This window comes from Calidris pugnax, unplaced genomic scaffold (assembly GCF_001431845.1).
Source record: "Calidris pugnax isolate Ruff unplaced genomic scaffold, ASM143184v1 scaffold14, whole genome shotgun sequence".
Taxonomy (NCBI): Eukaryota; Metazoa; Chordata; class Aves; order Charadriiformes; family Scolopacidae; genus Calidris; species Calidris pugnax.
The window spans coordinates 4,094,067-4,159,936 of NW_015090793.1; the positions used below are offsets into that span (position 1 = coordinate 4,094,067).

The 65,870-nt window shown below is 38.7% G+C and overlaps 2 protein-coding genes and 1 long non-coding RNA gene across 5 annotated transcripts; 2 read left to right on the forward strand and 1 right to left on the reverse strand.

The window, feature by feature from the left end:
* Positions 1 to 9,454: 9,454 nt before the first annotated feature.
* On the reverse strand, positions 9,455 to 45,707 carry ACOX3 (acyl-CoA oxidase 3, pristanoyl). Of its 3 annotated transcripts, XM_014935992.1 has the most exons (20): positions 45,657 to 45,679; positions 44,934 to 44,984; positions 42,058 to 42,236; positions 40,252 to 40,485; positions 39,739 to 39,810; positions 38,184 to 38,273; positions 36,374 to 36,517; positions 35,428 to 35,516; positions 26,127 to 26,223; positions 25,518 to 25,700; positions 23,997 to 24,119; positions 21,545 to 21,665; positions 20,954 to 21,073; positions 20,154 to 20,267; positions 18,370 to 18,485; positions 15,554 to 15,728; positions 14,974 to 15,041; positions 14,261 to 14,347; positions 10,557 to 10,754; positions 9,455 to 10,501 (listed from the first exon to the last, which is right to left on the reverse strand). In XM_014935992.1, exons 3-19 carry the CDS (start codon positions 42,223 to 42,225, stop codon positions 10,635 to 10,637), a joined length of 2,121 nt encoding a protein of 706 aa, XP_014791478.1. In that variant the 5' UTR covers positions 42,226 to 42,236; positions 44,934 to 44,984; positions 45,657 to 45,679; the 3' UTR covers positions 9,455 to 10,501; positions 10,557 to 10,634. The 3 variants fall into 3 exon arrangements, with proteins under 3 accessions (XP_014791478.1, XP_014791477.1, XP_014791479.1); XM_014935991.1 differs by lacking the exon at positions 44,934 to 44,984 and having other exon boundaries at positions 45,657 to 45,707; XM_014935993.1 differs by lacking the exons at positions 44,934 to 44,984; positions 45,657 to 45,679 and having other exon boundaries at positions 40,252 to 40,480; positions 42,058 to 42,230.
* Positions 45,317 to 60,399, forward strand: TRMT44 (tRNA methyltransferase 44 homolog (S. cerevisiae)). The gene is made up of 11 exons (XM_014935994.1): positions 45,317 to 46,188; positions 47,358 to 47,475; positions 48,274 to 48,493; positions 49,161 to 49,229; positions 49,686 to 49,793; positions 51,098 to 51,169; positions 54,306 to 54,412; positions 55,020 to 55,203; positions 55,889 to 56,276; positions 57,206 to 57,322; positions 59,941 to 60,399. The coding sequence occupies exons 1-11, from the start codon at positions 45,759 to 45,761 to the stop codon at positions 60,171 to 60,173; spliced, it is 2,046 nt and encodes a 681-aa protein (XP_014791480.1). The 5' UTR covers positions 45,317 to 45,758; the 3' UTR covers positions 60,174 to 60,399.
* Positions 60,400 to 61,509: 1,110 nt separating this feature from the next.
* LOC106884543 lies at positions 61,510 to 63,575 on the forward strand. The gene is made up of 2 exons (XR_001411257.1): positions 61,510 to 62,231; positions 62,654 to 63,575. It is a non-coding gene; the product is annotated as an uncharacterized LOC106884543 (long non-coding RNA).
* The last annotated feature ends 2,295 nt before the right edge of the window (positions 63,576 to 65,870 follow it).

Genomic DNA, 65,870 nt, shown 5'->3' on the forward strand with positions numbered 1-65,870 from the left:
TATAACTGCAACTTCATTAGACAAATGAGATTATCCAATATATTTTTTTCATAAACTTAAAATGTAAAAAAGGCTTGCAGTTCTGCTGCAGTTCTTGAAGGTAATAAGAGAATTCCCTCTCCCACATACTGTAGTATAATTCTTGAGATAATGATCTTATTAACCTTTATTGTAATTCTAATTAATATACCATATCACAAATAGTTCCTTATTATCTCTTTGTCATTCATAATGCTTTCATAAGGAGCTGATGGCTGCGGTAATGTTATGACTCCATGTTAAAAAACATATACATGCACACCTAACTTCACACATTTATTTCTGGCTGAATTCTGACAAAAAGAAATAGCAGCCAGAGGGAAAACTGTTTGATTAAGCCTGCTTAAAAATTGCTTATTTTTGCATCTGAACACACACGCAAGGATTGAGCTTTGTAAATAAGTGTGTCTGTGTCTGTGTCTGTGTATGTGTATGAAATCTGTATCTTTAAAATGAAAATGTTGCAACATGTTGCAATGAGCCACTGGATTCTAGAAGAGAATAATATTATTCCAGGTGTTGCCTAGATACATATGGAAGCAAAAAACAACTGAACAAAAATTGCCACAGATGTAATAACTTAAAGTAGCGGTTTAAGGAGAGACTTCCACTGTGGATGAAAGCGTACTGTCAGTCCGTCTGGTCCTTATGTCCAAACTATCTCTAAATCTTAAAACTCCTTTGATGTTTCTGCAAAACCTGTTGACTTTCCGCTCTCTCATACAGTAAAACTTACTCATAAAAGTATGTTCTGATTATTTCCTTTCCTCTGTCCTTGGCAAATGCACCTCTGTCCTTATCATTTCCATGCCAAATACAAGAGATTATTTGCACTTTCTCTTAGCACAGGACCTTGGCACTGTCCTTTCTTTTCTGTGTTGTCTCACGTCTGCTATATTAGAGTGAGTACGAATTCTTGGTCTTTACTCTAAAGGCTCATCATAGCCTAATCCTAATTTTGAAATCTTTCATTCATTGATAGGGCATTTACTCCAACCTCCATGATGCCATCCTTGATGCCAAGTGCCACCTGTTTTCTCATCAGCTTCCTTTCCAAATTAGGAAGTTCTCAGAAAATTTCCAGAGAAGTCTCCCAGTAGCTTCTTTTACATCTCACCCTAAAACTCCCCCGACACCATGTTTATAAAACATTTGGCTAAAAATGGCAACTGGAACATGGAGATTGCTGCACATAGCACTTTCCAGTACTGACATATTAATCTGTTCATAGTGCATTATTTCTTGTTTTTTATTTAAATTGCAAGGTTTTGGAGATACATTTGGAAGAGCTGTGTACAACACTTAGGGTGGTGGGACCCTGGTCTGTGATTTCATCTCTCTCACGTTAACAGTAATCCCTCCTCCTCTCTCTACCAAGAATCCACAAAAACATGCAACAAAAAATTAAACAATTTCTAGAACAACAGCCATGCTTACCTGTTCCAGTATGTTAATTACAACTTAAAATTGAATCTGTATTCAAGAAAATGTCCCATTTAAGGCCTAGCACAGATATAGTTAACCTTGTCTTGAAGAACAGCTTTTGACCAGATGACATCTTGAGTCACCTTGATTCTTATGAGGCAGAAACATCTATGAGTGAGTCCATATGGGACCTTCTAATTGTTTTTCTTGAGCTAGTATTGCATCCCCGAGTGGAAATTTGAATACATATGAGAGAATCATTCTGGTAATTCAGAGGTAACATGATGGTTCTGAGAAGTGGTAAGACATACCACGATACTAACGATGATGCTACCATGCTCCTCCCAAATAAAACAGACAGTAATTGATCATGCTGTAAATTGCACATCTAAGGAATGTATCTTTCTGGAGAAGCTTTTGCTCTCTAACCTCAAGTGAAGCAAAATACAGCACGACTCTTTCAACTCTGAGCTATCTTAGGTCAAAAAGAAAAAACAAGAAAACTTTTTTTTTTTTTCTTTAAACATCTAAAATCCTGTCTTGTGAGATTAGCTGGTGAATCAAGTTTTGGATAATATTATTATGGGAGAAGTCAAGCAAACAGAAAGATGACTCAAATAGTTTAGTGCCAGAACTATTTCTTAACACAGAGGAAAATCATCCTTTGGTTGCATATGGAACCCTCCCACAATGAACAGGGAGCCTGGCAACAGAAATAAAACTGCAAATGCTCCAACTTTTGCTGTAGGACTGGCCTCACAGCTGAAGTATAATGAGAAGACACCAGAAAAGTGGACACTGTCTGAGGAGGAAAAACTATAACATGGCTAAATAACACTGTGCCTGTTTCTATGCTTGTCAAAACAGACAACCTGGTAGATGGAAAGGTAACATTTTCTTGAATTCTCACTACCCACCAAAAAAAAAAAAAAATCCAAATGAAATCCGAAACAAAAAGTGACCCAAAAATATAGAGGGGAATTGCTTGAACACATGCTCTTGCTATAATCACGACGGACTATGCAGGCTACGAGTGGATTTCTCCTGCTCAAGTAGAGTACAGAGGAATGGTACTGCACCACCTCCAAAGCATCATCTGGTGACAGCTGTGGGGCCACCCTGGAACAGAGCCCACCAGTGACACCAAAGAGTGTGTCTGAGTGGGTTCGTGCTGATGGGTTGTGCCTTGGGTGAGAAACAACCAGTGTAACCGACTGCTGTGAAAAAAATACTTGTTTTTTATCTGCTGTAGCACATGGCTCAACTGTGTGAACATTCCTGTGCTGAGTGAAAGACTGGGCTGACACTTGCTCAGTGTCAGAGGCACTTGTGGGTTTCCTCCTTTTTAAGATCTTGTCAAAGATCAGATGGTGGTACCCTTCCTCAGGCAGGAAAGGTAGTTATTCAACAGAAATACTTTGTGAAAATTGTGCTCCCACTGCCCTGCGCTTCTGGCTGAGGGACTTATCCGCAGCTTTGGATTGGAACAGGATATGCATTTTCTGTGGAGCTGGAAGACATTCTTTTAATAAGAATTTGTAAAGAGATCAAAACAAGCACAGAAACCCAATTCCACCCTATATGTATCAAAAATAAATTTACAAGTGGGAATACTCCCCAGGAGATGTGTTTTTCCTGGCTCCTCCATCACAGCAGTGAAATACAGCCAGTGCTCAATTCTGAACTTTGAAAACACTCATCATTGATAAACTAGACAGAAAAAGCCAAGTGTTTGTGTGGGCTTCAAAAAAAATCATTATTTAATGACACTCAGAGAAGTACTTTTTTGGAGGGCAGTTCAAATGGCACCAGCTGTTCTGAAAAGGAGATTTAAAGGACCTTGGTACAGCATGTAACAAAACCAGACCACTGTTTGGTCATCCCAAATAAAGTGTGTATTTGCACAGACTTTCTTTCAAGGTAAATCTTTTTCCTTAAACCTCTCGCTAGTGATCAGAAACAAATTTGATTGTTTTGACATTCAACATTTTGTTCCATTTCTGGGTGAGCTGATAATACTGTAATCGCATCATATTTTAAGCTCTTCTTTGACATGCTAAACATTGAGTTTGTCCAGTTTCCTGTTGTAACACACTCTTCTTCAGTGCTGAAGTCAATACGGTTGCTCTTTTTTTTTTTTTTCTGGTTTGTGCCCTGAGGAGGCAGTAGTCTGGCCCTGTGAGCAGAGAGACAGAATTGCTCATAGAAATTTTCAGTTCCCACCACAGAGCTTCCATTTTCCAGGCAAGCTGGCACTTCTATGGGTCTAACTTTGGATGTGGCTTTTTTGAAACTAGGGCTAGACAAGAAAAAAATTCTCTGATCATGTTGAGGTTGTAAGGATCACACGTGTTCTTACTCCTATGACACTCCTGTAACTGTTTTTATCCCCATATTTCTGAAGGAGCTGCTGCATACTTGGGTCAGCCAAACCAGGCTGGTTTTAACCTATGAAGCATTTCAGACTATGTTGTACATCAAGTCTGTTTTCACCTTTATTTACCAGTCCATCAGTTCCACACAGATTAGATTTTACAATTACTTCCAGCTCGCTGTGGAAAATAATACGCAGTGGAAGGTCAACAATTTCTCCCCTCATGGCTTTCTGAGATCTTGTCAGTCAGGAAGTTCCTAATCCAATTAAAGTGTGTTTTCCTGATAGGATGCTGATCTTTTACTCATAGTGTCATGTAACACTAACTATGGTGTCTCAGCAGTGTATGTGTACATTGCATGTCACATACATTCAACAAATGGAGTCTGAGAATACTTGGGAACTCCTCCAAGAGTGAAATCAGGTTTGTCTGGCACAATCTATTTTCTATACAATTTCTGATCAATAATCATTATATTACTCTTAGCTATTTATGTTATTAGTTGGATCCTCCTTTAGCTTTTCCATTAATTTGTTTGTGATAGAATCATGATGACCACTTTCTTGTCCTTTTAAAATATTGGTATAATATCCAGCAAACTCTAATCTGGTGTAATTTCTTTGATACTCTTAAGTGTAACAGGGATGAGTATGAGTAGGCCATTCAAGTCGTCCTAGTAGAGCTTTCACAATCTTTTGTTGCCAGTTATATGGGTCTGCTGATTTTAAACTGTTTACCATAGTAAGTGTTGCTTAACATCCTCCTGGGTTACTAAGCGACTGGAAAGTATTTCTTCACATCCTGGTGATAAAAGCACGTAAATTCAGAGCAGATCTACTTGTTGAGTACTTTCATATTTTTTTTTTTGCTTCATCATAAACGATTTTGTCATCACAGCTCGTATTTTTGCTACAGGGAATGACGTCTGCCTATAGATTCCTGGTTTCCTAGATTCTTAAGTTCTGCAAGACTAATGTATTATGTTGTTAAAAGAGGTTTTGTTCCTAGACAATGGCTTTCCATTACTAATGTACTGGCTGCCCCAAAAGACCTTTTGGAGGTGGATGGGCCAGTGCTCTGTGGCATATTGCTGTTAGAATTGCTTTTCTCTGGATGCTTGAGAAAGTGTCCTGGCCCAGGGATCCCCTGTTGAAAGCATGAGGCACGTCTCTCACAGTCATGGGTCTGACCAAACTAGAGCTCCACGTTGGGCCTTCCACAGGCTGTTTTCCAACTCCTGGTTTTCTCTCCATGGCAGGTACCCTGCAAGCAATTGCCCTCCTAAACAAAATTGTCATTATTTTCTCTATCAAAGGACTTAAAATTTAAAAATTTTCTTTGCATAAAGGAGGAATAACATTGGATATTTTATGATTTGGCAAAGAGGAGTTTTTAGGAAAGCTATGAGTACAGAGAAGATGACAAGCAAGAGAGATGAGCTGGGAGAGCACTCTGCAGGAGGATGAAAGAACATGGGCAGGTGAAAGGGGCTCTTGCTCACTGACTCTGGGGCTTTGGAGTCTTCTTCAAATCTCACTTGACTGTAGTTCCCAAATGACAAAGCAAAAAAAATGTGTAAGTTTGTTTCAGGAAGTCCCCTGGGAATTGTTCTAGCCACACACTTGCCGGTCTATTCTTTGACAAACAGAGTGAAGTAAATCCTGAGGGAAACTGCGTTTATTCAAGAGCGATTCATGCTGTGGGAATGCTGAACAAATGCAACCAGACCGCAAAAATATTTGGGAAAGAAAAAGGCAAGGTAGTCAGCAGAACTGTTGCTCTCAGCAGAAACTGCATTCATCTCTCTTTCTGCCTCTGAAGGGAAATGATGTGAAATGCTCTGCTTGTCTTTGATAAACCTGTGACTTGCCTTGCTTGGAGAAGAGCGAAGCTTTATGCTTCTGTTCCCACTGACAGCGCTGCGGGCAGCCCGCTGTGATCACAGCTGACCTTCCCTTGGCTGGGCCCGTCTGTCTCAGATTATGCTATCACATGGAGGTCTCACGCAGAGAGCTCCCCTTTGCTTACGGTGCTCCTCAGGCCAGTGAACCGAGCTAAAACGGTCTGGAGCCTCACCCCGATCTCAGGCTAATGAGAACTGGGAATAACAGAACGTTGCTGAGGCCCGTGGAGGTACAGCGCCAGGAGAGGAAAGGCAGAGCTCCGTGAGGTCCATATGGCTGCATCTGAGAGGGAGACCGGTCATGCTGATAGCATGTGCTAGTACTAAATCACCACTCAGGTCTGAAAACACATTAAGTCAGTAAAGAAAATACATGAATAAAGACAAACAGGAGAGAAACTTGCTACCCTGCAGAACGCCTGATAAATCACTTATTACAGTGGGAAAGAGGCTTTCAGACAGCAGTGGCAGCACGTGAGTCTACTTATCTCTGCAGAAAACAAGCACCTCTGGGAAACCCGTATCCACCCAACTGCAGCTGTAGAGATGGCAGGGCTTCCATCTGACTCCCTAACCCTTTCTCCTGACACCATCACTCAAAAGGTGATGTGAAATACTCATGTATTTATCTTGCCACCCCAGCAGGGGAGGTGTGTGCATTCAGTGTCCTAGTGCACAGGAACAACTTGAGTTTATTATTTTTTTTTCTGATAGAAAAGAGCTTTTTTGCTTTAACTGAGTCACATCAGGAGAAACACCACATCACAGAGGGAATCAGTTTGAAATACCCTTGGCTGGTATGAGGTTTGACAAAGTGAGAAAGAAAAATGCCACTATCCAGGAGACAAGCCATCGTGGGCACAGGGAAAGGTTGGGGCTCTTTCAGGCCTACTTGGATTCAACTTTCTGGTGACAGATTTAGTTGCCTCCATGTGGTAGCCTGAAAGGACATATTCCCATAGCCAAATTGTTTGGGACTGAAGCTATTTGTCAGCCTTTGACCCAGCTCCCCAACCAAGTTTAAATGACACATCCAACTTGGCGTTTGAACTGGGAGGGAAATGACTTTTCTGTTCTGCCTGAGGCCTCTTTTATTTAATGTCCTGTAACGAGGACCAAACTGCATATAATAATGACATCTTGTGGTAGCTGTTGAATTATTGCCCTATGATTTAGTAGAGAATTGGATGCCAAGTTTCATGACATCTTTCTCCCTCCATGCTGCAGCTTTACAAGTTCACACTTAAAATTGTTGATGCTCTGAGAAGCTTGATGTAGAAAACCTCTAGAACCTTTGGGTTATTGTTGACTTCAGAGGAAAAGGATAGTTTACTCATTTGATTACACAGGTCTGGCTTAGCATACAGGTCAGAAATTCATAGCCATAACTGATTAAAGAGTGGTTATCCAGATACACATACAGAAAATACCAGAGCTTTGACGATGACTGAGTGCAGAGTGGCTCTGGCCCACAGAATGGCCCGGCCTTTTCTGCGCGATGGCTTTGTGCCGGGTGTGAGACTAAAAGGAGATGGCCTTTGCTGGCAGCATGTAAAGCCCAACAGCTGCTGTCACCTGGCACTAGGCTTGCAAACAGTCTTGGTGAGCAGCCACCATCGCCCCACAACTGGGGCTGAGGGGATGTGGGGTGTCACAAAGAGTAAATCTCTGAGGCCTCCTGCTTCGCTTTTACTCATTTCAGCCTTGGTGCTCGGGTGTGGGCATCCAGGCACCCCACGAAGCTCTAAGGCCTAGTGCAAGCTGTGTGACAGCTCCTATTCCTGTCCATAACTGTGACATTTCACTGAGTATCCCATTTTTCCTGCCCACCATCACATTCCTGCCGATGCACTCTCTGCAGTGCTTCCTCTAGTCGCAGTTAGAAGATTTTCAGAACAAGCGGCACTTCCCTGCCAGTTTGTAGAGGCCTTATCAGCACGGAGGGACTCAGCTTTTATCGGGGACTTTTTTTTATCGGATGCTGACTAAATAGTCATAATAAACAAGATTAGCAGGAACAGCTTAGGGATTTATTTCTACAGAGGTGTCTGTTGTTCCAGTCATGTGTTTGGTGGGTATCTCTGGGGCTCACTGGGTCTTTGGTTCTGTTTTGTGGTGACACAGCTGATTTCTCAGGGCTTTTTTTTTGGATGTAGGTGGGTTAAGCTACACGCCAATCACTTCTGTCTTTTCTCCTGGGCTACAAAGGCCTCATAAATAGACTTACACTTTATATGCAAGATTTATATACAGCTCTGTCTCCCAGCTGTGAGGAAGGAGGTAGGAAAAGACCATATCACTCATGAAGAGCTCACAGGCGATGGTGAAATTGCCTGCATGTAAGCAAAACAATGCTGCTGATCAGGTGATGGTACAGAATGTGACAGACCAGTGCTACTGGTCTCTGCATTTTGTGTAGCCGGCCATCTCTTACCCCATTTGCCCCTTTCTCTGTCAGAGATCCTGGTGCTCACACTGGATATTGGGCACAATGTGCTCTCCCTACTTCCTTCAGCTCTGCACAAGTGCGAGCAGCAGGCACCTGCTGGATTCCCTATTGATACAGAAAACAGATGAAGATAATTATAAGACTCCATAATTCCATAATATCTACTGACAAGTATTTAGCTGTATTGACCCTTTTTTTTTTCTCCCATGGGATGATGCCCCCTATTGGACTGAGGCAAAACAGTTCAAAAAAAAATACTTAATACTGTTGTTTGGGCTTTTTTTTCAGCAAAGGTGGCTAAACTTTTGATAGTTTCTTACAGCTCAATAGTTAGACAAAGAGCTTCTATTGGGACATCCCAAATTATGGCACCTCATTAGAAAAGAATAGAGGTAGAAAAACCACAGGTAACACTGACTACCTCTGACAAATAAAATTAAGTTCAGAAAAAAAAATACAAGCAAGGTTTAACAAGATAGTTTATACCCATTTTTCCAACAGGACTAAAACCTTCAGTTTTGGAATTTTGGGGGTTTTGTTTGTTTGCTTATTGTGTTGGGGTTTGTTTGTTTTTTTACTGTAGTGTGTTGAGAGTAATCATCTTTAATTGACCTTGAACTTGTGGTAGCAAAATTATTAAAAGCGAGAGGTCTGGCTAAGAAGTTATCTTTACTAAAAGAACATCCCTTTTGGCCAAAATCTAACAGTCTGTGATTGTTTCCAACTCCCCACTTCTGAGCCAAGATAACATGGGGTGCGCCACTACTACAGCCTCCACCAAGAGCCAGTTCTTCATACTGTCACGTTATTTACTCTTTGATTACTTAGAATTGTGACTGCTAGACAGCTCCCTCAGGAGCCCATGCCTTCAGGGATGGAAATCTGGCTTTGTTAACATTGAAATGATTGCTTTTCCTCACCTCTTTTTTTCTGAAATGGTATACAGGTTGGGTCTCTGCAATCAGCTGGCTGCGAACAGGGGAGCAGAGGGGGAGATGCTCACCGAATGTTCTCTCACCACGATCATAGTTAATAAAGCTTCTGTCTGGCCTGTCCTAAATTGTACTCGAGTTATTCTGCACTTGGGAGTTCTCAATGGACTTGATGGAATCAAAGACGACTCTGCAGATGTACTTGGTCACGTTGTGGCAGTCTGCAAAGATGTACAAACTTTCATATATTGACACTGCAACAACAGATGAAATTGTAAAACCCCACAAGGACAAGTGTCTGATTCTGCTCAAGTAGAATTCAACACTCGAGTATTGAAATCACATTTATTCAGTAGCCCAAACCATAATTCACCTTTGATTAGCCAGAAACAATACTATATTTTTTTAACTTATAAAATAATCTCTTTGGCATAATAGGATTGCTCACAACAGTAAGGGCAACAGGAATTGGTTTTAACAGTAGTTCAGTGTATAGATACAACAAAGTTAAAAATGAATTTTCACAGCATATCTAAAACATAAAATATTCTGAATTTTCAAGCTTTGTTAGTATCTCTTCCATTTGTGAATAAAAATATTTGACAGTTAATGCAGCTGAAAGAGAAATATCTTCATATGTTCAATAATGCCTACCACTGTTATATGTTCTTATAAGACCATATTTATAACAATTTGAGTATATTCTGACCTAAAAAACAGATGCAGTTTCTGTGTGTCAATGTATACCAGGTTTGATGATACAACCAAGAACATATATAAGACTTACAAGTTTGCATTGCCATACATTTTTTTAAAAAAGATCTTTAAACGAGTTGTTTTCAATTAATTTTATCTAAGGAGTTAGATATTCAAAGAAAGATTGTCTAAAATCCCACTCCTCTCCTGCATCCAAAGACCAATCAAGTAGTTTAACACAGAGGCATATGAAGTAAATCAGAGTATCTTCACAGACTTCAAAGGGGCTGTCGAAAATGTTTCCCATCCCTTAATACAGGTTTATCACTGTTGGTGTTCTTAATGTCTTTTTGCTTTTTGCTTCAAATTCTCTTTTATTTTGTTCAGTTTATTCATAATCCCTAGTGGGAAATGTTTTTTAATTATTAAACATCTGTAATATGACAGTTAAGTCAAAAGGCTGATCGGAACATTTCTTTTATAGAAACTTTGCAAAGCAGTGATCATAATAAATCTTCATTTTTTTTGTATTTAATTGAGAAATATTAATAGTGTGCAGATGTGTTGCTCTTGCTCCTGTCATTATTATAACAGTCCCTGAGACCAAGTTGGACTTGATTTCAAAGTTATTTTAAAACTTGGCACTTCCCTATGAAAATCTCTTTCATTTTCATTGTCTGACGTCTGTTTGATGTCAAACATCAAACTCCTGATGTTTGAAATCCAGGATCCATCTCATATGGTCTCATTTCCTCCTGATGTTTGAAATCCAGGATCCATCTCAGGCCCATCCAGCCTCCTACAATTTGTTTGGTTTACAATCTTGAACTCAGCCTGCCTATAACAGGTTTATTAATACAAAATTCTGCCCACCATGAAGGTCTGTTCAGAGCTTTGCTGCCTTGAAGGATCTCTGCCCACATATTCTTATACAACTGAAAAAGAATAATAAAAAAGAATGAATTTATACAGAAAATAAAAAAAAGAAAACTTCTGCAAGATAAATTATCTATCTTATTGGTTGAAATGATTGCATTTCTAGAAGACAAATATGAATAATTATGTACAGGCAAGAATAAACACAAAGATAAAGCACAAAATTCCGTAGTAGTGTAAACATCAGATAGCTGTGTAAATCATCTGGACCATCCTTGGCATAAGAGCAGGAAACCAGTAATCTTTATAATTTCTGGTTTTCAACTTGACATGAGTTGTATTGTCAAAGGTAGAAACTTGGAAATCAGGTTATTAACATAATCTAATCTTTCTTCTGTCCAAACCTGAAGACTGTCTGAAAGCACTCATGTATGTCTGGTTTTACCTTTATTTCAACACATTTCTGGAAAGTGACATAACTTCTCTCCCAGATTTGAACTGTTCGACCTGAGCACAAGAAATTCCTCTCTTTTAAGCAGATTGCTAATTCATCATCTTCATCAATTTGCAATTTTATGTGGAACGGTTAAAAAAAAAAAAGTGCGGGAAGTAAATTCTGCAAAAGTATAATTTTAGCAATTCTTGGCAGTTCTAATTAACTGAAGCTTAAAACTTTTAGTAACATTATAGAAAGATGGGGAAAGGATGGCCGTATTTTCAGCAGTAAGCTGGAGTATAGTACAATACAATATTAATGTAGTATAAAAGTAGTCAGTGATGTAAAGCAAAAAGCATTTCTTCTACATGAAAAGATAGCTTGGCCCTATGTATTTGAGATGACTAAAATAAATATTGAAATACATTTAATAGTAAATATATTTTACCTTGATTACCATGGGCTAGTTTTAACTATTCCATTCCAAGTTTGATTTAATATTGTCTACTAATTTTTAATTCATCTTGACATAAATGTGGCAATAACTTCACATACTTAAACTGAGATTATCAAAGCTTCTATGAGGACATGATGTCCACACCATCTAAGTTTCTTTGAAAGAGAAACTGAATTCTTCAGTGCTTAGATCTGCCCATAACAAATTTGGAAGCGTTTCTTCTGCTCTGATTATGATCTGTGGCTCATGGTGCAAGGCACTCCACTGCAGTACAACATAGCTTATCCTGAATTAAATTAATTTTCCTGTTATGCTTGGATAATCTATCCTTTACCATGCTGTAATTTTTAGTAAAATGTTTGCATTGGTTTTACAAGTTGCAAAGATAGCAACAAATAGAGAATTAAACATAGACAGCCAGGAGTCAAGGAGCTTTATTAAGTCTTTTCTTTGAATGAGGGATTGGCAGACTTTTTTTTAAAAAAATAGAAAACCACAAACGTAGAGGCAGTTCAGAAAACCTTCCTCAATTCTGCAGAACATGGATTGGATACCACTGCCTGAAATTATAGTCTCAATGTGACTCAATGAAATGACAAAAACCTTACCAAACATTTAGCACATATGGAAGTCAGTAGTATTTAAGAGTTCCATTGGCATGTCTCACATATTATATTCCTAATATTAATCTCTAATATTAATTCCTAATATTAAAAAGCCTCTGTGGCTTCTGTATTTGTGTGAGCTAAGAGCTAGCCAAGGAGGAGGCAGCCAGATCCATTACATGACAGCTTTATGAGCTGCTGATAAGAAATCTCCAGCTGACTGCTAGAAAGCGGGTAGCATTCTAGGAACAGATCATGGAGTACTTGAACCATATTTTATATTCCTACCTATAGCATTTGCTCACAGCTTCTTTCAGATACAGAACAATGGGTGAAAATGCACTTTTGGACAATACAGATATTTTTATCATTCTTACAGATGATGCTCCTCTTGGCGTTAACTTTGGAGCTTCCCTGCCATAAGCTCTTTCATTAATTTAACCCTCCAAAATCTACAGAAACAAAGTTTCCAGTGATTATTACAGTCCTCTTGTTGAGATGGCTGGATATGTAGAACTAGCCCTTCTTCCTTTATTTGTAGAGACTGTGTTACCAAAGTTAATCATTCTGTTAGGTCAGCCTCTCCTTAGAAACATCTGGGCTGCCTTCTGTATTGCTTGATTACCATAGGAACGATGGACAGCTTTAGAGATGAAGACACAGAGAGAGAATTTTGAAAAGGATTGAGTACACTTGACTCAGCAATCCTGTCAAACCTCCTGGCAGCCTCCCCAGACTCTGGTGATTCTCTACAGGGTCTATCCACGCTAAACCAAACTATTGTCCTGTGACACCAGTCTCTAAATAATAGTTGTCCCCAGAGCTTGGCTCTGCTGAGTAGGTTGGCCAGTAAGCAAGAATTTTGGTTTGCTGAGACTTTGGAATGAAATACAATTCTTCAAGTATGTCAAGGGGAAAAAAAAAGCAGAGGGAGCATAACCTAGTATTGCCAGATCCATGGTGCACCCACATCCTGAATCCTGCTTGTAGGTCTGGCTATGATACCTCAGAAAGGACATGGCAGAACTAGGAAAGATACACAGAAGGAAAACAAGGCCAGTCACAGAAATGAAAACATCCCCACAGATAGTAAATGTATATGGAATGGGACTAGAAAGTAATATTTCACAATACTTCAATTATGGAGATTTCAGTGTCATGTCAGTGTCATACAGCCAAAAGGCAGCTGAATTTGAAAATGGATGAGAAGAATGAATGGAAGGTAGATACATCTGTGGCTATTAAACAGAATGATACAAATGCAACTTATGGCTTGAGATATCATCTTAAACCACCAATTGCTAACAGCTGAGACACCAGGGAATGAACACTTCAGTATTTCATCTGTTTCACACAGTGTTTTCCTTGGCCACTGTCAGTTACAGAGTGTTCTGTGAACCAGATCCAGTACGGCCATTCTTACGTTATTGATTCAAGAGTAAGATTACTGAGATCCCTTGGGCAATGCTGTACCTTGCAATGGTTAGTACAAGATACTCTGTCACATCCTAGGATTCCAACTGGATAAACAAAATTCTCACAGAATTATGCAATTTCTGATACAATTTTTAACTGGAACAAGTTTTACATTTTCCTTTCTCTTATTAAAATAAATATTTTTATGAAGAATAAACAGAAAGAAATAATTTCTACACCATTTACATGGACATCACACAAACAGGGTGTAACGTGAATACCAATAGAGACTGCAAAAGTCCTGGGCAGAGAAGAAACACACCTTACTACCTCCCCTAGGTATTAAGTTATCTACTAAAGATATGTTATTCCTTAGAGAATCTCAGGAGATGGTACAATTTTTATTTTGTTGTTCAGCAGCACCACAAGAGCAAACTAGAGCAATACTATGAGTTTCCCATCAAAGCCTGTCTCCAGCAATGGCAAAATGTCATTTTCTGCTGACATCAATTTAACTATGGTACTTTACACTGAAAAAGTGTCTCCCTTTTATTCTGTAGCTGTGAAGTCCCTTGGATATGCTATGGCTATTTACAGGCAATAGCCTTCTTAATGATTAAACTTACAAATTTTAAAATGGGTTTTTCTTACCTCTCCACTAGCTTTACCAATGGGAGAGTTGAGAATGAAGTCAGGAGGAGCAAAGACATCAATCAGGGCAACTGCATCATCTTTCAACTGTTTAAAAACAAAAGACATACATTTGGCAACTTCTGCAGTTGTCGATGGCTATCTGTGAAATACAGAGCAGCACAAAGATTATTTTCATGAAGTACCAGCTATTGGTATCTTAGGAGACATCCACAATAAGGAGTCTAGATTTATTTTGCAATTTTTCCTTGCAGTGTAATTGCCAAAAAGAGTCTGCATTTCAAATCTTTTCTTCCTTCGCTTAGGAGTTTAAAAACATTTTAACCAAGATGATACCACTTACACACATAAATCCATGTATTTTAGAACTTTAAAAATGTAACTTTCAGATTCTTCGTTGAAATTTTACTTACCTATAAAGAATATGATCCAGTTTGAAACGCTTTTGTGCTGAGAAAACAAATGAGCTAACACAATAATGAAATAAATAGAACTGGATTGCAATATTTCACTGGCTTTCCAATGAAGATCGCTTGGCCACAAATGATAGAGTGTTATTTTGTAAGATAGATTGTTTTTCATTTTCTGGTAAATAAACTAGGACTAGATTCAAGGTCGATGAGTTGAAGCATAGAATAACTGATACATATTTTTTTTCAGTATTTATATACTATATTATAATTTAATCACAACAAACAATATTGAAGGCTTACCCTATGGCAGAGCTCCAGAACAGCATTCTGAATAAATCTACCAGGTTGCTCACCTGAAGCATAGCCACCTGCAAACACATTCACACAAGAAGCTTATACCGGTTAAGATCACACTGATACAATCCTTTTACAAAGCAGTTTATCGGTTTAGTATTAAAGAGACTAAATAGACTCTCATGTGTAATTGGATTGACTGTCTTTCCTTAATGAGTTGACTGCAAAACTGTCAAACTCAGACATTTGATGTCTTTTGCATTAACAAGCTACACTCCAACACTTGCTGCCTATCCCCTGTCCTCTCCCCCCAGCACTGGACCACATCAAAGCTTGTGAGCCCTCCATCGCTTCGGAGCTAAGCGAGAGTCTTTTGGGTTAATTCGTAGCTCCAGGTTCCTGCTCCTGAAAATTTTGTCCAGAATGGTTGGTTTACATTACACAGGCAATAAGAAAATGCTCTAATCAAAATCATAATTAGGATTCCCTCCCCCTGCCAAGATACAATATGGGAAATAAATTCCTAGTCTTTAAGTTAGGAGTTTTATAAAATGACATGAACAGCATATTGAGGGAGTGATCTCACCTTGGTAGAGCACAGCCAGATGTTTACTTAAAGACCAGAATCCATACAGAGCACTGAGATTCTTAAGCACTGGTTGCAGAGAAGATGGTATGCTGGGATCATGTGTGTAGTCATGATATCTTTGTAAGACTGTTTGTTCAATAAAAGCAATGGCTAATGATCGACAGTAGTACACCTTAGGAAACAGAAAAGGAGGATATGGAGTGATAACATACAAGGAACCAATCCTCAGCTGGTGCAAAATGGCATCGGTCTGGTGAAGCTAGTGGAGATTCGTTGATCTAGATCTGATATAGCTTGAGGTTAAAGAAAGTCTAAGAAGAAACTGAATAAAACCACTTCTAAAATTTCTTTGCAAAGGTTAGTCGTGAAATGCCTCATGAAATGCCTCTTAGAAATTAGATCCTTATTTTCCACTGTGTTCCAGTTTGGGTACTCCCTTACAGCAATCAAAGGGAGCACAGACTGTATGCCTGTTACCACTGTAACTTGGCAGTTGCACCCAGACTGTATGGGATCAAGTAGCTGCATCAGACAGAAAACCATACAAAATTGGGTTTGCTGACTTTAGGATCACTAATAAACCCATGTAACTCTAACAAAGATAAAGGCAAGTTCACCTTTGGTTTATACTATGCACAATTTTATAAAGAGGATGCAATCTTCAAAGTGGTTCAGTAACCTGCTAAAAACTTAATACAGTCCATTCAAATAATATATAAAAAATCTGACCATGCTAGCATTAGTGCATTCTGTTTATGGATTGCAATAGATTGTAGTGTGTTTTGAAAGAACTATCCAACTAATCCTTGCCAACTCTCTGATCAGAAAGGCAAAGGTCATTAGCTACTGTTAGTACGGACACTAAAACCTCAAGTGACTGTACTCACACAGGAAAACTTGTTTGCTTTATATACTTCACCTTTGCTGTATCATGGTATACGTCCTACCATGAAACAGACTGCTGACTGCAAACGTTCCAGTGGGTGAACAGAAGGGGGATATAAAACTGTTGCTGTTGTGGCTGATTTGTTGCAATGCTGTAAACTGGTGTTTGGTTCTAGCCCATTTGTCCAGTTTTGTTTGGTTGGGTTTTTTTTTTCATTTAGAATTAGTTGATTAGTTTTCCTTTTTTCTTTGGAATACTTGCATCATCCTTGCATTTAAATCCACTGTGGGGTTTAAAAAAGGCACATTCCAAAGATCACTGTCTCTCATTTGATAGCTGTTTGGTGGCATACTTATGTCCAAGCTCAGATACAAGTGTGAACGGCAAAATAACACACCTATTCTCTGCAGGTTTAGGGAGGACTTCCCCTTACTAGATGGACTTTTTTAGACATGACTGTCAATTCCCTAGTCAGAATGAAATAAGTCTCTATATCCCAAATGAAGCATTAATTTCTCATTCTTCTCCCCTGTAATTCTATTTATTTTCTTCTTTACCTTTGCTTGCACTTCCATACTGTTTCTTTAAGGCTATCCCCAAACCAAAATAGCCTAGGGAAAGGCTAGGAATCTCTTCCATATCTCCCATAGCAAGAACAAATATTATATATTAGTCAGCCACTGGGCTGACAGAAAAGTGCTTCTTGATGCCCAGAAAGTTTTAAATCAATTATGTATATGTCTTTAAAGCACAGCTTGTAAATAATTTTCAGATGTTCTTGAGGCATGCCATTTAAAATAAAGAATCTTGCCATCCTGAAGACAAATTTTAGGGAGAAAAGAAAACCTACTGACCTAAGGTATATCAATGCCTATCTCCAAAGCAGTTGTGTGCCTCCGTATCTTTGAATTTTAGCACATTTGACCATAAAAGAGAACCTTCATACTTCTGAGCAAACCATTCTCTCTAACACTCTGGCCCCGGCACTGGCCTCCCAAGAGCTGGCCAACTGACAGGTCATCAGGCTTGAATTTCTGGCACCCATTTTGAATTAGACCCTGAAGAGTTCCTCTAATAAGCTGCTTCTAGGGTAAAAACAGTAAAGATTTCCTCTGCTCTACCAGGGGTTTCACACAGACCAACCCCTGTTGAAGCCAGGCTGGCTCTTTCTAAGTGCAAAGTCGAATATTCCTTCCTGATGTTTTTTAATGAGCTTTGCAGAGAAGGTGACCGACACTGGCCATCTTCAGGGAACAGGTCTCTCCTCAGTGACAAATGACAAGTGTTCTTTCCTAGGATGAGAGCCAGTTTTTCTCATGGAGGTTACGGAAGAATTTGGGGAGTTTGGGGATATACACTGCAATTTGGAGTTAAGCCATTCCTAGCTGTTAAAACTCATTGGTGAGATAGTGGATCTGCTATATGTAGATTGTCAATGTTTCCTTTTCAGGTTCCAATGCTGTCAGTCTGGTATCTTTCATGAGTACTTTACACTATAGAAATTAGAGATGGAAAAGACCTATTAGGTCATCTACTTTACCTACCTGCCAGAGCAAGATTCTTTCCTACAGTATGTATTTGGCCACAAGAGCAGATGGAGATGTAATAATCAGATGCTGCAGTAGATTTAATAGTAGTATAAGACTTAGTCTTCAGAATTTTTGCTATCAAAATTAAAGACATCACCAAGCACATGCCTGCAACTTTTCTGAAGGGAAATATACCCTGGAAGACTTCTGCTGATGGTAACTGTCCTCCTGCTATCATGTTCAATACAATGCACATGGACAGGTATTAAATTTTATTAGTTATCTGATTTGCTGCTTGAGGAAATGATACCTCATGACACAAGAAGATAAAACTAATAGGGTCTGACAAACTTGGATGAAAATAAGCAAATAAAATAAGAAAGCTGAATAAGTATTACCTGACAGTTATTCTTTGCCTCAAAATCACTTCGCCCAGACTGCTTCTCCTTGCTCAGCTTTAGGTCACTTTCTCGCAGAAGGTAGCAAACCAGCCATTTATATGCTACTAAAGGAACTGTGAAAAAGAGAAAATAAAAATTCTTAACATTCACATTTATAATGCAAAAAGTCACATGCAGATTCTACTGCAGTCTCCATTTTTGTTACCCGAGATGAAAAGTGACAGAGCTAATTAATCAACCCATTAACATGACACTTTGCCCGTTACTGTAGATGCAATAAATAACATCCAGGTAAGATGGTCAGACTGTAACAGTGAAGACATACCGTGCCTGACCATACACTAGTTCAAACTGACCCCAAGCTAAAAGGGAAGGTATATCCACAGCTTAATTTAGACTTCTGACTTGATCAAATCTTTTTTGCTTGTTATTTTCTTCCCACATTAAGACTTATGTTTGCAAGGTATTCAGTCTCTTCTGAGAGTACAAGAACAGAAGACAGTCCACATTTTGTGAAAGCACATGACTTAAACATTGCAAAGGTGGTTGAAAGTAATCGCATTCGAATGACTTGCTTTGGTGCGTTTTATTTTTAGAGCAGCCTGGAACTATTAAGAAAAAAAAGCTCTTCAGCCTTAAGTCTTTGTATGAATCCTGCTTGCTTGTGTCTTAGCTTAAGATTTAATGTAGAATATTAATCAGGCAACTATGAGTGTTCACATGCTGCCTGAATTCAGGCACTTAAATTAACAGTCCAGTTTCTAATAGAATGGAATAATAAACAGATTCAGATATTTTTAAAACTATAGTCTGGTTCAGTAGGTATAACCAAAGAGGAGAGAACATATGCTTAGGTATCAGTTTGTGCTCTGCTGGATTTCACAAGTTGGAGACATACAACAGAGAAGAAATCAAGCAGTTGTTCTGAACCAGTCTTTTTCTTGTAAGTCTTTGCATTTTGAAGCTACTCAGATTTTACCCCATAGTTACTATGATACTATCTCACTTGGTACTATGCATCACTATCTGGAGTTCAGCTTTTCTGCAATTATTTGAGCACTGAAGTGCTTACTAAATTCAACTCGATTGCCCCTTATATATTAAGACTGGAGTTTCCTCCCCAGTATGTTCTCAGTTTCACAGATTCACTTTTGCTCAGTGCCCTGTCACTATCTCATTATCTGCTCATTTCTTTGTTAATTTTTGCCTCCAAGGGCCAATCTGGGCTCACAGCAATACAGAAGTGGGAATGGCATCTCATGTCATACTTGATTTGATTATAGCAGAATAAGCCAGAAAAACTGCAGGGAATTTTCTTTCATCATTACTCATGTTTCTCTATGCAACTAAAAGCAACTGTCAAAACCAGACACACCTAAAGCCTCTTCAACATCTTTCTAATCACTTGTATGGTTTTCTAAAATAAGATATTTTAGTGATATAAGGTAGTGGCAATCAATGCCCCTTACAGCAGTTTGACTTGAAAACAACGATACAGTGGCAAAAAAATAGATCAGAAATTCTATTTTAGAGGAATAAAAACTGGAAGAAAATTATCTGATGCTATCCTCCATTGCAGAATTGAGGCTGGGTACAACAGGACATATTTTGAAATGGAAACTATGTTCTTAGTAAATTGAAATGCATATGATAACAACAAAGTCAGAAAACAGTAATGTGAAAAATATCTAATAAGTAGCAGAGGTTGAATCTCAAATCTCTGGATCCTTTGGGAAGGAGTTTAAGACTCTAGAATGAGTTTAACAACAGCAGAAGGCTACCTGAGGAGTCCAGGGAATCTTCAGCGTTAATGGGAGTGAATTTCCAGCTGAGGATATGATGGTAGTCTTGCAAAAAGTTTATTGTTCCAAAAGGGGATTCAAAAGGAGCTTTATCTGAAATACCAAAGGAAATAAAAATGATTTATGGGAAAAGAAATCAGACTTTTTGGAACTAAAAGACTATTACAAAGCCATTCATGTACTTGATAGGCCAGATGCAATTAGGCCATAATATTTATTTTATTATAGCCTAGTCCAGCCAAATGAGGACTGGTGAACAAGTGCTGAAAGATCTGACATCACTGCCTATAAGCCCCCTAAGACTCAACTCCTATTGCTGAGTTTTCCAGTTCTATTAGATGCTGGTGAAACTCACTGCTAGAATACTGAAACTGAATGTTTTATCTAGAGAACTACAAAATGTACTGATGTATATTACTACCAATTCAGGTGATATGAACTGTTTTAAGTAAAATGAGCTGAGGGTAACCAGACTTACAATGACTTTAGGAGTAGTTCCATTGAACTAAAATGCACTTGTCAGGGAGTAAGATACTACTTAATCTGATTAGGAATGGTAAAATACCTAGCTAGCTTCTGCAAGACTAAGGAGAAATAATCTTTCTTGCAGCAAATATCCCTGTATTGTGAATGTATCATATGATGGAGTCTGCAGCACATTATTTATGCTCTATAACATGATTAAATGACTGTCAATTGCTTTCAGTATGAAATTACCTCCTAATTCCATTAACTACACGCCGTTGGGTCCAGCACAGGACTCCACAATGAAAACTTACCTCTTATGAAATTCATCCAGCTCATTAAGTAGTTGCTGGTTTGCTGGAGCAGGACGTTGTTATCTCCCTCGTATGTGCAGTTTGGATCATTGTCATTTCGGATTTCACCCAGACGATTCACTTAATAAGAAGTGCACAACTTAATGTGTTGCAATATATTAATGGAAGCTAAGAGGGATTAAATAATTATTCTGTGACAAAATGCAAGAGAGTTGTCTGTTCCTGTATGTATAGATAGATACCAACAAATGAGCCTGAAAGTTCACTGTTTAGCTTATGAAAATGAATAAAGATTTTAGAAAAGTGTGGTATTAGTCTTACATTTCATCTTTAAAGTCTGCATCACTATTTTTGGAACTGAGACTGAATCACACGTACAGGCTGTCCGAATGCTGGTGCAGATGCTTGCACAGGTTTAGTTAGTTTTTGTGGTACCAGGTATAAAATGAACTTTAAAAATATAGGTATGAGGAAAAAAGCCTTTCTAAACATACTGCTAAAATTCAGGCACCATGACACAACAACAGTCAAAGAACAAATCAATATAACCATTTTCTTTCTGATCAGTGTATGCAGTAGTCTGTGACTTACTGGCAAGGTAACCGTGTCCTCCACAAGCTTCTCGGCACTCCTGGGCTGCCTGCTGAGCGGTCCAAGAAGACAGCGGTTTGCTGGCAGCAGATAAGGCATGAATCTCACGTCCCAAATCAGCCTTTGTGAAAAAACAAGTTACAAGCAAATAATAACTTTTACACAAAGTTCGTGACCAGTTAAAGCCACGGCTACGTAAAATCATAGAATCGTTTAGGTTGGAAAAGACCTTTAAGATCATCAAGTCCAACTGTTAACCTAACACTGCCAAGTCCACCACTAAAGCATGTCCCTAAGCACCACATCTACATGTATTTTAAATTCCTCCAGGGGTGGTGACTCAACCATTTCCCTGGGCAGCCTGTTCCAACGCTTGACAACCTTTTTGGTGAATAAATTTTTCCTTATATCCAATCTAAACCTCCCCTGGTGCAACTTGAGGCTGTTTCCTCTTGTCCTATTGCTTATTACTAGGGAGAAGAGACCGATACCTGCCTCATACAACCTTCTTTCAGGTGGTTGTAGAGAGCGATAAAGTCTCCTCAGCCTCCTTTTCTCCAAGCTAAACAACCCCAGCTCCCTCAGACACTCCTCACAAGACTTGTTCTCCAGACCCCTCTCCAGCTTCGTTGCCCTTCTCTGGAAATGCTCCAGCACCTCAATGTCCCTCCTGTAGTGAGGGGCCCAAAACTTGGACACAGTACTCAAGCTGAGGCTTCACCAGTGCTGAGTACAGGGGGATGATCACTTTCCCAGTCCTGCTGGCCACATATTTTTTGACACAGGCCAGGAAGCTGTTGGCCGCCTTGGCCACCTGGGCACACTGCTGGCTCATATTCAGCCAGCAGTCGACCAACACCCCCAGGTCCTTATATGCCAGGCAGCTCTCCAGTTACTCTTTTCTTCATTATAAAGCAAGGAAGAGTAACTGGCAACACATACATAAAACTTTCTGAAATCTATGTAAGGGAAGAGCCTGTTTTTCGCTGCCACAAAAAAAACCCCTCCCACAGCTGAAAAACATTCAGCACTAACTTTCTTATCTGGGACAGCAATAATTTGTGCCAGGTAATGGACACATGGGTACACCATAGCGCAGATGTGCCAGCTGACATGGTGTAGTTCACTACTTGCTAAGCTGTTCCTCCCAAAGATGGAAAGGTAGATGGTTGACGGTGGCACCTCCAGAGAAAGCTTCTGTCCCCTCTGTGACATAAGCGATCCATCTCTCCCCAGTTAGCAAGAGGACTTTTATAATACTTACAGAGTTTTCACTGATTTTTCAAGCATCAATTTTGCAAAGAGTAAGAAAACTTAAATGCACCCTCTCAACTTCCAGAGAATTGCAGTAGCCTACAGTTACACTAACTCTGCTGCCTTCCTCTGAAAAAGCGTTTGAATTGCAGTTTCTGGAGACAGTGGGTTGATACTACCAAAGCTTGTTTAAGAGTAACTCCCTGGTTGGGTTTTTTTTTTTGTTTGTTTGTTTGTTTTGGTTTTGTTGTTTGTTTTAATATCTCCTGTAGAACACACGGAATTCATAAGGATTACATTCTTAACATTGTCAACAATCAGATTTTTCTCTATCATTATATATTTTCCGAAAAGCACCATTTTGCATAAGGTCAGTGACTGCGCTGGAGACCATCAGGGTAAAATATCAGACTAAAAAATCAAGCATATTCTTCTGTGGTTTGTGCCAAAAGGAGAGATAAGAATACCCAGCCATTAGTACACAAATGTCTCATGAGCTCTGTTTTAGCTGAAAAAAGCCTGACTGTTTAAGTAAGACTAAGCAATACACAGCCAGAGTGCAGGTCCTTAAAATTAACACTGTCAACATTTTTAAAATTAAATAAAATTTATATGCTCTAAAAAATCCCATACTACAGTTATTTTGGTTGAGAATCAGTCCTTGCACAGGGACAGATCAAACTATTTCCTCTGTAAGGGGGTGACTTCCAATGGTCTGATTGTGGATGAGAAATTCAGCATTAAGAGTCAAAAGTCTTAACTTTGTTCTCCAGAAATATTTATCCCAATGCATGAATATGAATTGCAAACTCAAGCCAGACTCAGAGAGTCTGTGCAGAAATTAAGAATAGTATCATTTCAGAAAGTCTTTGATACATGACCCCTGCAGTATCATTTATAACAGTAATAAACTCAATTTTCATTACCATCATATATTTATGATAAACAATTCTGCAAGAGAACATGGCTTTAAATCACACAGAAATCAATAAAACTTTAACCACTCCATCAAAACTAATTTGGATGCTTTTCCAAATGCAATTTAGATCATTACTTTGTATCTCCCATATTTCTGAGACGCTGCTCTAGCATTCTTCATTGTACGATGGCCTAAGACTTCTAAGTAGGTCCTTCATTTAACAATTTCCAGTTTATTATAGTAAGAATTCAGCTAAGAAGAAATGTGTAAATATCTCACCTGTCTCTGACTCCTTTGCTTCATCAATACGCCTGCATAAAATTCTACGAAGTTCTCAAACAGGGATTTGGAGAAATAATCTAAGGCATATGCAGCAGCCAGATAAGGAAGAAGACGCCATTGCTAGAACAGAAATTAAAGAGACTTGATCACAAATTGATATGTATTTTTTATGGTTTTATATATATATAACTATCTTATGATATTGAACCAACCCATTTGTTTTTACTTTGTTCAAATTGGAAAAGTGTTTTACGAAGAAGAAAACTTAACAATAATCATCTATAAACATAATTATGTGTAACCACTCTTCACACAAATTACAGTTACGTCATTCTAGGTTCATGCATTTTACGAATTTGTGATAAACATTCTGTTAAAACAGTGCAAAAGTTCACTGAAGCTTTGGGGACTAACCACATATTTTTGCCCTGTGTTTATCCAATGTCTGGCATGCCAGGGCCAGTCATGATTCATGTGTTTGCTCAGTACCAACGTGACAGAGGTTGTAACTGTTTCACTTGCATGCTCATTGCTGAAGGTACGTTAGTGCTGGTCACATTCTGTGAAAAAAAAAACCCAGGGCTGGGAAGCAGAGAAAAGAGCATCTTTGCTGCTCCACGCAACTCGGATGGAGTTCATAGAGGAAAGGAGAAACTGCTTTTGGAAGCTTTTGTGGTAGTAGACGACGAGAACGAGAGGTTCAGCAAGCAGAACCTACATTACAAGCCAAAACAGAGCAAAATTGGGAGTCTCAAAGAATAGTGGGAAGCAGACCCAGGTTATTTGGAAGAGGTGGAAAGAAGGCAGCTTTTGCCAGTTTGAAGAAACTCATGAAATCTTTCAAAGTTGCAAGACTAAGTGCAAACCTGGAAAAAAGCAACCCCTTCACAAGAACAAACCGGGCAGGTTTGTTTTCAAGACTTCTTACTCATCACCCTTTCTCACTCAGCAGATCTGCATTTTCTCTGAGTTACCCTACATACTCTTGTTCTAGTTTCTCAGAGCAAAAGGTGCATCTGCAGAAAAACAATGGTTATACTCCTGTCAAAATTAGTGATAGCTTGAGACTTCACCACAATGAATGTCTTTGATTTCTATGCTTTTCAAGAATAAAGGCTAAAAAAGAGAAAATTCACAATAGCAGCAAAAGAGGGACCAACATTTTTTAACAAGTACAAGTTTCTACATCTGTAGTACTTTCACATGTGCATAGAAGACAGTCTGTCTTTGAAAAGGTCACTATTTTAGAAGATCAATGGTTCTAGGTACTTCAGAGAAACACGAATATTTTGGTTTTTGCTATTCCAAGAACTTATGTCAAAAGCCTGATCATGCCAGGAGAAGCGTAAGGAATTCTTAAGTTGTAACGAACCCCCACAGCTGCCCTAAAGTGACACTTCAGATGACATAGACAACTTGAATTTCACTAACTTCATTGTCGCTGTTTTGATGTGCAGTAGCTCTGAATCTAAGCTTCATTACATAAAGGTTTGTAGATGTGAATTCCAAAGTATTTACCTGTGTTTGGTATTCAAGAACAGGTATTTCCTCTTCATCAGTTGGTCCAAACTGACGGCGAACTGCTGAGAAGCGAATGGCTATTGATAAGGCAAGCTTTAAATTGGTCGTGGAAAATGCTGTGATTAGAATTCTGCCAGTGGACAAGGATCCCAGAGAAGCACTGAAACGCTCTTTAACATCCTGAATGAATAAAAGGTACAGACTCAATGGTGAGGCTAACACTTCATTTACCTCCCTGGAAAGAGACAATTCTGGTAGCAAAGCTGAAGCCCAGAGCCCAGAGGATTGACCAATTTTATTTCTTGATACACTCAGATAAGGCATTCAGGGAAGACTCAAAGTAGTTTCTCTGAACTATTTTTGGATCAGGGGGTTACCACAAAGAACAAGAAGTCAGTAAAATCAGTAAGGTGAGCTGAAACATCTCTGAAAGGCAATTAAAAAACCATCACTCTGACTATCTCATGTGAAAGCATCAACAGCCTCATTTAAGTCACTATCATCTAGTACTTCCCAACATGAGAGGTCCATGTTCTACCTCTTAACCTACTTACAGCTTTGTATATTTAAGGAACTGTATTAATGAGACAAAACTTTGATTCATACCTTGACTGAACTCGAATACTTTCCCTCAGCTGTGACATCTCCAGCTATATTCAGTATGTTTTCTTTAGGTATCCTGACATGGTGGAACATGGCAAATCTGTGGAAACAAATACATAAGCAATGTAAAATCTGCCTCCACATAGTCTGAGGTGTCTACATTACAGAATAAAGGTTGCAACAAAGACACGACTGCACAATGAAGTCAGGCATATCAGTGAAATGAAAACAGTGCCCACCAAGCCAGGTAGGTAATTTTAGAAGACTATGCCTGGGAGAAGAAAGGCTTTCAGGCTCAAAGCAAGCAGAGGAAATTCAACATGGGAAATTATTTGTTATAACTCTTCAGTTGTTGTTGTTGTTGTTTTTTTTTTTAAAGATGACACTTACAAAAGCAAAACAAACACCTCATGGACTCTAGGAGACCATTTCAGCAGCTTCAAAAGTAAAGTAGTAAACAACTAGTGGAAGGATGAGCAACGTATTCTGTTTGAGGGGAGGGACAGGTAAAATTAGTTATTAGAAACCTTACACAGAAACAGTTTGACAGACACTTTCACCGACAGCCCAAAAACCTGAACTGAATTCTCAGTCTGCATGAGTAAGTTACTTTGCTTGATATCTCAGCTGTTGAAAAGCTTGGGAAGATGAACAACTTCCTTCTACTGCTTAGAACCTGACTGGGCCATTCTGACTCGGAGTAATTCCCTGCTGCAAAGGGCTCTGCCGAACTGCTTTACTGAAGAGTTATTCAGTCCAGTCTGGAGATTGCTTTGGAATACAGTCACTATATATTTTTACGAGTCTAAAATACAGATCTGCAAGTATAATTCATATTATTGCAATACAAATGAGGACATAGCTGAAATAGTGCCTTGAGAAGCAACTGAATGGACAATTTTCCTTTGTTTAATCTCAAACTAGGATTTCTGTTCCCTGGAATGTGGCATCTGAAAAGAAAGGAAGAACAAGAAATTGTGGCACCCTCGCAGCAGTAAAAAAGGAAGTTGTTAGAACAGGCAGAATGTCCTGAGTATTCATATTCCTCAGGAAGAAAGTATATGAACTGTTTCACCCAAATGGGCAATACAATTTGGCACAATAGCAGTAATATCAGCTCCACTCACGAATATCTCAGTATCTAATAGCACTTGAAAAGCTGTATTTGTAATCAAAGCAAATTCCTTTTTCCTGCCAATACAGGCTGATCTATTTAATAAGGCTCACGAGAGCCAGGTCTTTCACGTTAATAAATTACATAAGGGCTGCATTGCTACATGTGCTTTAAAATTACGAGTTGTTTCCAAGGAAACATATCTGCATACTGAATTTATTCAGCCTTAGAGATACACAGTATTTTCAGACTTAGCCATGGAGGAAAGCATGCTAGCCCAATGAAGAACCATTGCCTACTGGCCTTAATGATGCTAAAAAGTGCCTCATTAAGTACCAGTTTCAGTGAGACAACACTATTTTGTAACAGAAGCAAATTCAGAATTTCCAAAAATCTGATTTCCATCTTTGTTAATATTTTTTTGTATCACTGAAAATAAAAAATCTCATTCAAAAAAGATCTTTTGGTTAAATTCACATTCTCTCTATATCGCAAATAAAATCCATCACAACTAAAACTGTATGGCAACTCTGACACTTTTTGAGCAATAGCATGCACGTTAGGCAGAACTTGAGCTTTTTAATTACTATTACTTATTACTTTAATTAAAGGAGAGTGTGTGTGGCAAGGTTAAGGTCCCTAGTTTAGTGCTCTCTTTTCCTCGTTACTGTACGTCCATAGAACTACAAGGAGGTGCTTCCTCCTAGGAGCTTACAATCCAAGCATAAGGCAAAAAGCTCTTGGGCCTTCTCTTGCTAATACCTATTTGGAGCACTTTTAGTCCTGTCTGTGTGATGAATGGCAAGATTCGTGACAGTAATGACAATAAACAAGATGGCAAATTGTCCTCTTGTGTCTTACACTGTAGTGATTAGTTCAATTCATTCAGCAAAGCTGTGGAGTTGTAGAAAATTATTTATATTGATATGTGCTTGAAAATCTAGAGTTCGTAAAAAGCAAATTAATATCTACTAATATGTAAATCTATACACTAGTAACCTACTTTTAGGAAATTCAAGACTACTAATACTGAATATGCGGCAGATGTGCCCCAACCAAAATGCCTCCCAAGATGACCTACTAAACACTTTTACCCACTTTCACCTATTGTGATACAATCCCAGATTCTTGAATCTAAAGGAAGTTTTTTGCTGGAAAGAGCAAAAAAACTTGTAGAAAGAGTTATTATAATCTGACATAAATATAACGTAGCTAATTCTGTACCACACAAAAGATTACCTAGAATTATTTTGATTAAAAAAGCACATGTATACCCTTCTTATAACTTTTTTCACAGCTAGTGGACCAGGATACTACATTTCCAATCATTATATAATAATGTATTTTCTTAAAATAAAAATTAGTTCAAATAACATTTTTTGAAAGTTTAGATTTTTTCCTGGATATTGTCCATTAAAGATACATTATCTCCTTTTTTTTTTTGTAAACTGCCATCAAAAGAAATGCATATAAGATGGAAAAAACTTTAAGAAGGAAAAGAGAGAGACAGAACTAGCAATTAAAAATCACACAGAAGGCTCCCATGTGTAAAGAAGGAAGATATATTGCCTGTAAGTACCAGTGTTGCAAAAAAAAAAAAAGCAGAACCTTACAGGACTTGGGAGTTAGGTGACCTTGTGAGATCACTGCCAACTCCTGTCACACTTCTTCTCCAAGAACTTTGCTATTTGAAATTGTTAAACATACTGGCCAATTTGAACTTGATATCGGAACATATTAAAAATAAATAGTAAGATTTAATGAAGTCAACGATCACATTTCTAATGGTTATTAGCCCAGAAAGCACTGTGAATAGACATGGACCACATCTGTCAACGCATTTAAGGGAAAAAAATCTCCTTACAGAATTAAAGAGATACCTTACAATAATGGAACTGTATACATAGTCATGGGGATATCAAGTACCAAAAAGTTTGGAAAATGGGTAAATTTCACATGCTGATGACAAGACCATAGGTTTGAAAGCTACCCTACTTAGGGCCTCTTTTGCATAGCAAATAGTGTGACTGAGATCAAGACCTCTCAGCAAGAAAGACAGATAGCTGTCACTTTAAATATATATCATAGGGCTCTGTAGCAAATGTACAATTTTGCACCATCTAGCCTTTATAAAACAACTCTATCACATAGATTTCTATATAGATTAGCTAAGCAGAGTGAAGCACTATTCCAATAGCAACATTCTTGTTCGAGTTCTTTGGCCAGTAGGTTAGGGAACATTTCAAGCAAAAAGTTAATCTTACTGACTTTAAATCATGCAATAGTAATTGAGCTGGTCTGCAGCAATGCTGATAAAAAAGGAGCAGCTGGAAAAGCTACGAGCTCCTTTTGCCAGTACTAAATTAATAAGCTGTTACCTACAGTACAAATAGCTCAAACATGCTTTGGTGAATTTCAGACTCACTAAAATGCCTTTCCTGCCAGCTTTTGTTATTGACTACATTAGAGATGATGCAGTGACAGTTCTTCCACCCAGAAACAGAAAGCAGGTGAGTGGTATTGGAAGACTGTGAGTCAAGTGATCTCACGGCTGTTTATGTGATACAGTAAACCTTGGGAAAAGTAACACCTCAGAGGTTTGGTAAAAAAACCTGCAGAAGGAAAGAAAACAGCCACATATTCCAGACTGGAACTCACAGAAAGGTTAGAGTTGAGAAGAGTTACAGAGAAGCTGGGGAAAACTGGAAGGCAGCATTTTAGCTCTAGTTTCTACAATCAAGGCTCTAATCTAAGAATGTAGCTCTCTAACAGTAACGCTTAATAGCAATGATAAAAGAACACCGCATTTTATAGGCCTCCTAATCCTATCTTAATGGACTTCATGGACACACAAAGACCCACTCACTCTGAAGTTTTGATAGTCTAAGTGCCAGTCTTGCAAGTTTTGGATGTGCAGACTCCCACAACTGCCGAGAGCTGGGAGAGCTCTGCTAAGGAAGAAAAAGGTTCAGTGCAGATGTGAGGCTGTATTTCTGTGGGTGATAAAACAAAGGCATGATCAGATCTGAATCTACCTTCCCCCATCAGCACCATCAAGTGCCTGTCAGCACGAACTGGCTATGGCTACACAATTTTGAGGTACCTGTGAGTGACAAAAAGGAGGGGCTAAGGCAGCACTTTTTAGCAACGTGACTACATCTGAGCGACGTGCACAGCACACTGTGTACCCAGAGAATGTCTAACCTTGACTGCAGAGACTAAGTGGAGGGGGTAAAACAGAGAAATATCAATGATTCCACTGAAAAAGTCATTATTTTGACTTAAATTGCAAATATGCAAGATGTGTCTTGCAAAACATTTGGTTTAACTGTGGAAATGGCACTGTTCACAAGGACTGAAGGATTGATGGTACTGTATTCAGATAATGTAAGTACAGGTACAGGCATTTTTAACATTTATTTTATTTTATAGCTGCTTCGTTATTATTGCAATTGTTTGTGACTCTGCTCAGAGGCTGCAAGACAATAAAACGTTGAACAAGCATGAGCTTATTTGAGAAGTGGGACTTATTTCTACATTTGCTTTCTTATTCACATCCCTGTATTGTCCCTTTCCCTGTACTGGGACAGCCTCTTCTATGGCCTTGCAGTGAACCTGACCTGACAAATGATCTGCTTGAAGACAGCCAAATTTGGGTGTTTTTTTTCGTCAGATTATTTTTCAGACAGTTCCAGTTCCCTAGCCCAGTCCCCTACGCAGCTACACAAATGTCTGGCCCAGCACAAAGGCAGTGTGGGAACAGAAGCAAACAACCAAAGAATCGAAGTATGGAAATTATCTTCACCACACTACTGCTTCAGATTGTAAGATGAAGCTCCAAGAGACTATTTAGGCTTCAACCATGTATTACAGCTCCTATCTTTCTAGTGAAATAATTGCAACCATTGCAGAATCCATAAAAGAATTAAGAGGATAAATACTAGGAGACAAAAACCCTTTGCTGGACAAGACCTTTACTTTTTCTACTCTTGAACTAGCAGTAGCAGAACCTTAATGTATTATTGGCCCTAATACTGGAACAGCAACAAAAAAAAAAGATAATTAACCATTTAAAATCCATCTGTAAAGGCCTGGAGGTTGTTTGATGTATGCCATATTTGCCAATATACAAAGAATTGCAGCAAGGGCTTTCAGAACTTGCAATCTCTTTCCAGAAGGGATTCTTGTATGCCATTTATTGCTTTTCTGCCTAATAAAACTTCCTTATGCACTTCCTCTTGGGTGTTTCCTTTTGTTTCCAGGACCCAGAAAACTGACTCTGGCCTCAGTGATTGCTAGAGAACATGCTTAATGTCTTAGCATGTTATACGTGTGGTGAGACTGGTCACACTTTAATTGTACATGAAAGGTTGTTAAACAGCTAATAAAAACCCTTCAGTTTTCCAAAGCCCATCACTATAAGTAGATACAGCTAACAATTCTTCTTGCCCCAGAAAGATCCTTTTCTCCCCTACAATTAACATAATTAGCTTTAACATAAATAGCTCTCTGTCTGGCAGTGGTTTGCTGTACCTTTTATAGCTTCATTTCACTAGGTCTTCCTGTATCAGAGGTTTTGTCTGCTAAATAAACTGTATACACGTTATCAGTGAACGCAGCTGGAAGAGCTCAGAGCACGTTTTACAAAGACACGCACGTTAAGCACCACTTCAGAAACACAATTACAACTGATTTTCAAACTCTTCCCCATGCAGATTCAGTTGGGCATCACTTCTATTTCTGGAGTGGGGAAAGCAGCAATTTGCTGCTAGTTACAACTGGACATGAAATTGGTTCACCACCAATTCAGTGGCAATCATCTACTGACGTGCACGGCAGTAATGGGTAATTTTGGTAATGTTACATTAGCCAAGGCAGACACAAAAAAACCTAAAGGGAAGAAACAGAAATGCACATCAGCACTGACCCATGCTCTTGCTTTATGGCCCTCCTCTTATGCCTGCTATACATTTTATTGAAAAGCCCCTGGATATCAATTACTCAGAGTTTTTCAGTGGTTTTTTTTTTTTTCCTCAGCTATTTCCATTTTGAGACCTCAGTGAACAGCACATTTCAAAGACTGCCAGAGCACCAGGAACAGGTGGACATTTTTATACAAAAATAAAGACTGAAGCTCTTGCATCCCCTGGTGGCAGCCTGATTTATTTTTTAGTAACAAAACAAAACCAGTCTAAATTCTCCGTAACAAAACCTGGAGTTTTATTTTTAAACATTTATGTACTGATCACACAAATTGTAAATGAACGAGAGAAACAAAAATATTTTAAAATATTTTAATGTGATTTTGCCTTTTTTTGTCAGGGTAGCTGAAGTTACAAAGACTTGCAAAACCCATGTGATTTTTGGCCATTCCAATTATGAAGCTATGAGAATTATTTGGAAAGACACCATTAGAAGAAGCAGGCTATTCAATTGGATATACACTGCAAAAATTCCCACATTACTTCTGAAATTCTTTCTCTTATTGAAAACATCACGCTCTGCATTAGCAGGAAACCAGCCTTCAGCCAAATGACCCAAGAGATTAATTGTTTTCCAGAGCCAGAAGGGACAATTACAATCACCTACTCTGTTCTCTTATATAGCATAAATCAATGACATTTTCCAAGGAAGCTCTGGAATTTCTCCCCCATGCCCTATCTAAGTATTGGTACTCTCTGTACCAATATTGAAAATCAGTGGCATAAACTTCTTGAAGTGCAGGAACAAAACCTGACATCTCTGGCAGAGCTGTCAGATTCTGATCTTCACTCTGACCATTTATTCTGTGTGCAACTATGTGGAAATACATCTGATTTACTAAGTGTCTATGGTAGTTGAACGAGACTTCCCACATACATTCAAAAAGCTGGCAAAGCATGCAGCAGGGACTTAGCACTTGTAGTCACAATGTAATTTAATATTTTCTTGTCACCACATACAACAGGCTTCTACAGTGCACAAGAATTTCAGGCTGTGCTCTCTGGGATAAACTAGAATATAAAATTACTAAACTGCTTAGGAGAACACACTGACAAGGCAGTGTCTAGTTAAATGGCCTTATGTGAATCCTGGCATTTTGCAGATCGTGCAACCAACGGTCCATTTTCTAGAGTGGCACAGCTTGTCATCTCTGCAAACAAACACAGAGCTATGAATCTACTATCTCTCCAGGCCCATCCAGGTCTTCATGTACCTCTGAGAAGCAACGTGTACAAGTCCTGGCACTTTTGACAGCTCGGTGTGAGCAGGAAAGTTGCAAAGCAAAAAACAGTTCTCTAGTTCCTATGATCAACGTCGGCATTTGGCTTCAGACCTCTCCAAATCTCCAAAGAAAATAGCTGAGGCAGATGAGGAACACAGGCTCCTAGAGTTTTTAGCTGAATGAAGGGTATCTATTGGTAACCTTGAGCTCCCTCCTTCCCTCTAATCTGCAGGTGCTGTCTTAAATTTAAACTTTCTAGTGCAGGGACTGTCTTAATCCATACTTAAGAAATCTAGATCAGTGATTGGGGCTCCTCAGATGCTGCTGTTAGAAGAAAATATTTTTTTAAAGCAGCATATGCAAAGTAAGCAGAAGGATTAGAGTACCCTATGATTGCTTTAAATGATATGTGATGTGATAATTAAATAAGGGACTCAGATGACATTAAGATAGGAAGTCAATGGCATATCTTATTTACAGTGTGGATTATCATTTCGGATTATTCAGTTATTACTGATATTTTAAGAAATGCTCTATCTTTTCCCAGAAGATCATAGGATACATGGATTTTTCAATTATGTGTATTTCGATGTTATGTGACAACACTCTTCTTCCTCATGTTGCACATAAAACTACATTGCAAATTGAGAACGAACAGCAGAATCTGAACTTTTCTACAGAAATATAAAGCTGAATTGCATTTTGATTCCTCAGGCCTCTGCTGCTGTGCCATCTGGTGGCTATCAGTTTGTAATGCAGACGCAGGCAAAAATATCCACCAAAACCGAAATTCCCTTCTTTTCTAGGCATTTTCTCACATTTTCCTTTTATAAAACTTGATTTTCTATACGCTTTTTATCTGTATTCTTTCTGTGTCTTCAGAAAACAGAGCATCTATGAGAATGAGCTACATTAAACATAAAAATCAGTTCTATTTTTGCCACTACAGGCTATTCGGGACATCAGAAGGAGGCTGGTACAAACAAACTACAGAAGACCTATGACCTTCTGGAAAGCCAGTCAAAGCTGGATTTCAAAGTTACATTTGAAAGCAGGTACCTTAGGATGTCTATATTTTGTGTACTGCAATGACATGTTATGAGGGACAATAAATATATCTGTAACAAAATGAATTAACAGTTTACCTCTTGATTTTAAATTTGAGTTTACCTCTGTGAGTGAAATTTGAGGCATGAAGAAGTGACCTCCCCTCCAGTCCCTACTGTGTAAAGACACAGGTCTATGACTTTACACAAAGTTATGTAACTAAGACAGGGGTTTAAATTGTAATTTTTACATAATGGCTGTTTTAATGCAGAAATCTACCTAAATTTCCTATCTCTCCTCCCCATCAGACACCTTTGGTTAGTAAAGCAGAGACACAGTAAGGCCTTTGAAGTCCATGACTCAGAAATGGAGACAAGGTACTTTTTTTATTTCAACTGTACACAGAGAATACAGAAAAAAATATCTAACCTTCTCCTTCTCTTCTGCGCTGAACAGGGTTAGTCCAGAAACCCCATGGTTTAAACAAGACACCTAGTTTCTCTACTGGGTCTCATTAATCTTACATCTTTACTAACAGCATACCTTGTCTGTGGATATCCGTTAGCCTTCCTGTGGGCAGACAAAATAACTAACACCCAAACGGGTGGAGAGGCTGATTAAGTTTGTTACTCAGAACTTAATGAATTTTGGGTTTTTTTCATTATTATTGTTGCAGAGTCTATGACTGCAAGAATGCTTGTGGATATTCACAGAGTTATCAGTGGCATTTCATATTTTAAGAAGCAAGAAGCAGAAAGACTACGGTTATTCATACTGAAATTCAAGATTTTTCAATCTGGATTTTTTAGAAATACCCACAACTTAAAACCAGTAGCAAATACCTCCGAAGTAAGGACAGAACTGACACAGGAGAATATTTGCACCACTACAGTGTGATCTGATCTAGAAGGTTGCCTCCTTCAAATGTATTGACTTACCCATTATCCAACCCATTCAGCCCAATTTTCTTCCCTATGTCACCCACCATCACACCTGGCATTGGCAAGAGAGTTTTTGTATCTCGAATCTGCATAGAAGTGGAACAAAACATTAGTTCAGTTGCGGAACAATGGAAGTTATTGGTTGAACTTTTCAAACAGCAAAATTACTCCCAACCTGTATTCTGTTATTGATGCTAAAGAAAGCTGTTTGTTTTTCTCAAGTCCCTAAGCCTGGATATAACTTGTACTTAATGTAACCTCTCATTCAGGACAGAGATCCCTTAATAAAAATTACTTTGGCAATATGATACTAATTACATCACTGTGTTAAATATGCCTTAAGACTGATGACTGCTTTCATCAGACTAGCATGGAAACCTTCTTCAGGTGTCCACAGACATAGCAGGAATCAAAGGAACTTTTATGTAACATCCAGCTTTGAGATACTCCCCGATTTTGTAATAAATTATGTTCAGTCTGCAGCTAGTTCATGTTACTATGTACAACTTCTCTACTGCATTGCCACATTTTTTGATGCCTTTAATCTTATAAACTGATCTCTGTGGTAGAAACTTGGAGATTTCACGCAGATCAGCCTGCAGCATTGGCAGACATAAATCATCTTAAGCCTCATCCAAGACTTTCAGGACTTTATGCAGCATAGGTTACTTCTAACTATATACGCAGCATGATCATCTGGAGGCTTTTCAGCTCTCTTGTATTTTTCAGAATTTTTTTCAGAAAACCGACAGTATAAAACTGGCTCTACAACCATCACAAAATCAGTGAACATTTAAAAACACTACACGTCTTAAATTTCAATAAATGTTGAAGGCATTAATTAAAGCATCTGCTTGTCAGATACAAATAACAGCAGAATAGAAAGCCTGTAATTTGAACATACTATCCCCAAAAATAAAAAAAATATTAGCAACATTTCTACCTGTACAATAAAGGAATGCAATCCTTGGCACTGTCCATCAGGCGTATAGAGCTGGGCGTACACAACTGCATGAGTGGCGTGTTTCCCCATATTACCAACCCAGAACTTTGCAGCTTCAAAATCAGGAGTATTGATGATAAATTCCTGTAGTCAGGAAAGAAAGCAGCAATTATTATGATGGTCCCCTATGCAGGGACCATCCCCTTTTTATGCAGTTTTGTGTGGAAAGCAAGCTGGTTGACAGTGTGAAAGACAGCACACTTCCCAGTTTGGACAAGAGGGGACTGTGAGTAGTGGCAATTCTGAAGAATACATGTATCCTAAAATTTAGACACAGCTTCAGCATTCAGATTTTTAGATTCCAAATAGTGTGCTTTCTGGATGTACAAGAAACCTGGACTCAGAGCTTCATGAAATTAACAAAGATTTAGTCATTTCAGTCACTTTCACTGCAATGCACTCATCACCAGCATAAAGCCCAATTTACTTAAATGGATCTTTTCATGCTGCCAAACTCACAAGGTTGAGCTTTTTTCTGGAAAGGGATCTGATTGTCAGTGTTGCATAAATGATCACTGAATTGCTTGTGAAAAAAATGCAGACTGCAGTGTTGTCCTACTGAAGAATTTAAGATCTTATGTTTCAAATCTATGATTCTCTTTTCTCATTCTTTTGAAGCCACTTCATAATGTACAGTTATGAGTGATGTTGTTTGTTGACAGTAACAGCATCCAGTTCTGTACATTGCACTACAATAAAATGCCATAGTCTTTGGGGAAGATGATGAGACTACTTTCTTGGGACATTAAGTAACACATTTGAGATTTAACTTGGGATAAACCAAGCATGTAGATGACAAAGAGAGGGAGAAAGTTCTATCACCCTCCTCTCTTAACTCCTATTTTCTTCTCCCTTACTGTAGAACTACTGAGTTCTATTCATTTACTGAAAAAAACCAGTTAGGACAATTAATTTATTTGTGCAACAGTGTTGAATTTCAGAAAAAAAAAAAAAGAATAGTGTGCAGTATCCCAATGGAAAGAGCAGTTTATTGTTTTGCTCTTTTGGTCTCTTCAATAGTCTTGTTATCTCTTTTTCATATTTCTTTTTCTTATCCTCAGGAAATAATCCTAATTGTCATAAATAAAGCCTTCATATTTAAAGACAAAAGACAATTTAATCTGCATCTCTGTGAGAAACAATGTCCAACTATTCCTTAAGAGACACAACGAAGGAGAAGGACGCAGCTAAATTAACTAGTTGTAGAAGAAAACAGAAATGTCTGGATTTATTGTAAACATTGATATATGACAGCCAACAACAACTCTTTTTTGTAGTTTGTTCTGCTGGAATGGAATAAATTTCCTGTTTTTTAGAAGTATTGTGGGTATTAAATGCACTGATTTGCACTAGTCAAAAATACTAATGCCTAAGATCTTGTTTTGAAAACACTGGAAAGTTCTGTAGGAACAAGCTTACCTGTTGAAATCCTCACATCAACCATGAACTGTATTCTTTGCAGGAATTAATTTCTTTCTCTTAGCAATAAATGAAGGGGAGAGTGAGCTTTCTATGAACTGACGCACCCACAGAACGTGAAGTGTGATATGCTCGTCTCTTTGGTTTTCTTGAACCAGGGCTCCCCAAAACACTTTTCCTGGAGTTTTAAGTACTTGATTATTTTTTTTTTTAACATTTGGAGTTGAACTTGACTCTTTCTTGTTAATCAAAGAAATCCTTGAATCACTTCTGTTAGCAAATAACCGAGTCTAACAGTGTCAAATATTATTCCTGTGAGTTAAGGACTGACCTGCGTGCTACGATCAAACGTGGCAGTCGTCCGTATGCCTTTGGTATTAGTTCCATGGCTGAGTTCAGTCAGAGCAAAACATCCAAAAACCTAAATAAGGAGATACAAGGTACAGTTGAAGACTGCTTTATTACAGCAATTAAAATGGTTAAGGTGTTTGATTGCAGATATAGCTATTGAAAAGTACCTTGCAATTGCAAGAAACCAATCAAATGTAACCCTGAGGCTAGGCCATCACACCTGCAGTAGGGTTACAGGTACTCTTTTCCTCTGCTGATGGCTGACTCGTTCAGACAGGTACAGATTATTACATCAACTAAGTTTTCAGCTGTCCGGGTTGAAAGAGCTGTGTGGTGAAAATCAGCAAGTCTGCTTGCATTACAAGTAGTTCTGGGAACTCCCAAATTAAGAGAAAAACAGAATAAGGCTGTTTATTTTCAAAACTGGGAATAGTCTACAAATTAAGAGAAAAACAGAATAAGGCTGTTTATTTTCAAAATTGTGAATAGTTTACATTATTGAAGGGGATAGATTTCTATCAGATAAACATACGCATGCACTTAGTTCTCAGCAGCATTTGGGAACGCTGCCTGCTTGAAGCCACACTGAAATGTGCATACTGGAATCCCTTACCCTAGGCTGGTTGGGCCTGTGGTACATATTGTTCAGTAGAAAACCTTTAAAAAGCAAGTGAGAATAAAAAAAAAATAAACCTGAAGCCTCAGGGAAAAATTCTGACAAATACATACCCTCAGGATTTTGTGTAGACTTGAGGGTCATGAAAAGAATTCATCCTGATCTTTAACACGGGGTATAAAATCAGAACTATGTAGCAGTACAAAAGACAGACACAGAATTTCAGAAAATTAAATAAGCAAGGAATGGTTGGCCAAACCAAAAGACGAGAAGGGATAAAGAATAACAAAAGAAGCATGAAGCTCAGTTTGGGCAGGCATATATCTTGCAAAAGAGGGTCAATCCAGACAGTGAATTTTGCCCACGTGGCCAAATGGCAGACAGGATAAACTGCTTAGCACTGGCTCTTCCTGTATCAGACAGGTGGCACTTATTCTGCAGGGCACTTGGTACCGAGTCTCAATTGGCCTCCATGTGGTGTTTCTGTGGCACTAAGACATTATTATTTTCCATTTTATGGCATCAGAATGGAATATTTATAGCATCATGGCAAGGGTATGTGTTGTTCAGTGTATGATAGAGATGTGAGAGTGTTTTTTGAGTGTGCAGAACTTCCCAGGATATACTCTTAAAGGGCTGTGGATGGAGACAAAACTGGTCTAGTGTCATCTATTGCCTTTTGGGAGAAGTCCCCAAACTTTGTCTGCATGTTAACTTGGGTGGTCTAAAACACATCCAGGAAGTGCCATAATAGCTAGCAGTGAGGATAGTCAGGGTTTAGTGCTTCAATCTGCTCCTTGGTCTTTTCTTTCGATTTTTAGAAGTGCCCAGGTACGTAGAGACATCAGAAATAACACAAGGGTGCAGATAGTTCTGACCGTGCCCAGTTCCCACAAGTTATTTAAAAAAAAAAAATTACCTCCATGCTATAAACCTGTTTCACAAAGTCTGCAAACCTGTTAGAAGCACTCAAAATTGCACCTGCAAATACCTGTAAAAACAGAGAATTATGAATGAAACTAGTGACCCTGTGATGGAAAGCACAAATTGCATACGCACAGTAATTTGTAATTGTGACGTCCATGAAAGATACCAGGGAAAGCAGGCTGCACAGTAAACTACTACTTAGACTACAGCTGGAGTATATAAGTCAGGATTTGATCCCTTTACAGAGGACTGAAATTTTCACAGCTCTTACCTGTTCAAGCCCTCACTGCAAACTCTTAAAAACGCTTAATCAGCTCACTTTCCTCTTGACCTTACCAATGCTTTTAAGTACATCAAAACTTAAGGACTATTCTAGTTTGTTTCATTGCAAATGGATTGGGAACTGAAGGTAGCTGCTTCAAGATCAAAAGAGAACTGTTTTTAAAGCTACCTTCAGGTTTTCTAGATGAGTATTACACTTCTACACACTTTGAACAGTACTTACACCACAATGTAAGAAATACTGGAGACATGGAGACCAATCGTACATTCCTATACAGATGACCATATTAAATATCTTCAATGGGTTCTCCATGATCTCTTGCTGAGTAAGGAATTCATAGTCAAAAAGTCTTTTACAGCGCAGGAATGTCAGCTCCTGGTACTTCTCACGGCACAAATCTTCTCCAGGGTGATGTGCAAAGAGAGGATCGCTTTCCAGAGTGGAGAAGATTCTGTTCTTAAAGGGCAAAAAGACTGACATAAGAATGTTAATCTAAAAGAGCTAAAAAAACAAGTTAAGGTTCTTACAGGGTAATACTAGGCCAAAATTGCTCAATAGAAGATGTAAATTTATAAAGGCAAAATTCCAGATTGTATTTAAACAGTCATTATACATACAGTTCATGCAGCTAAATTTTATGAAAGCTCCTTTGTCATGAAGTAATAAGCCTGGGACTTATTCACTCTGCATGGAAGAGAACAGTATGGTAAAAACTACTTGCTTTTTATGGCAGCTTCATAATTTCACTATATGAAGCTGCTGGCATGATCTAAAGGGCAATGGCTGTCAATCTGAAAACAAAGGTAGAACTCCAGGGCTTACATTCAGTTAGAAATATGCCATAATGGTAAAGCCATTAAGCTACCACAACTGCTCTGTTCCCAGATGAAAGCAGAAATATACTCCATTTAATGGAACATACCATATGCAGCCATCCAATATGGGGATGTGCATCTTTTAACATTTCAATTTGGATCTTTTTTTCTTTTTTTGTTAGAGTATATATTATGGTGGGTTGGTTTTTTTTATGTCAGATCTCTGTGTCTGCAAGATACCCACATCTTCTTGATTGTATTTCATGCAACTTAGAAAAAAAAAAAAAAAAGTGCAGTGCCTTAGGCAAAATCTTCTTTAAAAAATTTTTAAGTCCTTTCCTCCTCTCTGGAGAGAATGACACAGTAAGAAGGAAGAAAACCAGAAGATTTCCTGTGCTTTTCTTTAAAAGGCAGGGTCATTCCCTTTCTCTGTATGAAAACAATATTTGTCCATGCAACTTCGAAACTCCCTGAGACACAGAGCACTTGTGTTTTTTCTATGCTTTTAAGTATATCAGTCAGATGCAAACAAGGAATTTCTGATTTCTCTGATCCACCTTCCAAGATTTTAGTAATTATGGTGAACATTCAAGATTTGCTTAAATCCATGTAAATCTATACCACCTTCAAAAAAGTCAGTTCTGTCTCCTCCTACATCTCTTAAGTCATGCATTCCCACACGATCTCCTGCTGCAATTAAAAAATAGCTGCAATTAAGCTATTTTTTTTGGTAGGTTTAGCTTTCAGTGAGGTAAGCACGCTAATGTGTCCAACTGCAATGACACATAAGCGTTAAGGCAAGCACAGAAGATCATAGGAAAGTATGTCAAATCAAGGAAATAGTATGTTTGACAGAGGCATGAACTTAACTCAGCTTAAGTGCATTATAAAACCACGGGATACATGATTTAATACAAACACTACAATAATAAGTATGGCAGAATACAGTTCTTTCTCAGTTTGAAATGAACACTGAAGTTCTTTAATGTAGCACTTGCTGATCTCCACTCTACTGATGTTCAGTAACGAAATGAGCCTTATTAGACAGCAAAGTAGGCTGCTTAAAAGTTCAGCTCTGTTCTGAAAACTGGATGTGCAAAACCAATTTCTTCATGCTCCATATCCACAGAATACTCTCCCTTTGAAAATCACGTACTCGCTTCTACTGATATCTCCAAAATTAAAACATGCTTTCAATTATTGCAAAGTTTACCTTAAGCTGGATGATATCTTTGCCATCTACTAGCACTGCCATCTCTTTCCAGTTGAAGGAAGCTCTCTTCCGATATTTGCAAAGTGGTCCTTTGGGGAAATCTGGTAGCAAAGCATCCCATGAACTTTGGTTGCCAGTGGCTTCTTTCAGATTCAGTGTGGATGCCATTGTTAGCTAACCTGCACCAAACAAGAAAAGACACATCACGAACTGAAGCACTGAAGATGTCTTATTTTTAATAATTAAAAGAAATCAAAAGGGTTGTTAATTAAATCTACAGACTTGTTCAAATGTATGAATACAGCAGTGCAGAGCCAACTAAAAGCTTGCCCTTCCATTTTTCTAATTTAATTGGCTTAGTACAAACTAAGCCAAAAAAACCCATTTGATCAAATGTAAATTAAAGATCTTTGTTATTAAAATATGAATTAAACCTTTCAAAATAAGCAAAATATGAAACAGGGACACTATTTGATTAATATTGCATAATAAGAAAAAGAGGATGAGGTAAAAGATCCAGTAAAGAAAATAACACGTCTTATTTAACACACTGTGAATAATTGTTACCTCACTTCTAACTTAAATGCAAAATAATAAAATATATTGAAGCACTTAAATATGCATACAAAGCCTTATTCAAATGCAGGAGATGCCTGTATTATCTCCACATTTCTAGTAAACACTTCACTTTCAACTAAATGGCATGTTGGCTTTACGTTAAGGTTTCTTTTTATGTAACTGACATGATGAACCATTGTTTGTATGTAAACGTGAGACAGAAAACATGAGGTCAACGGTAGGAACTCAACAGTGGTTGAACATATGAAAGAGTAAGTGGGTAATTAAACCTTTATTTAATGTACACCAATTACAAGAAACAAATTTCTGTAAAATTCTGCACATTTGCATGCCCTTTGCCTAATTTAGTCGTGTCTGGGTTAGCTCCCACAGATCCACTCAGCTACGTGAGCACTACGATATCTGGGTGTATCTGCCCTGGCCATTAGGAATATGGTGCAGAAATGAATAGGTGGCTTTACGCAGGGGAAACATAACCTCCAATAGCCCTCTGTGCTACTCCACTGCTTCCATATGGTGAACATTTAGAACTGTGAAACTAAAACAATATCAACTTGCTGTCCATCATCAACACTGACTGGAATAGAACAGGTGAATGGGACAAGCAGGAGGCTCTGTCTGCAACGGGTCTGTAAAAGTACAGTTAAACCTGTATAAATGAAGTCAAATAAAACTATCACAGTAGTGACTTCTACAAAGCACGCAAAACTAGAGGGCTTTTCTTCTACACGGGTGATGCAGTTCTGAAAACCTGTAAGCACGTAGGTATGCACTTAAGTGTCATATTGCCATACTCAGGAATAAATTTATAAAATAATACCAAGTCTGAACTTTGCAACCACACTTAAGCTTCACTTTTCCTTCTTTCTTGGCTAGAGTTGAAATTTTCATCGCTGTTATGTGGTGGCTTATTGCATTTTTAGTCTGTCTTCCCACTAAACATTTTTTTCTGAATACACTTTTTTCTGTGCTGAGTTGACCTCAGACTCTTGTGTATGTGATCAAATGCCATCTGCTGGCATTCTGTTGTGTGTATCTATGGGTCATGCAAGGGCATCGCAAAACTTCACAGAACCAGCAGGATTTCACTACCAGTAGGTAACAACCGCTCTGGTTTTGGAGAGAAGGGGAATCTCCCTTTGTGTCAGAACCTGGCCCCAGAGAGCAAAGGCTGATGCCTCGGCTGCTCCCAGAAGCAGATTTTGGAGTGCCCTCTGCTGCTACCGGCTCCTGTCACACCCAGCAACTTCTGTCACTTCATGCAGAGATCTCTGCTGTGCCTGTAAAACGCAGAAGTGATCAGGCAGGGGAACAGAAGCTGGCCACCTTATAACAAGGGGACTGGCTGGATGAAGCAATTATCAAAAGTACTGGGAGAACATCTGGGCCCAGGGCTGGCCAAGGGCTGTGTACGGACTATGAACATAGTCTGTACACAAACTACTAGTTTGGCATTCTACTTTTTCCGTCACTTTTTTTTTTTTTTTCCTCTTCATCGTGATATATCTCCTTGCTACATTTCTTTTCTTTCAACCTAATCCTCTTAGGGAGGTAATTCTCTAGTTCTGGATGGTACAGACATAGTTGAAGATGACTGCAGGGTAGTATTTCTGCATGTGACTTCCAACTCGTTTTAGGAAGGTGCAGTTCCACTATTAAGCAACAGGTCTGGAAAGAAAAGATTGGGGGGGAAAGCCACTGAGAAAGAGCATTTCAACCTGAAGCCAAGTAAACAGAGATTACTTTTCTAACTGGAAAACAGATAAATCAGACAGAAGTTCAAGGCTTCTGGCTCAGAGAAAAAAAGAAAGAGAAAAACTTCCATCAAAATACCGCAGCTGTTGCACCCAGCTTTATTTACATTACAAATCAATGAGATTGCTCAAATGAGAAAACCTAAGTGTTCATAAAAGAGGATCTGGTACTTTAAAAACAAAATTACAATTTCTCTCTCTGCCTTCACACAGTGTTTTAATATGATTTGGTTGCAAGCAAACAGTTTCAAAACTAATTAGGAAACCAAACCAGTCAATTACCATAGGAAAGTAACAAAGGACTGCCCTAAAGAGTAACATCAGTGTTAATTTCAGCCTTGTGCTGATTTTCGGAAAGCTGCAGGGGGATGTGGCGGCGGAAAATAACAACGCGGTTATTTTCAACTTGCAGACAACGGCCGGAGTTTCTCTGGGAAGTGCTGAGCTGAGGCCCTTCCTCGGTGGAAGCAATTAAAATTTAACAACACCGCTATGCAAATCACGAGGGGATATTTCCGTTTGCGGGGCGTTATCGCCCATTACCTTGTGTAACTGACACAGCCGAGACACTTGGTAGCCGACAAGAATAAGGACCTAAATAATAATAATAATAATCAGGACCTAAAATAAGTACCCTTATTTTGTCAGAAATACAGTCACCTGCAAATGCAGAGCCGCTAGAAAATAAAATGAAATTAATAAAACCACCGTCAGGGCAGTTGTCCAGGGAAAGACAACACTAGAGAGGTTAAAGGCAGGGAAGTAAACCCGTAGCAATCCTTGGAGGTTTCAGTGCAAAACCGCTATTCGAGCTGCCTAAACCCAGGGAGGGGCTTCCTCTCTGCTCTGAAGGAGGTTAAAAAAAAAAAAAAAAAAAAATAAGATTACGTAGCACACTGTTTATAACTACGCAAAACACACTTGCTCCCTGGCGGATCGGGGCGGCCGGGGGCCTGTGGGGCCCCGCTCTGAGGCCGCTTTCGGAAAGGGTGTCTGCGCGCTGAGGTACCGCGGCCGCGGTCACAACCGCACGCCCCCTCCTCACACGAAAGCTATAAATACTCTCAAAATCCGCCGGCCTCCATTCGCCTCCGGGCGCAGGCGGCACCCCGTAGTTCTCAGCTGCCAGCCCGGGACCCCCGCCGGCAGGCCCGGCTGCCCGGGCAGGGCTGACAGGAGCCGCTCCGCGTAGGCGGAGAGCCCGCCGCCGCCTCCTCGCTTGCGGCTTCGACGCCCCGTCCTGGGGCGAAGGGACGCGGTACCTACCTGCGGCCGCCGCCGTCCCCGCCTCAGGAACTGACGGGAGCAGCCTGCGACGGCGGCCCGCCTCCTCCCCGCTGCGCGGCGGCAGCGGCGGGACGGCCACCCATGGGGCTGGTGGGGACGGCGGCCGTGCGGGATGGCGGCGCCGCGCTGCCCGGCGGCTTCTGGGCGGCGGTGCGCGTCTGGCTGGAGAAGCCGCAGGTGGCCAACAGACGGCTGTGCGGCGCCGCCATCGAGGCGGAGGGGACAGTGCCGCTCGGGGAGGGCGGGGAAGCATCTTCCCCCCTCGACGCCGTGTGGGGCGGCGAGGGGCGAGAGGGGCGAGCGGCGGCTGGTGGGGCGGCGGAGCTGGGCCGGCTGTGGCGGGAGGTGCACGGCCAGCTGCCGGCGGGACAGGGGCATCTGCCGCCACCCCTCACGCCGTGGGGCGGGCCGGGCCGCCGCTCCGAGCTCCGCGCTGTGCTGAGGACGCTGTTGCCCCGGGGGCGGCCGGTCGAGCCCCCCGCCCCGCAGACGAAGGAGCTGGCGGTGGAAGGTGAGCGGGAGCCCGGCCCCGGGGCGGGGAGGGCGGGCGGGGGGCGGCGGGGCCCGCCGTGATGGAGCGCAGGCCGTGAGGTGCTGCCTCCGCTGCAGGCCGGTCCCAGCCGAGATTGTCGCGCAAATGAGATAAATTCAGCTTTTTTCCTTACTTGTGGGAGTGCAGATAAGTTTTATTATTTATTTTTTTTACTTTATCCTGTACTTAGCTTTTATTTGTTTGTTTTTTTTTTTCTTGTTGTTATTACTGTGCTAGGGGGTGTCAGCAGCTGAAATACAAATTATAAGGTTCAAACACCTGTGGGACTGGTTTAAACAAGCCCCGCTTCATCCTCAAGAAGGCACAGTAGGGGAAGAGCTAATGTGAGGATTGTAAGGTACTGCTGAGGTGGGAGAAGCTCTCAGGGAAGCCTGGCACCCCCGCTCCTGAGGGAGACACAGAAAATGCCTCATCTTTTTGTTGCCCTTAAAAAGAAAAGGCAAGAAGGCTGGGCATGGTGCGAGCTCCTGTCATGAGTAAGCCGCCTGCCCAAAAACCCTGCTTGTAGCACAAACCTAATTATGGGTTTGTAAGCAGCGTGCTTAGGCTGGGAACTCTAATTTGGAAAGCTGCATGTTGCTAAAAGTGAAGTGTAGCTATAATTAATTAAAATAATACAATAAATCATGTGCTTGAGCACAGCAAAATCAATAGATACTCATAAAGCTGTTGATTATTTTTTACTATTGCATTGATTGTTTGTCTAGTACCAGGCTGATACATAAGTCTCCATTAATTCCAGTTTTAAAACCTGAAACTCTAAATTTGCTGTGGTATAAGGCAAAGCAGAGGTTTTATGCTAGAAAAGTCTCATTGTCTAGCTTTTACTTTATTCAAATGTTTATGTTTAAAGAACATGAATAAACTTACTGATCAGCCTTAGATATTTGGGAAAACATCATGCAGCAGAATGTAAAATTTTAAGCATTCAAACAGTTTAGTAGGTTCAGATGTCAGGCACACTGAGAAACGGATCTGTTCTTAGCTTTGTGGTTCTTCTTGCGTTGTCCTAAATCTTGCCTCACTAGTTTGCATTAAAAGTAGTAAGGAAACAAAAGTTTATTTTGGTGCTAACCAGGATGGTTTGCACCATGGAATAATATATCACTATTGAAATATCTTTTCAGATGTTTACAATGGGACTGTGACCTTTCTGCCTTTGGAGGAAAACAGCGAAGGAAAATATCAGCTTAAAAAGTGCAATATTTATCAAATTCAACTGACACACATAAAAGATGAGGAATGGTAAGTGCTAGGAGTGAGAGAGGAAGCAAACCCTGAATTATTGCAAGGATCACACCATATTTTAGCGTTAGTATCTAGGTGATTTTGTTTGCATAATTTGGTGCTTGACTAGTAAAAGGCAGTAGTGGTGTGATCTTACTGCATAGCGTTCAGTTAAAAATGAAACATCTACGATACACAAATCAACACAAAACAAATCTGAACTTTGAATGTATACGTTGACTGTGCGTGTGTGTGGTCTAGAAAAAATATTTGTATTTTGATCACGAGGAACTGGCTATGCCTGTGAGGTGAGGTTCTGTGAGTATTAGTTAAGGTTGAGGGTCAAATTGGAGTTGCTGTTTGGAGCCTATTGAGCTTCGGTCACTGAAGTATAAACCATTGCAACCAAGCCCTGAGCATCTGAGGGCTTGGCTCTAATGAAATCTAAATAAAGTTAGAGATGATGAAATAATAAAATGTGCCAGCTGGTGTATTTTCCTCCTAAATCTTCCTGTTGTTTTCATTAACTTCCTGAATTCACTTTTACTAGTTAGTCTTTGGATATATTGCTAAATCAGGTTCATCATGTAATGAACCTGTCATTGTGTTAAATGTAGCATGGACTCTCACATACAGTGTTTGAATTGGCAGATACATATATATTACATATCTCTTTATTCCCCAATCTACTTTTACACCTCTGTTTGATCTGCTGATTTTTTTCCATTTAATCATTCTTTTAATTTTTTTTGAGGTAGCTCAGATAATGAAATACATTATATTTATACAAAGTTTTTATTTTTATTTTTTTTAAAGGTCTGTGTCTATTGTAGCTCCATTTCCAGAAGACTGGTTTTCAGATGGAATTGCATACCCCAAACTAGCATGGCTTGGAAATGAACTTTTGTCCAAACTGGCTAAATGGTCTGTGGAGCAAAAGCCCAGTGAGTTTAAAAGTACACTCTCGCTCATTTCTGTAGCAAAATACAGCAAAGTTTATCAAGACCTTAAAGAAAAATACAAAGAGATGGTAAAGGTAGGTTTGGCAGTAAATGCAGTAATAATATGCTTTCCTATAATTGTTTTTGTTATTGTTTTAGTAAAACTGCATCTTCCACTGAATTCTTATTTTTAATAGAAGCAGCAATTTAATTGAAATATATATTTTATAGTCTGGTGGTTTGGTTTTTTTCTGTGTATGTGGGAAACAAAGAATTTAGTATTTGAAAGAACTGAAATGGAAAAGCAAGATTTGGAGCCAAGTTAACAATAACTATCTGGGGTAGTTAAATACTTTCCTGAATGTTTCCCCTCAAGTAAGAAGTAAACAGGAGGCCAGTGGATGCAAATACTAAGTCGTCCAGACTAGAAGTCATAAATAAAGTGCTACCTTCTTCAAAAGCTGAATGATTCTGGGAACAGTGCTGGTTAATAAGCAGGTTAAATTTCCTATTACTCTTTAAATTTAGATGCAACGTTGATATGTCTTTCTGAGTTAGAAAATAAATGTTGTAGTATTGTTTTATCCTGGGAATCCTGAAAAATAACAGTGATTATCTTAAGTGCTAGTTGAAGTAATGTCTATATCCTTATGCACCAGACTAGCTACAGGCAAAAAAAAAATAAATGCTTTTGTTAAAACATTGTGAAAATATTAAATTTCAGATGGTGCAGAAAATATTTTTTGTCTATTTTTTCTGAAGGTGTGGCCTGAAGTGACAGATCCTGAGAAATTTGTTTATGAAGATGTTGCCATTGCCACTTACTTGCTGGTAAGGAACTGCTTTGCCTAATATTTGTAATATAATAATATTGTATTTCCCAATAATAGAATCTCTAAAGAGGTGTTTTCATTTTACAGTTGTTGCATTCTTTAAAAGAGAATGACCTGAAGTACTGCAGGTGTACAAAGCAAAAGGAAGGGGGTTGTATAGCCCTGGTTAATTTCAGCTTCCAGTGACTCAGAAGGGAGTGGAGGATGTGCTCAGCACTTAGAAAATGATTGATGCTTTGTAACATAATTTCTGCCCTCTCCTTAAACAGTTTTAGTGGTTTGGATGGGTTTTTTCCCTTCTCTCAAGTTACTTGCTCTATGAGGGGATTTCTTTTGTCACATCTGCATTCTCTCCTAACTTTCTTCTTTAATTTCCAATAACATTTGCTGTTTTCTTCCAGGAAAACTTGAAAGCAGAAGTCTAAAACATTTTCTTTTTTTTTTTTTCTCTCAGATTCTTTGGGAAGAAGAGAGAAAGGAAAAAGGGTTTACCAAGAAACAGTCATTTGTAGATCTTGGATGTGGAAATGGTCTACTGGTTCACATTCTAAATAATGAAGGGGTAAATAGAGTGATTTTTAAAATGATAATTAAAAAATAGAGACAGTTAACGTTGTTATGCTTTCCTTTTATGTGGTATGCAAACAACCAAAATTCAATTAATTCATGTTGCTAGAATATAATTTTGTCACTGTAGTTACCAGGAAAAAATCCTAGCAGAGCTTTAGAAAGCTTTCACTTATTTATCTATTTTTAATAGTGCAATTAATCTCAATTCAAGGCTATTTTTCTGAGGTGGGAAGGAGGAAAATTAAAAATAATGGTGTAATTTAGTTACTCTGCAGACAAAGCAGAAAGGAATGAGGAATCTTAACACAGAGATTCTCTTTCACAAGAGAAGGTTTACAAAAACTTATTTTTATTGAAGTTGAATTCTGCTTTTTATGTCCTGAAGATGTTCTCACAACAAGCTGTGCTTTTGAGAATGAAAATGTGGTGACAGCAAAATTCAGTGTCTTGTGGCAGTTTCTGAAACAACAAAAAAAGTCAGTGAGATTAAGCAAAACCCAGTGAAGTTTGGTCTGTCTGTTTTAGAAAATGGTATTTTCCACTATTGAGAGAACATGGTACAATTTGTAGAGGAAATTAGTATCTCCGATTAGATCAATAGACATCATTGGGGGGGTAAAAAAGTCCAAGTTCTGTTAACTCAAGTGCTCTTTCCTTATGTGGCCAGAAAAATTTGATCTAATACAAGATACAATTTTCCCTGTAGACATTTCTTTTCGTACATCATTAGGACATCACTGCTGCAGAACTGGCAAACATTGCTGACTCTCAAAAAAAACCATGTGAGAGTTTTGTGATTGTTCTGCAGGTTCTCAAAGTTCAAATACTATTAGTTATGCATTCTTTGTTTCTTGTGTTAGTTTTCAGTCCTATTTCCTTTTCCCATCAGTTCACACAGGGAAAAATGTGTTTGGACTCCAACAGCCTAATTGACTTCATAATAGTCGTCTTATGAAAGGTTTTGATAGTTTAAAAACAAACAAAATATAATACTCTGCTTTTACTTTTATAGAGATCCAGATTTTTCAAGTCTTAATAGGTGTGCCTGGTGTAAAATTTCAAACCAGATATATTCTTAGTGTTTCCTAGTCTTTCCCTTTATGCTTAGAAGGGAAAGAAGGGATTAAAAGTATTCAGCTTCTGCCTGAAGTAGTGAAGCTGAATTTCATGATGTGTCTAAATTTTAGTGTGAATGATATAGTCAGTGTTAATATGTACATTTAGTGAACCTGTTTGACAGCTTCTGCTAAAAGTAGTACTTAAAAATGATACTATTTTGTTGTTTAAATATTTCAGCATTCAGGTAGAGGAATTGATGTGAGGAGAAGAAAAATATGGGACATGTATGGACCAGAAACTCATTTAGAGGTATTATGCAAATGTATGTCAATCTTAATGATTTGTAACTTTATTCATTTGTTCATTGCTTCTGGTTGTGTGGATGCAAATGTAATCAAACATACCAGTTTATGGACTGTGGTCTGAAGTGATCTATGGGTTTGGTATGAATCCACCCATCTGTCCTGTGGGACTATAAAGTAAGTTGTAAAGGGTATTATTGGAGCAATGCTGTACCATACCTTGCATATTTGCAACTTACTTTTTTAGCTGAGAAGGCTAGCATGATTTCCTACTTTCAGTACAGACATGCACAGTATAAAACAATCTTTGATTTTACAGGAAGATCAACATTAAGCAGCTTTGTTTGCACCACTGTGCCTCAAAAAAGATACAAGTATCCAAATTTCTGAGTAGTTTATTCTTGAAAGTGATTCTGACCTTCTAGTGCTATGTGCTGTTTTGGGGACAAAATTGTTGAACCCCAAAGGAGCCAGTTCTCTCCTGTACTGACTTTGTGGTAAGTAATTGCAATAATAGCCTTCAAAAAAAAAAAAGACAGGAAAATAAATCTGAAAGAGGGATTATATTTCAAGTGCCACATTAGCATTTTTATGAGAACAGGAACAATTTGAGTACAGTAACATTCACTTTTAACTCCAGCTGTTCTTGATCTGATATTTGTTAAAGTATGGTACTGATCAGCAGTTGCACTTTGGAGTTGAGGTGTTCCTGATTTCTTGTGCTCTAGATTCCTAAAATTTCTCACTCTGTTCTCTCAAAAATTATCAACTTGAATATATTAAAAGAATTTTCTGCATATAGTTCTAGTCTATTCTGTAGTAGCTTTGTTTTAAAGTTAATTCAACACATCTTTGAATGCTAACAATTTACATTAAATAAACAAAAGAACAGCCATTTTCACAGGTGGGAGGTGGAGCTTCCACAGCCTTGTGCAGCCTTCTCTTTGCCACCCTGCCATTTTGGGTAGGGGGCAGATGCCAGAACTGCCAGATTCCTTTGCTCCAGTCTGTAACCAGCTGAAAAGCTTCAAGAAACAATCCAAAACATCAAGCTGTGGTGCTCCTTCGTTCCTGTTGTATTACATTGTCACTTCTGATCACACCAAACAGCATTTTATCTTTTCCTTCACGTTATGTATTCATTTTTCTGCCTCTTTTTCTGTATTACAGAAATCTTTGAATTTTGTACATTCGTTCAATATTAAGGTCTGATTGTTTACGGTTTCTTAGATTTCTTGACTCATGAGGAAACTTCTGAGCATTAGCTGTCCCTCTCTGCAGCATGAGGGAACAAAATAGAAAAAGGGTGTCGTTTATTTGCCTTTTAAAAAAGAATTAAAAAAATTCACAGAGAACACTTGAAAAAGCCAGACAAACAAAAATATCCAAAATATGCATATAGGGAAAGGACAAATTTATGTGGGAAAGAGTTATATAATGAAGAGCAACGGTGAAATGATTTAGCAAGGCTCCTGTGGCTACAGGAGAAAGCACCTGATCACAGCCTTTTTTTTACTCTCAAAGCTAATTTTGTTTTGATTTTTACTTAAAGCGTGAGTTGCAGGATGAGTGTTGCCATCTGTGACATTCAGTGCCAATACTATCACTATAAATGAGTGTAACAGGTGGCACTCTGTGTAGCCAAACTGCTGTCAGACATGGTGAATACAAATGTGATTATGGGTGACTGTCAAAATATGGAGTATGGCACTGATAATTCATGCTATACCTAAATCAAATGATCAAAACTGAAATGTAATGTAGGAGTAACTTGTTTAATCAGCCATAAGAAAACACTTATCAAACACTTGGTTTAAGATGTGCTAACCTGCCAAAAAGAAATTTGTTACATATGTATATGCATTTCTAGATATTATAACTAAAAATGGTCAGAGATATAGTATTTAAAGTGAACAATGTTACACCGTACTGATACCTAAAACACCTAAGAGTGCTTTCATGAGGGGAATTGACAGAGGCAGTATGAGATTTCAGAAATTCCCTAGGAAGCATGTTTATGTTTTTTAGTTCCTACACAGATACTATTTTGCATATACAGGTGAATTTTGACCTCATAAACCACGTGTATTTTAAATAAAATGAGAGTATGGGCATCATTTTCAAGGCCTTTCCTAAAGGTCTGTGGAGATCCATATTTAAAGCTTTTTTCAAATATGCCCAGTAATTTTCTTGAGATTCATACACGTTTGTAGAGTATCAACATAACTTTGAGTACTTTCTTTGCTGAACATAGTTCAAGGTAATAAAATGTGTGCATGAGAGAAACATTAAAGGCACTCCACAACTTTTAAAATTTGACATGATTGAGGAATTCATTCTGTTTGGTGGTTGGTATTGGGTTTTTGGTTTTTTGTGTTGTTTTTTTTTTTTTTCCCTGGGAATATCAGGGTAGGATATTCTTGATACCAATAACTATTTTGAGTCACTATTGTGGTGGGGAGACCTCTGTGCTGATGTCTTCTCAATCCATATATCTTGAATTTCTGTGAAGCAAAAGGCTATTCTAAAGGCCACCAAAGAAATTTTTCTCTAACCAATCGTTTCTTAGTTTTATCCTGATCTTTGCATGTATCATAAGGTATTGACAGAACTTGGAAAGAAATGGCATGGCAACATAGACAAGAGGGAAAGTGTTAGGCTGGATTAGGTTTATTATATGTGAATGATGAAGAGTAGTCTATATATTAGAATTTGATTTGGGTAGAGTCTGGGAAAGAAGATTAATTGCTGTGTGAGTCCTAGGACTGTTAAGATATAACAAATTAAGTGGCTTTCTGAAAAGTTGAGTCCAGACATACGTTGACAGGAGAATGGCAAGAAATCATAAATCCTGTGTATATTTGTTTAGGTATATTTAAGGTGCCAGATATCAGAATTGTTATTCCACTCTTTGAACAGTATTTTGTAGTTAACTGTTCCTAAATTACTTCTTTGTAGCGATAAAATTACTGCCTGGCAAAAGTGCAGATTGAGGAAAATAACGTTGATGTCTGTGTTTTCATTCACCTTGTATTTGTCAGCTTGTATGATTTTATATTGTGGCTTAGTGCTTTGTTAACAAATAAAACGCATTTAAAGAAACCTGTAATAAAATTCACTTAACGTATTTTTTTGTTTTTTAGGAATCTACAATCATGCCAGGTGATAGTCACCTCTTTCCAGACGCTGACTGGCTCATAGGAAACCATTCAGATGAATTAACACCATGGATACCTGTAATTGCAGCTAGGTATTTGTGGAGGGAGGAGAGTGGGAGGGAAGGAATAAAACAACTGCAACATAATTACCTGTGTGCACTTGCTGAAAACTGTCACTTTTGCAGCCACACCTGCTGTCCTTGCAGGACTCGCTGCTTTTGATGCCAATTGATTGTTTTTACAAAATGTTTCTCTTCCTGTGGAGAAGCACAAATGTAATGTTTACTTTCTCATAAAATTGAGGACAGCATTTTGCTTTTGAAGTCCAGAAACAAGAATTGATTTTTATTCTTTAGGTGTGAGTCTGTTTTTTGAGGGTGGGTTGTTTGTTATTTCTAAATGAAACTGCTGTTAGTTTTGACTTTCTTGAACCGTTGTGCTCTTCACAACCAGCTGCAATAGTTTAATATCTAGAAGTTTAGTCTTGCAAACCAAGTTGGCACAGTAATTCGCTGTAGCAAATACTTTATTAAACATTATTTTTGATTATGCTAACAGATCTACTGACAGAGGAACATACAAATATTTTGTGAAGCTCCTGTTGCTTAATGAAAATGTCCATTATTGCCTGTAGATGATGGGTTATTCATTAAATTCTGAATTGACGTTCCATTCAGCAGTTTGTTATCCTTCTCATAGGTCTTCCTATTCATGTTGCTACTTCGTGCTGCCATGTTGCTTCTTTGATTTCCATGGAAAATACAGCCGAAGACAAAGCAAGAAAACTCAGTACAGAGAATATCTTGATTTTGTTGCTCAAGTGGGATTTGTATGTGGCTTTCACGTGGAAGAAGATTGCCTTAGAATTCCATCAACAAAAAGGGTAATTTTGGACTGTGTGGAGTTTTTCTCTTTTTTTTTTTAAGCTTCTAGCTGTCTGAAGCATATGGGTGTTGTTCATTAGTATTATTTGTACATTGTTATTGTTTTAAGATAAGACTGTACTTGGTTGCATTATTGGAGACAATATGCTTTGAAGAGACTAAAAATACTCACTGTTCTCTTGAGTAATCTGCTTTTAATGTCATAGGTACAATCCTAAAGACAAGAAAGAACGGAAGGTTTTATGGTTATTTCTTATGCCACTCAATAGGATGAAAAACATAAAACTCATTTTTTGCTGTAATTTTTCCAGCTGCCTACATTGCTTATTTTTACTTAATTTTGCTGTTTTTCATGTCCTATGAAATTCAAAGTGAAATAGTCTCAGAGTAGGAAGAGGTGTTCCAGTTTTAATTTTGTAAATAAACTGAGAGTCAGGAACAGTGTTTTTTTTCTCTGTGCTTGTATGGCATGATGGGTTATGGTTCGATTACTGGATTTCTTCTGTGACACCAGTATTTGAAAAATAAAATTAAAGAACTGCCAGACATTGGTGAGAGGTTGTATCTGAATGGATATCTCCTGTAGGTAGATTTAGAAGCCTGCATAAGACATGGGCAGGTTGAGGGGCTCTGTAAGTATGGGACTCTGTATAAATAGTGATTTACCTGTTTCTCCTAAAATAGGTGTGCCTTATTGGAAAAAATAGGACCTACCCACCTACGGAATGCGCTCTGATTGACAAGCAGATAACACAGTATATTAATAGTCGTCAGACCTGTGCTGTGGTCACACGTGACAGAAAAGTTGAATTTAATCCTAAGGATGACTCTGATGTATGCAAAGAAGGAGGCTCAGAACTTCCTGAAAATGAGACTGAGACCGCTGGTACAATTTGGATGCCTGGATTTCAACCCAGAGAAAAAGTAGAACGAATCAGAAATTGCGCTTCGCTCCCTCGGGATTTTGTAGATGATGTAGTTCTCAGTGTGGCAAACTTGCTGTTAAATGGAACCCCTCAAAAATCAAGTTCTAATATGCACGGGGAAACTACAAATACCTGGAACCAAGGAGGTGAGATTTGTTTACAATTGTTTACCTCTTTCCTTTACATAATCTTTTGCTGGTAGAGGTTGTCTTTTCCAATGAATTTGTGTTTCTACATTTAGTAAGTGAAATAGATTTTTACAAAATACCAAGAAGAGTACACTAGCAATCAAAGGCCTTTTTTCTGCCGTGTTTTATTACACTCTGGGATGAAAATAAGGCATATAAGAATATTTTGAAATTGCTGTGGGTTTTTTTTTCTCTACACTTAAATATTTGGGCAGAATCAATTTTTGTTTAAAAAACAAAACCAAACAAACACAGAACTCCTCCCCGTTTACCAAAACAGAAGACTGGATCTGTTTGGGGAGTATTATATTAAGTTTCTTTTTGGATAGTCACATAATAATTAGCTGTAATTCTTCAAGAATTCTGTAAGAAGTGCTTTGAAGTGCCATTTGGTTATGACATGATTAGGAGTTTTTTAGTTTAGTCTTAGGAACAAAAAGAATAGAAGTTGCTGTTAATTTTATAAACATTCAGTTAGTTCTCACTAGTACCATCTTTTCATTTTCCTCTGTCCATTTTTATTATTTATACACTGTAGTTTGTCCTGTGTTACTGTTACAGGAGATCCTTCCAGTCATTCTCTCTTCTGTCTAAATGCAAGCATGTAAACAGTGCTTACTGCACTGAGGGTTATATGCTACTGTAAAAAAAGCAGAGAAAATAAAAAAATGTGTCTTGCTGTAGAAATTCTGACTGTAGAATGAAAGCTGCTATTTTACAGACAGATATATAAAATACATATGGATGATACTGGGAGCACAAATTTGCAGCAGTACTGGTAGATAAGTCATAGATTCAGCGTATCATTATTAATTTGTATAGAAGTTAAATTTTCATAGGATTTTACATATATACATTTTGAATAGCTACACCATTATTTTTTGCAGAAAGCCTTTCCTTGAAAGAAGTAGCAGAACACCTAAATAAAGAGACTTTACAAAGGCTAAAGAGTGAATATGGAGGCCTGCAGACACTACTCAAGAACAATCACCAAGTATTTGAAGGTAAAGAAGAGGGTTGGGGTTTTTTTTGGTTGGTTTTTTTTTTAATCATCCATTTTATCTCCTCTGTATGCTGTTAAACTCAACTAAAGAATTACCGTGGTCAGGTTTTTTATTTTTTAACTACTTTTCTATACCTTTGTGGAAAACTGAATATTCCTTATGTGCCCATTGCGCTAAGATACTGTTAGTAAAAACTCCTTTGAATGAGGTTGGACAGGCATCTGTGAGCAAGGAGTTGTCTTTTTACATACAGTTGGTCTAGAACAACTCTTTAAAGTGGCTAATACTTAGAGAATTTTCATTTTTCCTAGAATGTATTGATGATTTTAGGCTGTTACATGCAGAGCAAGTTCATCAAAGCATTTAACTGAGAGTTAGTCTGGCCTTGTCAAGGCCCACAGTGTAAATGCGCACACAAGATAAAGCTAGTCATAAAACCTGTAACTGTGAGGGTTGATGTGTTCCTATAGCCTGGGGAAGCATGGCAGAAGGAACTCAGTAGCAAGTTTCTATAGTTGGCTGGGTTTATTGAGAGCTGGTTTTAGGGGATTTTTTTCCTGTTGGAATGATATGGTGGTGGGTTTTGTTTAGTTGATTTTCTTTTTTCTTTTTTTTTTTTGTCTGTGTGGAGTTTTACAAAAGTAAGGTCTAACTGTAGTTGGCTGCGTTTATTGATAGCAGGTTTGGGGGGATTTTTTTCCTGTTGTAATGATGTGGTGGGTTTTGTTTCGTTGATTTGTTTTGTTTTGTTTTGTTTTTGTTAGTGTGGAGTTTTACAAAAGTAAGGTCTAACTTTGCAGTAATACAAGATCTTCTAGTTTTTATCAGTATTTAAGGCTGTGTCAAATTTTAAAATGTGTTAACTTTGTGTCCCAACAGTTCTACATCAGCTGTAGAATGCTGATCATCTAATCCATGGTAAATCACCCTGAGTGTGCAACCCAGTTGCAGCCACTGACTAATTTAGCCAAGTTTAGGATTTCTGTGCACTTGGCAATTATAGAATATGAAGCCATACTGAAATCCTTTTGAATTACCATGTGTTGGAAAGAGTTGGTCACGCTGCATTCATTATGTCTGAATTTGATTCCCTTTCATGAGGGATAGGTGGGATAGATTTACAACCTGTTACAAACAATGAGGATTTTTATTTGGCATGGATGCTGTCTGCACATAACCTCTTAAGAAAGACTAGGATTAAGGCAAGATCTTTTCTCAGTAATTTACATCACATGGAAGGTCCCTGGGGCTTCAGTAGAGACCACTTGGTTCTTTCCTTCAGTAGCACATCACCATAACAAGGGACTTTTATTAGCAAGTGGTCTGGAAGGACGTTGCTTATGCCAAAGAGGACAGAGGATAACATGGCTGCAGCTCTTCTGTCATCTTTACTGCAGCATTTTGTTTTTTTTTAAAGAAATGGAAAACAGATGGATGCACACGCACATCCCCACAAAAGAAGGGACTTGGAATAACTGATCTGTGGCAGTTTCTTTTGATCAGGTGTCTTGTCCAATACAGGACTGATTTTCTTAGGGAAAAAAAAATGTGCTTGATCATAAATAGCACTATATCTGCTCATTTTTCTTCATCTTTTGAGAAATATTTTAAAGCTCTGCTGAACCCACTTCTGGATTGACTTTGTATGAGTTCAGATCTATTTGTGTATCGCAAGGAAGCCTGGAGGGATGAATTCATCCAGGCCTGAATGTGTGATACTAAACTTTCACTGGTCTCATTACCTTTTTGAATAGCTATTATCAAATGCAGAATGGTCTCAGTTAACTATTCCGACCTACAAGTGTGTGATACAGAAGGTATGACTGAAGCAGAATATGGAAATAGAGCATGGCAACTTAGAAGTGGCAGATTCTTCCCTCCTCATCTACACTGTCGCTTTTAATCTATGTTTTTTCTTTCTCTCTTACTAACTTCCTTTTATTCTCTTGCTTACACGTTTAAGGAGTTGACAGAGGTTCACAAATGTGTGTGTGCAGTTTATGGTCCTAATACAGCAAACGAATTTTTAAAAAACCAAACAAGTCTTTATTAACCAATTATAGTTCACTGTTGATTCATATGAAGGATTAGACTTGTCATCTCTTTGCAGTGTATTTTTGGGTCAGTGAACCATTTTGTAAGAGCATTTTTGTGTAGTGAAAGTACTAGAAGCCTCTTACTAGATTTTTTGCTGGTAATCACATTTTAAATGTGGGATAATAAAGTTTTGAACATGGGAAGGATTACAGTTCTTGCAGCTGAAACTTCTTTTTCAGGACTTCCAATCTAAATTCACAGGATTGTAGTTTAAATGATCCTAACTGCTGTATATAAAACAAACAAACAAATCTCTGCAAAGATGATACAAAGGTGCCTGAAACTATTCAGCAACACAGTAAACATCCCACGGGGGAGATCAATCAATTCTTCTTTAAACTGTGTCTCGGTTTGTTGTGCACTTCTTTCTATTTCTGTACAAATGGCACATTTGGTTCTGCCTGAGTGATCCATTTGTAGAATATATATTTTATTCACAGAATGTCACTATGCATCTTTTCCAGTACAATTCCCATGGCTGTCTATTAACAGCTGCATTTTTGTTTGTTTTTAAATCTTAGTTCTAAATGGGAGAGTTCATATTCGTGACTGGAGAAAAGAGAAACCTTCAAGGAAAACTAAGCCTGAAGTGAAACGGCGCCTTTCAGCTGAAGCATTTAAAACCCGTCTCTGTTGGTTTTTCCTTCATCATCCTGATGGTTGTTCTTTGCCTTCTGAATCTTGCCCATATGCTCATGGGATTGGGGAGCTAAGGCAGTCTCAGATTATTAAAAAGAAAAAACATATACAGTAATAAAATGCAGCCACTTGTGTTTAAGTTTGTGTACATAACTGAATCTATGATTGACTTTGGGACTGCCTAGTCCATGAAGATCTGTACAATATGGAGGATTTTTCTCATTCCTATGTATCTTATTTTCCAGTTGGTTTACAAGTTCTTTTGTATTTTTAGTCGTCTTGTTGTTTTTTTTATTAACATGCAAAAGGCATAGTAAAGTATGTATATACCTTTAGATTCTGTCATGGCATGTCTAACTTGCATTTGTATAAGTAGAAAAGTTTGAAAACTTAATTTCCTAGAACATTCTTCGTGATCCTCAATCAGATCAAATGTACACAATGCAGCATTTTCAAACCCTGCAAATTAGCTGGTTTGTTCCAAATTTTTGAGGATGATTTATGGTTTCTTACGACTAACAAGTGACTCTTGAGAGTCAGAAATTAGAAAGAATTCACTTTCCTAACCTGACAGCTTTCTCTCCATGTTACTATGGAGTAATACTACATATTACCCTTTCTTAGTCACACCTAGTCCTTCATTCTTTCTCATACTGAGAACACTCAAAATTAATGTTGTTTGAAGAGTAACTTTCTGGTGAGTTACTGCGGAAGTCTACACATGTAGGTGTAGGTTTTCAGGACTTTGTAGGACATACTGTCCTTTCCCTCTTGTTTTAAGGTAAGGAGTAACAGTGGAAAATGTATTTAATAATATTGGAATGGCAGAGTTTCTGCTTATCAGTTCTTTCCTAACCTGACAGCTTCCTCTCCATTGTACTATGGAGTAATACTACATATTACCCTTACTTTCCTAACCTGACAGCTTTCTCTCCATGTTACTATGGAGTAATACTACATATTACCCTTTCTTAGTCACACCTAGTCCTTCATTCTTTCTCATACTGAGAACACTCAAAATTAATGTTGTTTGAAGAGTAACTTTCTGGTGAGTTACTGCGGAAGTCTACACATGTAGGTGTAGGTTTTCAGGACTTTGTAGGACATACTGTCCTTTCCCTCTTGTTTTAAGGTAAGGAGTAACAGTGGAAAATGTATTTAATAATATTGGAATGGCAGGGTTTCTGCTTATCAGATAACAAAGGAATGTCTTAGCATCTTGAGCAGGTTATGATTTCCTTGATAGATGGTATTATTTTCTTTAAAAGGTTTAATTTAGAAAGAAATCCTAATTATTGCTCAGTGACAGTTGCTGAACTAGTGTCATAATTCACATCTGTCAACTGCTAAGTACTTGTAAAGTTCAGTATCTGCTGTACAAGCACAGTCGTGTTGCTTCTGGCCTAGCTTGTATAATGACAGTGTGGAAACTCCGCTCCTTTCTGGTGAGTTACTGCGGAAGTCTACACATGTAGGTGTAGGTTTTCAGGACTTTGTAGGACATACTGTCCTTTCCCTCTTGTTTTAAGGTAAGGAGTAACAGTGGAAAATGTATTTAATAATATTGGAATGGCAGGGTTTCTGCTTATCAGATAACAAAGGAATGTCTTAGCATCTTGAGCAGGTTATGATTTCCTTGATAGATGGTATTATTTTCTTTAAAAGGTTTAATTTAGAAAGAAATCCTAATTATTGCTCAGTGACAGTTGCTGAACTAGTGTCATAATTCACATCTGTCAACTGCTAAGTACTTGTAAAGTTCAGTATCTGCTGTACAAGCACAGTCGTGTTGCTTCTGGCCTAGCTTGTATAATGACAGTGTGGAAACTCCGCTCTGATCTGCTTATACAAGACTGAGACTGCAAATCCTGCTGAAGAAAGGGAAATATTTTAAAAACAAAAATTACTAAAGAAGAAATGTGGAGACCATTGACACAAAACCTGATTGCAGGACAAAGAGGTCTAGGGGTAGCAGTGAATAAGCCACGTGAGAACTCTCCTTAGAGCTCAGGGAATCTGAAGAACAAAGGAAGTAAGTGACTGAAGACAAAGCAGAGGAAAAAAGAAAGGTCACACTGGAACCACTTTTTGAAACCATTCCTGAGTTAGAGTTCACCTGTGGAGCCCCTCAGGTGGGCTTGTGGGAAGCTGAGAGTTAAGAAGCTGGAAGAAGGTTGGTTGAACTTTGTCTGCTGCACAAGCACAGTCATGTTGCTTCTGGCCTACCTTGTATAATGACAGTGTGGAAACTCCGCTCTGATCTGCTTATACAAGACTGAGACTGCAAATCCTGCTGAAGAAAGGGAAATATTTTAAAAACAAAAATTACTAAAGAAGAAATGTGGAGACCATTGACACAAAACCTGAATGCAGGACAAAGAGGTCTAGGGGTAGCAGTGAATAAGCCACGTGAGAACTCTCCTTAGAGCTCAGGGAATCTGAAGAACAAAGGAAGTAAGTGACTGAAGACAAAGCAGAGGAAAAAAGAAAGGTCACACTGGAACCACTTTTTGAAACCATTCCTGAGTTAGAGTTCACCTGTGGAGCCCCTCAGGTGGGCTTGTGGGAAGCTGAGAGTTAAGAAGCTGGAAGAAGGTTGGTTGAACTTTGTTTTTTTCTTTCCTTTTGCCTTTTTTCCGGTAAGTGGGGAATGAAATACCTGCTTGACTCATTGAAGTCACAAATATGCGCATGATAAGACTAGTGAATTAGTTTTGAAACTACCTTTTTTATTATTTGTGCAATGCTATGATAACTAGAGAGCATACTGTGTAACTGTAGTAAATGGCCTTCTTTGTACAGTCTTGGTTTTTCAACTCAGCAGCGTGCAGGTCCGTCACAGATGCGTGATGGCCCTTCCTCTCTGTGTTCGGTGTCCCTGCAGGTGGCAAACCAGCCAGCAAGTCTACTATAATTTCAGAAACATCCCTGTTGTTTGGAGAAGTGGTAAGAGAACTTTTTTGCATCCAAATGCCAGCCTTACATAATTCTGCATTTAAATGTGAAGGTAACTGCCAAAGGCATAAAATGACTCTACTTCATATAAATTCTGTATCTTGTTGCTTGCTCTGTGGTCCACAGTTTTAAAATAGCATTAATACAATATTCAGTTTTGGCAATGGATGAAGTACAATACAGAGTAAGAATCAGTTTCATTCTTGATAAAACTCTTGCTCTACAAAGAAATCAAACATGAAGTCTCAATAATTCAGGTTACACTTGTCATTTTACTCCTTAGTTCATTAGTATCGCTACCTATTAGTTAATGTGGCTTTATTTGAGGCCTGTTTTATAGAGGGAAAACACATGCTATTGTAGATGCCTCACAAGAGTGAGATTACTAAGAGAAGTTAGATGTCAGATTGCAGTCAGAAACGTTGGGAGCTAGGGATTTTGTGTTTTTATCTGTAGATGAACAAGTTTCAATAAGTCTATAGATAAATGTTTTAAATAAAGAATAAAAATATTTTAATTTGGATATTTTTAGTTAAGTCCTAAATTTGAAAAAAAAAAAAATCACAAAATATATTTTTACTTACGGAATATCTATATGCAGCTTCAGAACAGCCTATTTCCTAGTGCGTTTCAAATCAGGAAAATGTTCTCTGTGTTTATCACTTGGATTATCTGTTTACGATATTACTGTTACTACTTTGTGTTATAAATCATTAGCTCAGATGTAAAGCAATTCCTAGAGGAAGTCTTACAGCTTGTCTGACAGCAAATGTAGGCCTCTAGGTATGCTTTGTAATAAAATTAGGCTGCTTCATAAGGGTTTGGGGGCTGTTTGTTTAGATTCAAGGTTTTAAGTGGTAATTAACTCTATCTTCAGTGATCTCAGCATGTTTTTATGAGCTGGAATCTAGCTTTAGCAATATAAAGTAGACAAGAGTGAGCAATCAATAGCTTTGCTTAGGGCATCATAATGGCAAATATTTCAGAATCAACAGAGATGAAAAATAAAATCTCTAACAGTCCTACCAAGTGACAGCTAAACCAAATATTGGGACAGGTGTCCACTAAACTGTCTAAACATTTGGCATGTGCTGAAGTCAGACATTATGTTTTGTTATTGCTGGTAACTGCTGTTTATATAATTGAAAGAGGATTCTCATAGCAAAATTGCAATTAATTGGGAATTCGTCCAGAATGTAATGCCACGTTCCTGTGAGGAAATTCCTTTCACGGTCACCTTTTTCTGCTGTCGTGTCCTGCTGGACCTGTGAGCAGTGTCTTGAGATTTTCCTTCTGGCTGCCGGCGCGTTTCCCCTTTGGGCAGCCCATCGCAGCAGTGCTCTGCGAACGGGGCAATGGTTTCATGGCTGGACTGGGCATGTTGTGAGTAATTTTCTAGTGAACCATGTTATTTGGACCTGCTGAGTTTATGCCATTCGTTTGTTTTATAACTTAATGTTCATACTTAATCAGGTGGGAATACTTAACTGCTTTAGTGCTCATTTACCACCTCGTAAGTGCTGCTTTAAGCCACTTCTAACAGGGTGCTACTACAATGCTGCCAGGTGGAACCCACTCAGCAATTGCAACCCAGCCCCTCTCTTCCCTCTACAATTTTATTATAACAGGTTTTGACAGCTCTAGGTAGGAGTAACTTCATACTCCTTCGCGGCAGGGACATTTGTGGCAATTTTTTGTTCAGAGACGGATGGATCCACCTCGCACTGGTTCCTCGGTGAGCCGGAGCCACCCCGTGATTCCAGCCCATCCCAGGTAATGTGGTGCTGTGCCCACCAAGGGATGCTAGAGCTGAGAGCGCCTGCCAGGCTGCCAAAACACTGTCACTCACACTGTCAGTCAGTCCTGCTGTTTTTTACTATGAGGGTGGTGAGACACTGGAACAGGTTGTCCAGGGAAGTTGTGGATGCCCCATCCCTGGAAGTGTTCAAGGCCAGGCTGGATGGGGCCTTGAGCAACCTGCTCTAGTGGGAGGTGTCCCTGCCCATGGAACTCAATGATCTTTGAGGTCCCTTCCAACCCTAACCATTCTATGATTCTATGACAGCTAGCCAGGCGCTGGGTACCACATCAAAGCAATCTTCTCCCGGAAAGCCTGCCCTGAATTTTTAATCCTTTGATTGCTTCACTGTAGCAGCGATGAGGAAACTGTCCCCGCTGCTAACTGGTGTTATGAGTGGGGTGTGGACAGAGATACAACAGCTGTGAAACGAGTCTTGTTGCTTTGGATTGTCATAGAATCATAGAATCGTCCAGGTTGGAAGGAATCTTACAGATCATCTAGTCCAACCATCAACCTAACTCTGACAAAAAAAATAAATAAGAAATAAAAATCACTAAACCGTATTCCTGAGGACCATGTCAACCTGTCTTTTGAACACCTCCGGGAATGGTGCCTCAACCACTTCCCTGGGCAGCCTATTTCAATGCTGGATAACCCTCTAGGTGAAGAAATGTTTCCTAATATCCAATCTAAACCTCCCCTGGTGCAACTTGAGGCCATTTCCCCTTGTCCTATCTCCTGTGACTTGGGAGACAAGACCGACCCCCACTTCTCTACACCCCCCCCTTCAGGTAGTTGTAGAGAGTGATAAGGTCTCCCCTCAGCCTCCTCTTCTCCAGACTGAATAACCCCAGCTCCCTCAGCCTCTCCTCTTAAGACTTACTCTCCAGACCCCTCATCAGCTTCGTTGCCCTTCTCTGGACCCGCTCCAGCACCTCAATGTCTTTTTTGTGGTAAGGACCCCAGAACTGGCCACAGTACTCGAGGTGAGGCCTCACCAGTGCCCAGTACAGGGGGACGATCACCTCTCGGGCCCTACTCACCACGCTGTTCCTG

Excerpts from the sequence above, each read along its gene's own strand:
- ACOX3 (XM_014935991.1), bottom strand. The coding sequence starts at position 42,225 with ATGGCATCCACACTGAATCTGAAAGAAGCCACTGGCAACCAAAGTTCA. Across the intron at positions 24,120-25,517 it reads TTCTTGAATACCAAACACAG|CAATGGCGTCTTCTTCCTTA; the intron begins GTAAATACTTTG and ends TTTCTGTTCTAG. Across the intron at positions 10,755-14,260 it reads TTGGTAAAGCTAGTGGAGAG|TTGTATAAGAATATGTGGGC; the intron begins GTAAGAAAAACC and ends ATTCTTTTTCAG.
- TRMT44 (XM_014935994.1), top strand. The coding sequence starts at position 45,759 with ATGGGGCTGGTGGGGACGGCGGCCGTGCGGGATGGCGGCGCCGCGCTG. Across the intron at positions 54,413-55,019 it reads ATACCTGTAATTGCAGCTAG|GTCTTCCTATTCATGTTGCT; the intron begins GTATTTGTGGAG and ends TCCTTCTCATAG. Across the intron at positions 57,323-59,940 it reads CAATCACCAAGTATTTGAAG|TTCTAAATGGGAGAGTTCAT; the intron begins GTAAAGAAGAGG and ends TTTAAATCTTAG.